Source organism: Phocoena phocoena, chromosome 2 (genome assembly GCF_963924675.1).
Source record: "Phocoena phocoena chromosome 2, mPhoPho1.1, whole genome shotgun sequence".
Taxonomy (NCBI): Eukaryota; Metazoa; Chordata; class Mammalia; order Artiodactyla; family Phocoenidae; genus Phocoena; species Phocoena phocoena.
Window position 1 is genome coordinate 151,038,400 of NC_089220.1, and position 72,089 is coordinate 151,110,488.

Consider the following 72,089-nt stretch of genomic DNA (forward strand, 5'->3'; position numbering starts at 1 on the left):
TGGCATATCCAGTTTGCTTTAATTGGATAGTTTACATTCGCCTCCTCCAGGAGGGCCTCAGGGCACGTGGGGGAGAAGATGGCCAACATGCAAGGTAAGGGAAATGGGAATATTACTTTTATTTAACCAAAGCGACAGGAGCTGTATTAACAGTCCCCTCGCAGTACCACGTCCTGTCAGATGTTTTTAAAAGGCCAGCTGGGCTGTGCGCATCTGGATCTTTGTGCTCTGCATGCTGCCTCACTTAACGTGGCTTTTCAGAAGGCTGCTCTTTCATTCTCCTTTTGAATATGTCTTCCTTGAAGAATATGTTTAAATGAGTTTCCCATCTCAATTTTAGCAGGAAGGGCATGGAGACAGGGCTATAATATACTAATTTGCAAAGGTGAATTGGTTTGCTCTCTTGTGGGGAAAGGAGTCAATAATGACGGAAGCTGATGTCAAACTTTGGACCCACCATGCCCCGGCTGGGGAGCTGGGGCCAGCCAGACACCAGGCCAGCCCATCCCAGCTCCGGTGTCTGAGCTGCGGGATTTGGAGCCTGGGATTTCAACCCCTCTGAGCCTCAGTTTCCTCATCTATAAAATTAGGAAAATAGCACCCAATGTGCAGCAAGCAGTGTTGGGAGATTAGAGATAACAAATAAGCAGGGTAACACTTGCTAAGAGGTAGTCATTGTTGTCATTTACTGATTGTTCGTTCTTTTCTTTGATAATTTGAAGTTTGGGGTCAGAAAGAGCCTGATTCCTCTGTAGTGCTTCAAGGAGGTGTGTCCATGGAGACTCTGCACTGGCCGAGCTTCTTCAGCTTTCCTGCCATCACTGGCCTGTCTCCCGCCCCCTTGCAGCAGGCAGCGTTAATGTTTCAGTTCAGGGGAGGCAAGCATTCAGACTTCCCAAAGCTGCCTCTTCATGTGGGTTTCTTCAATGGGCAGCAGCCTCACGATATGGAAAGCCCCTGGGAAGAGGTCCTTTCCTCACCTCCATCCCTGCAGTGAAGCTTCACCAGTGTTTTTCAACCTGTCGTATGCAGAGCAGTCATCCCAGGACCTTGCTGAAATGCAGATTTGGGTTCAGCAGGTCTAGGTGGGGAACACATTTCTGCGTGGCTGACAAGTTCTCGGGCAATACCAACGGCGCTCATCTTTTTTTTTTTTTTTTTTTTTGCGGTACACGTGCCTCTCACAGTTGCGGCCTCTCCCGTTGCGGAGCACAGGCTCCGGACGCGCAGGCCCAGAGGCCATGGCTTACGGGCCCAGCCACTCCGCGGCATGCGGGATCCTCCCGGACTGGGGCACGAACCCGTGTCCCTGAATCGGCAGGCGGACCCTCAACCACTGCACCACCAAGGAAGCCCCAGGGACCTCATCTTGAATGTAAAGGATCTAAACTCGCCAAATCAGAGATTTTTCTCAAATTTATTAAGACTCCAATTAAGAGCCAGTTCCTGTAACATTGTGCCCCCAAACTCTCTGGCCTGGGTGTATTTGGGGTTCTTGTTCTAGTACAAGATCCAGACCATCCAGTCTCATTGAACTTGGCTTCCTTGTGAGGTGGAGAGATTGGGCTGGCTGAAATCTCTTGGGTCCTTTTCAAAGATCAAATGTGGTACTTTTCCTTCTTTTGGACACCAGACAAATCAGGAAGGATGCAGAATTGCCTCTATTCAAATCAGCTGATTTGACTGTCCTCTGGGTCTAAGGATTGGAATGGTTCAGTTGTATTAGGAAAAATGTATAAAAGGATTTGAACTGATCATCAGAAATAGTTTAATATCCCAATCAGAAATTCAGAGATTCATCTACGAACAAGTTTAGAAGCTGGCTGTATCACGTAATCATCAAAAAATACAATATGCTTAGTGTATCAGAATTCCCTATGAAAATGTGTTCTCATTTCCTTTTGTTATGGAGACAGTATAACAAATCCAGTTAGGTTTTCTCAGACAAAACTGTGTTTGGTTTTCTGTTCTCTTGTACTTCTGAACATTGTTGGCATTTTAATTGTTATATCTTAATAGCAATGTTTCTTTCATGGAAACCTTTGAATGGCAACTTGCTCTTTTCTGAGCTATTTCAAAAAGAAATTGTATTTGAATGGTCTAAAAAAAAAAATTCCAGGGCATTCTAGGGGATTTTGTCACTTGGGTTTTCTTTACTTATGATCTCATTGTCGAGGATTGTATAAGCTTCTAAGAATCAAAGGGATAGTGGTTTCTAAAACGTATATGCAAACACAGAATTATTTTCATTTTTATTCATATGCTAAATATATTCACTCAACTAGCATCGACCTCATAATGAATCATGATGAGTCTATTTGCCCTCCTCAAAAATAACAATAAAATTGTAACAAAATCAAATCCCTTTGGAAAAGGAGGCAGCCAATTTTCCAATAGTGCTTGCTTGCCATGGAAAATTCCCCAACTGTCAATGATAAATTCGCATTAAGTATATAAAAAATGTGGATGAAAATAGTATCATCCTTACACGGTAAGGAACACATGAGCTCATGAAAATTAAGCTCTTAGAACAATACCTGGCACATTCCAAGGGCTCAATAAATATTATGTATTGATATTATTCCTGACTCTCATCTCATTTTTTGTAACAAGTAAGACTGCAGTATCATAACCTCTCCCTAGCTTTCCATTCATGAATTAAGTTATATGTGTATATATGTATATATTTGAGGGGACCCTTTTATAAATGATGGTTTCAAATGTTTGTAGAAAAATCTGACACAGTCCAGAAAGAAATAATGCAAATATTCTCTGAAAGTCTATAATGACTATAATTTGAATGTTCAATTCAAACAGATGACCATTCTCAGGGTTCTCTGTTCATAGAATGTCATATAGAGGATTATGATTTAGAAAGAAACTATTTTCCAAATAAAAGAGCAGAGTATCTCAATGGGGGAAAGGCCCCAAGCCTATGAGACACACATGAACATATATATTTCCATGAGAAATGCATGTATGTTTTTCTTCTGGTTGTATTGATTAAAAATTCATCTTGTCCTGTTGCATCACAGGTTGCACTGTAAAGCACTAACACTGAAGTGGTGTTTGCACAGAACAAAGAAAAAGGGAAACTTAGCAAATAGTTGGTTTAATGAAGTCAATCTACCATTCCAAATCACCAAGGCCAAACATTCAGTCGGTTGGATAGTTTCCACTTGCCGAGACCATGAAGCCATTCTTCTATGTTTGCTTTGTGCCAACATGAAGGGGGGTGCACAAGGAAATTCTACATGATTTTGAGGGGCTTTTCTGCAGTTTATTTATGCAAGGTGAAGCTCATAGGATTTTCCCTATATAAAACCACATCACAATGGATATCAGGTTTGCCGAAGATGCCCAAAAGCAGCGGCAGAAAAAGCTGGGGTGACTCACTGGGTAGAACAGCAGCCAGATGCAGCATCCCAGGAAAATGATTTAGCCCACGGACTCCAGTCAGACACCCTGGGCTCAAACTCTGGCTCAACCCTTCCTGAACTGCTTGACTCTGAGAAACTCCCTCACCTCTCCGTGCCTCAGATTACGTGCTCCCCTTGCTAATAGGGATCTCAGTACCTGATCACAAAGGCCATTGTAAGAAGGAGCACAATCACGTACACAGAGTGATTAGAGCAGTGCCTTAGGCATAGAGACCAAGAAATGTTAGTGGTGATTAGAAAATGAATAATGTTTCCTGTAACTGCCATGGAGATCATTAGTCATATAGTATATTTTCATGAGTTGCTTCCCATTTGACTAAAGCTGATTACAAACTTATTACGCTTTGAATTCTGTCATCTTGGCAAATGCGTAGCCACTCTGAAGCTTCTAAGTCAGGTTAAGGTCTCAGATTCTAGAGAGAACTTAGTAATCGGTCAGGTGCCAGCAGAAAGTGCTGTGAAGATGAGGAATTTTAGATAAAATCCAGATGGCTTGGATATTAAATAATTCTTAAACTCTGGGTTTAACTATGTCAACATAATTCCAGTAGTAACCATTTAACCAATTGTTTTTGTCAGCTCTGGCTGCCGTAACAAAATACCACAGAGTAGGCGGCTTGAACAACAAATTTATTTTCTCACAGTTCTGGAGGCGGCAAGCCCAAGAGTAAGGTGCCGGCAGGTTCAGTAGCTGGTGAGGACCCACTTCCTGGCTTGTGGATGGCTGTCCTCTTGCTGTGTCCTCAAGTGGCCTTTGATTTTATGATTGTCTTGCAAAGAAATCGCTGATATTTCCTAATAAAAATTGCTGCAATTTTGAAATGTGGTTCTAATATGCATGCAAATCAGATAAAGATCAGAGGGTATTCTAATGTGGGGAAATTCCAGATATAGGCACACCTCGGAGATATTTTGGATTCAGTTCCAGACCACTGAAATAAAATGAATATCATAATGAAGCAAGCCACAAGTTTTTTGGTTTCCCAGTGCATATAAAAATTATGTTTAGTGGTGCAGTGGTTGAGAATCTGCCTGCTAATGCAGGGGACACGGGTTCGAGCCCTGGTCTGGGAGGATCCCACATGCCGCCGAGCAACTAGGCCCGTGAGCCACAACTACTGAAACTGCGCGTCTGGAGCCTGTGTTCCGCAACAAGGGAGGCCGCGATAGTGAGAGGCCCGCGCACGGCGATGAAGAGTGGCCCCCACTTGCCACAACTAGAGAAAGCCCTCGCACAGAAACGAAGACCCAACACAGCAAAAATAAATAAATTAATTAATAAACTACCCCCAACATCTTCTTAAAAAAAAAATTATGTTTATACTATACTATAGTCAATTAAGTGTGCAGTAATGTTTTCTTAAAAAAAATGTACATACCTTAAAAATACTCTATTGCTAAAAATGCCAAAACAATTACAATAACATCCAAGATGAATGATCACAGATCACCATAGCAAGTGTAATAATAATGAAAAAGATTGCAGTATTTCGAGAATTACCAAAATGTGACACAGAAACACAAAGTAAGCAACTGCTGTTGGAAAAGTGGTACCAATAGACTTGCTCCATGCAGGGGTGTCACACACCTTCAATTTGTTAAAAAAAAAAAAAAAGTGTATCTACAAAGCACAATAAAGTGAAGTGCAATAAAGCAAGGTGTGCCTAGCTTGGATAGTAAATATGTCTTAAACTCTGGGAGGGGTTGGGATATTGCTCATGACCGTTGATAAGATCGTTTCCAAGGCCACTTGGAGCAGAAACTGTGGGATCGCTGGTAATGGGAGTGATTGAGCATTTATGACAATGACAAAGGCAAACTGCTCAGTTTTAGGGAGGAGACAGGTAAGGTAGTAGTGGGAGTACACAGCAGGTACCGTGAAGTCCTCAGCCTCTGAGATAACACTGGTTCTAACTTAAAGGAAAGAAGGCAGGAGAAGACAATGAATTATGCTTAAAGACATGTAAATACAGATTGACAAAGTTACAGTACTGAGTTAGTGAGCAAAAAAAAAATCACAAGGAAGCACCAATCCCCCGTGGTTATAGTCTTGACCACTCAACATGTCACATGTGTATTAGGTTTTCACGGGAAGTACCTTGAATCCCCTTGACTTAGAAACATGAAACCTGGAACAGAAACCTGCTGTATAAAAAATTAAATTAAATTAAAACAAAAACATGATGATAATTGTATATGGATGACCCAAAAGGTCTTAAAAAGAAGGATTTCTTACTATCTAGCTCTCTTTCAAGTTCACACGGCCCAACTTACCGAGTTATCTTTATTTTTTATTTTTTTTGAATTTTATTTTATTTATTTTTTATCCAGCAGGTTCTTATTAGTTATCCATTTTATACATATTAGTGTGTTTATGTCAATCCCAATCTCCCAATTCATCACACCACCACCACCACTTATCTTTATTAAAGGATATTTGCAGTCGAGCTTTCTGGACTATACAAGTCTTTTAGGTTTTTAAGGGTTAGTAAACACTTCCTTCCATGCGGACTCAGCGTGACACCGGCCCTTGTGATTCTATGAAAGGAAACGCCCGGCCCTGAGGCTGGGTCCTGCTGCCCGCAGAAGCTGTACATTTCATTCTCTGGAACATCTCCGAGCTGGACCAAGCCGGCTGATGATGGGGAGTAAGAATAACTTGCTTCCATTGGGGTCAAATGCAGCGCAGAGTCGGTCCTTATTCCTGAGTGCTTCTGTCTTCACCTGCCTCTGCCTTGTCCCAACGCCGCTGAGAAACCAAGTCCTACAGTGAGGCTATCCACACGGGTTGCGTTGTCAGTCGCTTTCTACTTCCTTTCCTAAGTCCGTCTTGCCCACCCTGCCTGAGTCAGGGCGCCCACACACTCGTGTTCTGTGTTACCTACAGGACTGATTCCTTTTGGGGCAGCAATCCCCTCGGGAACCCTATTGGGAATTTTCACTCCCCACCCCTCCCCCCCGCCCCCCCACCAAGAGCAGAGCCTGATTCTTTTCCCCCTGGCTGACACTGAACCTTACTTGTTTAGCATTAATTTTTCTCTGTAAGTTGGAAGTGTGAGCGCTGCTTTACTGCATGGAGAGAAAGAAAAGATGGTGACCAGGTGGGAGATTGTGCTTCTGGGTTACCTGGAAGCCACACCCACCACCCGAGGAATCTCCAGGCAGCTTGTTCTAGAGATGGATGCTTAACTGTTTTCATTCTTTTAAACATCAACTCTTTGAGGAAAAGTCTTCTTAGGCTTTTGTTTTTTTTTTCTTTCCTGAAATACTTGCTGATTTTTTTTCTTTCATATTTACCTCACATAATTCAGTGCTGGTATTTTTCTAAAATGATAGCTCCTCTCACTTTGCAGAAATTTCCATGAGCTGAGCTGCCTTTCTCTTATCGATCAGGAAGGTGCCCCCTTAAGCTGCCTGCCCTCAGGAGCCTGAGGGGGTCACATTCAGAATTGCTTTGAAAGCAAGAAACTTCCAGAGATCCAGAGAGAGGATTGGACCTTGGGGTCTAAATGGTTAATGGGAGTTCTTTTCAGACGAGCAAGTGTTTTGGTTAACTTCTAGGTGGAAGGAACAGAACTTTGTTACCTTAACTAGCTCACTGGGGAGGTTTTTAACCGAAGTCTGCTGTCAGCTGAAGAGGATTCCTGATAACAAGCAGAGATACTGATCTGGGCTTCAAGGAGGCATTTTCTAACTGTCCTAGGGATTTCTCCCCATCCTTAGGGTTCACAGAACGCTCGCTCGCTCGCTCTGGGTTTTCCTATTACTAATTGTGCACGCAGGAAGGTAATGATTTCTTCTTTTTTTTTTGGATTCTGTGTTCATTTTATTTTTAACATCTTTATTGGAGTATAATTGCTTTACAATGGTGTGTTAGTTTCTACTTTATAACAAAGTGAATCAGTTATACATATACATATGTTCCCATATCTCTTCCCTCTTGCGTCTCCCTCCCTCCCACCCTCCCTATCCCACCCCTCTAGGTGGTCACAAACCACTGAGCTGATCTCCCTGTGCTATGCGGCTGCTTCCCACTAGCTATCTATTTCACATTTGGTAATGATTTCTGATGTCCTTTCTTTCAAACCCCTACTTTCAGATTAGCAGTCGGGAGCAGTGATAAATAGGTCAGTTATTACTGACGTCATAGGGAACTCCAAGCCACAGATGAACTGTGCAGAGCTTGAAACCCAAGATAGAGACAGTGTGATTAAAACTGTAAGTAGGGTGAGCTCCTGTTAATGACAAATTCCAGCAACAGATGAGGAATAAGGAGAGATGATGAAAGTTCCTCCTTGAGCCACAGAACTAGGGAATAAAAGGACTTGTCTTTTACAAGTTAATGAATAATGATCCTTACCCGGGTGGGAGGACTGACCCCACTCTGCTTATCAGTAAATTCCATGAAGCCTTACCTCATCCTGGGGGCTTTCTCATCCTGTCCTGGTTGAGCCAGACAGAGTGTGAAACACCTTTTTTTTTTTTCCACTTTAAATCCATTAAAAAAAATTTTAATTTAATTAAAAAAATTTTATTTTATATTGGAGTATGGTTGATTTATTGAAACACCTTCTGTTACAGGCTGAGTAGCCATTCTTACCAGACGATTAGCAGATGCTCAAAGGGGTTTGCTGAGTTTCCCACTTTATTTTACTCATTGTCTCAAATTTCTAGACATTTCCTGAGACTCCTGTGAATTCAAGGCAGGTGGGGAAAGTAGTAAATTAGAACAAATCCATCCTTCCCCGAAGGAGAATTCCCTGGCAAAATTGAGCACACATCACTGTCTGGGGTCAGTTATTATCAGTTATTATCAAGGCAGTTTCGGGGTTGGGTTGGATGACCCTCCAAGCCTAAGTTTGCCCCAGACACAAACGTGTCTCCCCAGGCTTCCCTGCCCTCCTCCATTCTGCTCCCGATGCTACTAATTCATTTATGCATCAAATGTGCTTCATGAATTGTCACTAAGGAGATGAAAATCATCATCCTTGACTTCAGGGCCAATCCTCAAGGAATTAACAAAATAAGCAGCTACTTAGACCCAGGATGAGGGGGGGTGGGGCATTGAGGGGACAGGTCCCTGCGGGCAAGGTCATGACTGGCCAGCTTTGCAGGCTCTGTGCTTATCCTCATGCCTGGCACATTGACCTCTGTAAATACGTGTGACTTAAATAAGTAATGAATTGGAGCACCAAGACAGGGAGCTATTTTCCGGGCACTTATCTCCTGGCATGGTTACCCTGCTATGGGACCAAAGCTAGTGAGATCTGCTTAGCGGGCGCTAGGATGTTGACAAACCAAGCAGCGCAGTGGTCAGCGATTTTATGGATGGACAAAGGGATGGGGCATAGGAAAATGTGGATGGAAAAAAATATAGAGAGATGTAAATTTCCCCTCAAATTATATCTTTACATTTATTTTTGCAACTGCAGTGTATATTTGGAATCTGAAATACTGAGTTTCTTTTGAATAAATATCCAAATTTCCTTTTTACTGCTGCATCCATAGCTGATCTCATTAACGCTGTGTAAGAAGAAAATCACCACCTGACTAGTAATCTCAGTTGAATCAGTTATTTTGATCCAATCAAAACATACTTTTTATCATGATACAAAAAACACCCTAAGACATCTGTAACTAATACAAAACTGGAAATAACAGCTCCTAATTAATTGTTGGAACCACGTCCCCTCCCCCACAATGCACACATAGCACACACCCAGGTCCTATGTTCACTTTTAAACTAAAACAGGTCGATACATTCATCTTCTGTGATTTATTCAGCTCTAGATCACAGGGTTGTTTGGAAGACACTAGCTTGAGGAATTAAGATTCTCATCAAATAGACAGACTAATGAAGATTTCTTTCCAAGATCAAAGCACATCTCTGTTTCCAGGAGGTTGCTTTTTTTTTTTTAAATGATGGTATTTATTTTTGTACACATTGTCCTTTTGGTTTGTTATCTAAGATGTCGTAAAAATAGTGCTGTCAAAACTTCGGCACTGAGTCGAACCCTTTTGGCCTCACCTTTTTCTGGAAGTGTGTTCTGAAGGGCCAGGTGCAATTTCCTGGGCTCAGCTGATCTGGCTGGGATGAGCTTCACCACCCACCCACCTGGTCCCTGGGCCATCCACCAGGCCCACCTCTTCTGTTTTCAAGAGCTCTTTGGCCAGAGGGGATGTTTTGGTTTCATCTTCACATATGTTGGTCTCTGGAATGTTTGGCAGGAGGGAAAAAAATAAAAAAGGTCAGTTTTACTTGAGGCCAGTGATCTCAGCAGTCATTTCCCACAAATGACCTGGCCATGACTCAGCTTTCACTTTTCTTACGACTGCTGCCTTTGATAGCATCCACATTCCACATTAGGTAATAGTGAGTTTCAGTGAATTTTGACATCAGTAAGCTATCTACTCAACCTCCAACCTCTCCACTCTCTGCCTCTTGCCTTCTCCCTTCAGAGGGTACAAACTGGCAAGTAGACCCAATGGCACCTGTGTTTCCCGGTCCCAGTTTTGATCTACATGGTGTTTTTAGGGGCGAGAATATGAGCCAACATTAAAAAGTGGGAAGATCTTATTTACACGCCTAGATTCCCATCTTCTGAAAATGATGGAAATCTAGCAAGATGAGAGCCACATTCGCTGATGCCAAAATTGGCCAGAGATGAGTATCCACTGCCTTTTTTAGGGGAACTGCTCTCCTCATTTTTCCACAGTCTCCAGCATTCCCTACAGTTGCTCTCTGCTGAGGCCACGTGATTTCTGCCAATCAGTATGGTGCTTTCTTGCTCCCAGCCTGCATTTCTCTCTATGTGATTTCTTGGCCCGTGTAGGTATTTGGATTTGCAACCTCTACTCCACATAGTATTTTATGTATAACATCTTAGCTTTGGGAGTTTAGGTAGGTAATCCAATTGAATGGCTAATAGTGTATTATTAATAACATTGATTTCCCTTAGTCCCTGTCACTGCCACATGGGATTCCTCTCCATCTACTCCCAAGAACAAGGTGGTATTGTTTCTCACCCAACAGAGGTTCCTGTTTACAGAAGTCATTCTCTCAAAGTCAGGCAGGTGACACTTACATGGGACTTCCTGTTTTACAATGCACTTGTCACGCGTGTGACCTCACTTAAATCTCAGGACAACTCTGAAGGGGAGATTTTATCATCTCTACTTTACAGATGGAAAATTCACGTGGGGTAAGAGCCTGCCCAAGACCACACGTTTGGTCAGTGATGGACCCCAAGGCAGTCCAGCGTTCCAGCCTTCCAATCTCCCACCTTCACAGGAAGATACTGCTGCCTTGGTAAGTTCTGAACTTTACAGTTTGAAATCTTTAATTATTATCAAAGGAGCACTAGAGTTTTCCAGCTGGATGTCTTTACAGCTGGAAAAGACAAAGACAGTGAATTTTAAAACAAGGGAAAGAGAGACTTTCCTGGTGGCGCAGTGGTTAAGAATCCACCTGCCCATGCAGGGGACATGGGTTTGAGCCCTGGTCCAGGAAGATCCCACATGCCACGGAGCAACTAAGGCTGTGCGCCACAACTACTGAGCCCGCGTGCCACAACTGCTGAAGTCTGTGTACCTATAGCCCATGCTCTACAACAAGAGAAGCCACCACAATGAGAAGCCCGCGCACTGCAATAAAGGGTAGCCCCTGCTCCCCACAACTAGAGAAAGCCCGCGTGCAGCAGCGAAGACCCAACCCAGCCAAAAATAAATAAATAAATAAATTAATTAAATAAGGCAAAGAGAAAAAGGACTATTGTGAGTGGTTTCTGGGTTTGGAAAGTATTATGATTTTTCAAAGGACTGATTGAATTTTAATATAACCTCTATGACACTCATCCCACTGTCTCCAATATGTGATCCTGTGTATTTTGACTGGCAAATCATTATTTGATGGTGTGAGATGGTTACCTTCCAGTTTTCAGGTTTGGAATGAGCGATAGAAGCTGCCGTCTACATGTCTTTTTCTGGATTGCTCTACTTGGTTGCTAACAGGAGGTGAAAATAAACTGATTTCATTGTTATTGGCTCTCTTGAGCCAGCTTAAAGCAGAAGAACTATTTGTTGGCGTGCAGAATCCCTGTTTGTGTTTATTCGAGGCCTGTTTGGTCGTCCAGATCCTTACCTCTGCATAAAGGCTGAAGGTTTCCAAGGGAAGGCAGCTCTGTTACTTTGCTCTCAACAGCCCTGTGCTCTAAGCCTCCGACCCCGGTGAGGACACCAGCCTGCCGCCCCTTGCCAGCTTAGTTCCTCCCTCTGGCATCACCTCCCTCCAGCATCACCTGGTCCACCATGCAGCCTGTTGGAGCAGGTGTGGTGTGCTAAAATCATCCAGCAGCCTTGGACCTCCCATATTCCGAGGGTTCTGCAGCGTCCTCCTGGATCGTTTCCTACCCAGCCCTCTGCTCTGCTGTGTTTTTCCTCAATTGCTGGTGGCGAAGGCTTTTCTACTTCCTTTTGGCATTTCAGAGATGCCACTTGATATGTTAACTGACATTGTCATTTTTGCTACCGTAGTGAACAAAAGGTGTGCTTTCGCCCAGTTCCTGCTCTCTCCAGGGATTATCACGTCCCCGTGAAGACGACCGTCTGGAATACTCCATGAAGAAGGGCAATCCTCCAAAGGCTTTTAAAAGGATTTCTCTAGAATAGAATATATACATATATGGATGAGTTTCAAATATTTTATTTTGCAAAATTCATTTGCAATGAAGGAGAAAAAGTGATTTGTGTGGTCCCCCCTCCCAATTTGTGACCTGATTCATTTTGGGACAGTGGTTTTGAATAGAATCATAGAAATGGGGTAGCTTCATCAATGCTTGCATACATCTTCCTGAAAACTGAATTCATACCAACTAATTATCCTTCAGAAGAGAACAGGTCATCCATTTGAATCTTCTTTTTGATTTCTATCTTAATATTTCAAAGAGAAATAAGGTTTTGGTGAGAATCCTTTCTTGCCTGGCAAATACTGGGTTTCACTGGATCTCATCTCATTGTGCTCTCAGCAACTGAAAGTGTTTCCACCTCAGGAATCAACTCTTTACTTTGCTTGACCCTCTCCTTAAAAGTGGCCGAGCAAGCGCCCAGCCTCCAGCCTCGGCCCACTGGCTTTCTATGGGGGCTTCACTGTCTCTAAAAATTCAACATGTGTAAGGAATTACCATAAAATGATTTGAAAACGTAGGGACGAGTGGGCTGTAGGTCATTTGCACATATTCAGATCTAGACTAAATGAGAAGTGGTTCACGGGTGGGGAGTTATTATAATGGCAGTGAATTAGACAAAAATAGCATTTTTGTTAAAAGAAAAAATGGTCTTTAGGCTCTTGTTCACCATTGAAACTATGTTCAGAATTATCAACTAGGACAGAAAATTCTAAAAGGGAAATATAAGTTATACAATTTGCTGTTGCCCCCTGACATTCTAAAGACAAGTGAAATTAAACGGCCTGGGATGGTGTCCAGTGGGGGATGCTTGTTAGCTATTGTTCAACTCTTTCAATGCAAATCACTCTCTCTGGACTGTTGACTCATTTCTCCATTACGTGTTTTATTTCGTTTCTTACCTTCCTATCATTCATTCTCTCTCTTTCTCTCTCTGCTGCTTTTCCTACTTTGGGGCGTAACTGAGGTGAAAGACTGTGTATGGCTTTGTTTTTTCATCTCCCAACTAGAAAAGGTAACCAAGTAGCTAGGTTCACAATGAACTGCAATCACCGTCACAGATTAAGGGTATTACACTCCAGAGTATGCTCAATGAGTCAAAAAAGTAACGCTGGGCAAGTCACCCAATTAGTGTGTATTTTAATAAACGCTAACTATGAATGCTGTCAGTCCTCCCATAAGGTTCCCAGCCATTATCCGTTTTCCTGGCCACGCATGTCATTCTTTTTTTTTTTTTTTTTTGTGGTACGCGGGCCTCTCACTGCTGTGGCCTCTCCCGTTGCGGAGCACAGGTTCTGGACGCACAGGCTCAGCAGCCATGGCTCACGGGACCAGCCGCTCCGCGGCATGTGGGATCTTCCCAGACCGGGGCACGAACCCGTGTCCCCTGCATCGGCAGGCAGACTCTCAACCACTGCGCCACCAGGGAAGCCCCGCATGTCATTCTTTGATGACCTTTGCCTTACTTTGCTAGTGAAGGCTCAGATGTTTGCCCAGGGCTAAGACTGCCCCTCCCCCTCCCACCTCCAGGCCCCACGTCCATGTGATTTTGCCACACTTAGCTCTCCAGGCACTTATTCTGACGGGGTGTTGTCCATGTGGCCTTTCCTGTCACCCTGGCTGGAGTCTGATCCCTCAGAGAGCGTGTCCTGTATTGTTTCCATCAGTCGGAATCTAGTGCCTGACACAGAGGAAGGCACCGAGAATGAAAAACTGGCTGAATCAGTGAGCCAGTGAAGTATGCATTTGCTTTAAACCACAAGAAATGCACATTTGGAAAGTGCTGGAGGCAAGATGCTTCTAAAGCTGCTGATACGCCGTGCAGTTGGTCCTGTACTGATGAACCGCGTGGCCGTTTGCTTGATTTGCCGTAGGTTTTAAAAAGTTGTAAGGGTCTAGAATTTTAATGGAGAGTCTTGTGGTGTTTCTCTAGCCTTCTTCATCTCCAGGCAGCAGAAGCAGATAATTGTCATTTAAATTTTCCTGTGCTTTGTGAAAGACGATCTTTGCTGATGTGGATTTTCCACGAAGCTAAAGAAGTTTCAGGCTTCAGGGTGAGCTCACGTGGTCATATGTTGAGAATGTTTCTCAGAAGGGACACAACCACACTGGTTAAGACGCTGTTTCTTTCCCCTCCAGAATCTCCACTTTGCAGCCCTGCTGTGCCAGCCAGTGGCGGGAGCTACAGGAATTTCTGGGACCTGGCTGAGGGGAAGTTAGGCTGGGAATATGCCATTTTAACAGCGATTTGAAAAGCCATTTCAGAATGTTTCAATCAAATCAGAAATTCCAGACTTCTGATTTTATGAATTTAAAAGGTACCTTTATTTAAAGGTTATCTTTAAACTTATTTACAAAAGAACTGAGAGGGAAAATTCAGATAAAAATCAACAGAATATGAAACAAAAGCAATCGGTAACAAGCAGTGACATTGATAGAAATTATTCTCATGTTGAGAAGTAAGTGGTATAAAAATTTTTCAGATCAGACTGAAAGTGGTCATTCAGTAAAAGGGAGAGGTGAGTTTCTAGCAGAAGTATTGAGAGGTAATGTACAATTAATTATTCTGTAAGAAAACACAAAATGCCCCGGAATTTTTACAGATTATAGGTTAAAGATGTTGATAGAGGTTGTCCAAAATTTGATAAGAAATGTAAAATATTTACCTGCTATTATCAACTAGGAGTTGTGAAGCTGAAAAGAACTTTTCTAAGCTAAAGCTAATAAAAAAAAAAACTAGTTTTGATGACATGTGCTAGAGGAAGACTGGATTATCTTCCCACCACCTCTAGAAAATTATGTTATAAAATCATTGCCATAAAGAGGCAATTCAAGAGATAAGCAAGAAATCTTATGGAGTGATGTTAGCTATGTCAGGCCATTAATGAGTCAAATATAATGGATTCTTCTGGAATTTGCGAAGTTTGTGGTATTTGTCAGCTTTGTAACATAATTTATTTGGATTTCTCCTTCCCACTACATCTTGACTTTTATGTTTGCATTTTGTATACTTGTTCATAATGTGGAAATTTTAAACTTTTAGTGGGACCCTTTCTGTGGGTTTAGGGATCCACACATTGTACGACTGTCATAAGCTCAAGTCCATTCAACAAGCCATGAGGGCCTTCAGGGAGGTTTCCAGCCTCCCTGTAGGGAGGGGCTATCAGGGGTCATTAAGTGGGGGTGGGGAGGGTGGAGGGGCTCTGAGCCTTTTCTAAGAACCCTCTTCATGGAAAGTCCCTTCTTTGCTTATTTCCCCTGATTCCTCTCTGTCTTCTATTCATAGCAGAACAGAAGCCGAAAGAAGGTCTTAAATGACCAAAATATCATACTGCTTCAGAGAACTTTGGTAATGACAACTCCCTAGTCACCAGTTAACTTCTGAGTATATAAAAGGCAGGGCATGGATTTATGCTAGTTTAAAATAATTAATAACCCTTCTCAGTAAATATTTTTCTCCTGAATTTCTTAGGAATGGAGGAATGGGCTCCAGCCTCTGACTCAGCTTTTACTGACAATTCGAGCTTAGTGGATGATAACTTCAAAAGGACGAGAACTGAAATCAAATAGCACACGATTCACGAGCAGAAATAAGGGGATTTTGATAAAGAGGAGTAGGTGTCAGAGAAGGAGGAAATGGCTGTGACACGGTGTTATCAGGGAAGGATTTTCCTTCAAAAGTGGAATTGGAGTTGTGTCTGGATGGATGGGAGAGAAATTGGATTTCTAGAAAGAAGAGGGAAATCATATCAGGAGAAAGCGTAAAGATGTGCAAAGCCACAGGCAGGGCCGGCCACCAGCATCCAGGGAGGGGCTGAGATTGGTGGGTCACAGTTCAGAGGGAGTTACATCCATTTATTCAGTCGATGAATATTTATTAAGTGATTACTGCGTGATGGGGATGCCATGGTAAGTCAGATACAGTCCGTGTCTTCGTCTATAATCTTGGAAGCAATAACTGCTGTTGAAAACACACAAAACACTAACACCAAATAACAGGACACAGAGTGAGGGGCAGGAGGTCTTCTCTGTGGAGGTGACCTGCTCTGCTTTTGGTTTAAGGTGCTGCCGTGTGGTGAAGAGATTGCAGGGCTGGACCAGAAGCAGGGATTCTGGTTGGGGCACTGCTACAGTGGGGGTAGGGGATGACGGAGTGGGGAGGGGCGGTGGGAAGTGTTCAGAATGGGGATGAATTTTGAAGACAGCGTAGATGGCTGGAATGATCATGGAGTGGGAGGGGACAGCAGTCAAAGGTGACTCATTTTCTGACCTGAGTGACAGGGCGAAGGTGGATTGTCTGCTGTAATGGGGAAGATGGAAGAGGAAGTACCATTTTCTGCAGACATCAAGGCTTCTGTTATGGACGTGCAGTATTTTAAGCCTCTGTTAGACATCCGAGCAAAGATGACATGGAGGCATTTGGATACAATTAGATAAAGCACCTTGAGCGCTGGGTGAAAATAAGACACATGGGGCACATGGACCAGAACTCAGACCCCAAACTGAAGCTGGGAGGGATATATCCAGAGTCATCAGGTTAAAGTACGGCAGGGAAGTGTGTCTTAGGTTCCTGCCATATCCAAAGCATCATCTGCAGCCCCATGGGAGTGAACTAGGGACTCCTAGCAAATGACCCGGGAGACGCACATGGAAACAGCTCTGCTCCAGCTCTGGTCCATCAGCCTTTTCCTAACAAAACATCAAGGTTATCAGTGTAGGGATGAGGGAGAGGTAGGCGTTCTGATTGGAAGAGACCTCCTGAGGAGGGATTTGGGGCAAGCCTGAGGACTGGGAGTTTTTACAGGTGTTTAAAGGTAAGGCTTCTTCAAATGAACAAGTCACGTTAGTGACAGTGCAGCTTGGGGGCCTGCTCCAGGGAGGGCAGGACCATGGATGCAGAGGTGGCAGAGAAGGCGGGGCAGAGAGACAGGGGCAGATCCCTAGTGCTTTGATGCCCGAGGAGGACTTTGGATTTGTTCTGAATGGAATGAGGAACCCCAAATCTTTATGAGTAAGGGAGTCCAGGATCACATTGCTGCAGGAATTGAAAAGATAAGCCTCTGTGTGGAATACCATGGAAACGATGGCCTGGTTTTTCCACCTGAATAATAGTTGAACGTGGTCCTTAGCTAGGATCCTCACTTACCTTTGCAACTGTCCTTATATCTTTTCATTTCTGTCTTTTCTGTCTCTTCTCTCTCTTTCCTTTCCTCTCTTCCCTTTTCTTCCTTCCTTTCTTCCTCCCTCCCTCCTTTCTTTCTTTCCCTCTCTCTTTCTCTCTTTTTTTTTTTTAGCTAGAGCACATAATTCCTTTTAGACAAATATAGATTCAATTTTGTACTGACAGCTACGTTTCCAAATTACCAGTCGTTTTCCTCTTCAGTTTCTTTATCTGTAAAATTAGCAAAGTGGGGACCTTCTTCTGCGGCCCTGTGGGGACGGACGTGAGTCAGTGACCACATACCTTGGAAGCAGACATTGTTAGGAGAACTTTATAGCCTTAGAGCCATCAGCTTTGGCCGAAGTGGCCACAATGGGATAATTTCCTCTTCAATATTGTTTAATGAGACTAATTCTCTTAAGCAAGAACAGGAAAAAGAGAGGGAGAAAAGCAGCAACAAGCTACAGAGATCTGTCTTCTAGTTTAGTCTTTACAAAGCCCTGTGAAGTGGATCCTGCAGGGAATGTGGAGGAAGGAACAGGTGTTCAGAGAGGGGAGGTCAGGGGTACGGCCGGGCACAGCTCATTAGTGGTGGGGGGGGTGAGTCTGAAGTCATTTCAAATAACAGTTTAAAAAATCATCGCTGCACAGATATTCTACAGCACCTTAGGCTCCCCGTCAACCTAATTGGTCCCTCGGATCATTTTATGGAATGCAGTCTTAGTTTAAGAAACTGCTCCCATATTTGAAAAATGAGATCATTTACCTTAACATTCAAGATCGAACATGATTTCACCATCAGGAGTTCCACAATGACTCACAAAACCCAGAGCTGAAGGTGGATTATTCCAGAGCCAGGTTGCCTTTCTTTCCACCTATTTTAAAATCTGTGTCATCATGAAAAACAGTCTCCTAAGGAACTTGTGGGTCATGCCCTGTGTACAGACCGAGTCCTGAAGGAGGGATGGCAGAATCTGGCCCAAGCACAGCGGATGGAATGGTGGGTACCAGAGAGCACCTCACAGGTCAAGACCTGTTTCTTATGCAAGAAAACATTCCCAGGGCAGCTGAGCGGGTGAACACAAGAAAACCGACAAACCTGGCATCATTTTGAAAGATACCCACTTCCAGACGGAGGGTGTGGATGCTTTGTGTCTCCATAAGTGTTGACCAAAATGTGTGTTCAGTGGGTGACGTCTAAGTCCCCTAAGTGATTCTCTCAGGGCATCTGTAGCCAAGTGCACTAAACGTGCAGGACAGTTCTGTTCCCAACATCCAGCCTCCCTAGGCCACCGTTTGCAGCTTGTGGTGGGATGGTCTCGCTGCAAGTCCTGGTTCTTTTTGGTATTTTCCAAACTGGGTGCGTTTTTTAATTTTTATTTTTTTAAATTTTTAATTTTTTTTTGTGGTACACGGGCCTCTCACTGTTGTGGCCTCTCCTGTTGCGGAGCACAGGCTCCGGACGCACAGGCTCAGTGGCCATGGCTCACAGGCCTAGCTGCTCCACGGCATGTGGAATCTTCCCGGACCAGGGCATGAACCCATGTCCCCTGCATCAGCAGGCAGACTCTCAACCACTGCGCCACCAGGGAAGCCCATGGGTGTGTTTTTTTAATTTTTATTTCTGACCACAAATGTGTTAAAACCCTATATACATTGTTTTTATTACTCAGGGTCTTTGAAGGAAACGTAATTCAGGCTAGATGATTCAAATGAAGATCTCAGGGAAGAAACAGCTCACAGAGGTACAGGCAGTCAACCTCTGCACTCCTAGAAAAACAACCCTCACCACTGACCACTGTGGGCCAATAGATCCTTTGTATTTAAAATATTTTAATTTTTTTTTTTTTTTTTTTTTTTGTGGTACGTGGGCTTCTCACCGTTGTGGCCTCTCCCGTTGCGGAGCACAGGCTCCGGATACGCAGACTCAGCGGCCATGGCTCACGGGCCCAGCCGCTCCGTGGCATGTGGGATCTTCCCGGACCAGGGCACAAACCCGTGTCCCCTGCATCAGCAGGTGGACTCTCAACCACTGAGCCACCAGGGAATGGTTTACAAATAATTGACAAGTAAGAATAAAAGCATAACAAAAAATAACATCACCATAAGTCATAAGATGAATTTTAACAGAGAAAACTTCTGTGTAACAAAGAAACTCCAGAGCACAGACTTCATAATAGATTAAAGAATTCTTTCACACATCTTTTTACCAAAATGAGAGAATTCTCATCCCAGAATACCATCTTTCCTGTTGGTTCTTGGAAGTTATTAAGAGAGTAGATCTTAAGTATTATCAACAACAACAACAACAAAAAAAGTAATTTCATGAGGGGATGGAGGTGTTAACTAACCTTATGGGGCCATCACTTTGCAATATATACATGTATCAAATCATCACGTCTTAACCTTACATATGTTACATGTAAATAATACCTCAAGAAAGCCGGGAAAAAGTATATTCATGAACTTGTATAATCCCTTCCTCTGCAGGGTGGGCTGCACTTGTTGCCTGGCTTCTAACGAAAGAACCCAGCTAAGGTATTGGGGTCTTGATCACATGATTAGATCACAGGAGTTATGGCTTCTGTCCTGCTGGAGTGGTCTCTTGCCTTCTTGGGTTGATGCTTCCATGACTCAAGCCCCCAAGATGGAGAGGAACTGGGGGGAGGTGGGCTCCTCAAACAGCTTGCAAGGCACTGGAATATGTCATCGACCACTTGGAAGTGGCCCCTTCCCGGTGACCACAGCCCAGCCACTGCCTGCTGCTGTCTGCAGACTCCACGGTAGAGGGTCCAGCTAAGTTGCACCCAGACCCCTGACCCTAAGGAACCGTGAGATAATGAGTGTGTGCTGTTCTATGCCACTCTGTTTGGGGGAATTTATTATGTGGCAATAGAGCATCAGTAATTCCACTTTTATTGGGGAATACTTCACATATCATAAAATTCATCAATTTATTGCACGTAACTTTTTCAAAGGTACGTGTAGCATAAACATGCTCACGGTCACCTTATAGAACACTTCCCTCAACCCCTCCCAAATTTCTTCCTGCCCCTTACCCCGATATGTGTTATCCATCGCTCAGTGACTCTTGAGTTTAAGGCAATTCATCTAGAATATCATCCTTTGAAGGTTTATAATCTGAGATTTCCCTTATGCATCAATTTTACTGTCACGATTAGAGTCCGGAGTGCTCACGTCTGTCTCTTCCATTTCCCGGTTAATAAGTGTGTAAGGCTTTCCTCCTTCTTCTCTTCTTAGCTGTTAGGGGCAAGGGGAGAAATTCTGAATTCTCGGCTGTGACCAGTGAGAGCTAAAGCAGGCCAGAAGACGGAAAGTGTGTAGGGCTTCAGACTCTGCAATAAGACAGCTGAAGGATGGTGGCATGTCTTACAATTGCCTTACTTCCTAGGCCTCCCCTCATTCCTCCATTTCTCATTGTTTTCATGTTTTTAAAGCACTGTTGGGAATAACTGATGCTTAAGCATGAGTGATAATGATGTAATCTCTAGGATTACGAAATAGCAAAACTTTTCAAGTTGCAGGAAAAATGAGATCACCAAAATCCCATCATGATCTAGAATTCATGGGAGAATCCAATGAACCTGTATGGTAATAAGAAGATTACAATTTTTATCGTTTTTTTAAAAAAAGTATATTTCGTCTTTGGTTTTGGAACGATCTCTAAGAAAGGATAAAAGTCATGACATGTCATTTAAACTACTTTAAAATACATTGGAAAGCTGAAGCTCGGTCCAGTGACTCCTGGTGGTGGGTGAGAATGAGGCACGTGAGACCCCCTGGGACACTGAGGCAGGGAGCTGTTCCTCCCGCTGCAGGAGGGACAAAGGAAGTCTTGGTTTAGTGGAGGAGCCCAGTGAATGGTGGAGCCATGGAGAAAAGGCCCCTGGAATCACCCAACTCTTGCCACGGGCGATGTACCAAAGCAGGGAAGAAACCCCCGGTGTCTCCCTCTCCTCCTCAGCCATCCCTGGTCCCTTCCCGTGGCCAGAATGACAAGCTGGCACCTCCCAGGGTTGCACAGGGCAAGAGGGCAGAGGATGGGTCTGGGCAGCTCTGTGCAGAAAAGAACCTGCACTCACTTCTATGATTTCTTTTAAATCTAATGTATCTTGGGCAGTATTAACACATGTGAATACACCTTGTCCTCAGAAAACTGCTCTGAAAGATTAAGCAGAGAAGGACTCTATCAGGGAAGGCCCTGTGAAGGGTGACATTTCCTCTGAGCCTGGAAGGGGATGTCAGCACATGTTGCTTCGTTTAAAGCAGAAATAGCGGTCCAAGCTGTAACCAGATGAGCAAAGGCAAGGCGGCTAGATAAGGTGGACCGCCATGGGCTTGAGACGGGAAGAGGTGGTAACTGTGGACGCAGGCTGTGGAAGGCTGGCACACCTCTTCAAAAATCTTAGATTTTATAAGGAAAGGGTCATTATCTAAGAGCATCTCTTAGTGGCAGGCACAAAATAGGTACTCAATAAATACTTATATTAAATTAAACGCATTGAGAAAGAATCCATCAAACATCGATTTAGGTGTAGATGAATAGTAAAGCAACTTGGAGATCTGAGGCAATCATCTAGACAATTTTAAGACAGATAACCTGCTATTTAGGAGAGAGTTCTTTTAGGTCGAAATGAGCTATATTGAGTGGATTCAATTAAATAATTGCTCAAGTCCATTTTGCCTCCTTAGACGAAGGCTAAACACCTACTCTGCCATTTGGCATGTTCTATTTTTTCCTGTTGTTCAAATAGGTAATTAGGTTGTCTTTGAAAGGTCAGCTTGACTTAAAATTGTAGTCCAATGTATCTTCACACAGGAGTGTTCACATTAAGTTTTCACACTATTTATTCATTTATTTATTTATCTGGTTGCAGCAGGTGGGCTCCTCAGTTGCAGCATGTGAACTCCTAGTTGCAGCATGTGGGATCTAGTTCCCTGACCAGGGATCGAACCCAGGCCCCTGCATTGGGAGCGTGGAGTCTTATCCACTGCACCACCAGGCAAGTCCCAATTTTTCACACTCTCAGAAATGATTTCCACAGCATTAATTACAATAGTTTTGTAAATATGCTTTCCTTTAGCTAATTCTCCAGTGATTTCTTCATTCATCTTTCACTTTGTCCCTAAGAGGAACATTGTTACAGGAGAGTGAAGTCTGGGGTTGCTTTTGGAGTCATTTCTCCCACCTGCCTTTTTGTCAACGGCACATAAAACTGCTGAAGAAACTTATATTTCAATCTACAGTTTTCATTATGCTTTCGCCACTTCTAATATCTCTTCCTAAATGCCATAATTCCACACACGCTGCTGGACACCTGCCGTATGTAAACATGGAATAATTTGGATATTATTGCATGGTTCTATCAAAATCCTGAGCAGAAAAACATATGACAGCTAATATTCACCCCGGGTATGAACGAGGAACTTTTGTCTGATGTGAAAGCATTAATAATTTTATCACAGATGAGCATTTTTGAGGAGTGCCCACAGATTGCCAGTAAAAGACCATTCTTCCCTTGTGGACACGCTTTACATCACACGCCTTCCACTTGCTGATGAAATCTTACCTGGACGGTGCAGGGCACACAATCTGTCTGTAGAGGGAGGGAGAAACACCCCCAAGTGATCATGAGCCTGTGTGTCTTTTAGGACCTCAGACAAGTTGTTTCAAACCTGGAGCAATGTCACATTGACCGGCTCAGAAGACTGACGGGAGGACCACCACGGGCATCTCCCTGCATCATTTTCTCTCCTGACTCAGTTTTAAAATCAGGTGTGAACATCATGGGGTGTACGTGCTCAACCCTGAACTAAAGACGAACTCCTGATTGTGAAGGTTTAATCCTTTGTCTCTGGGCAGCATTAGCTCCGCCACCTGACCCCCAATACTACAGAACCAACTAGCCCCTCGCCCCTTTCCCTCTGGAGGTTCTTGGTGGGTTAGTCAGGGGGGGATGGTGGGGGGCAGGCATTACAGACGATGTTACAGAAGCTTGGTCTCTTCTCTCTGGGCCAACGATGGGAACTATGTGAAATTGTAGGAGACAGTGTCCCTGAGACATTGTGCCTGTTTCTGTCCCTGAGAAGGCACATCTTTCTTTCCTTGAGCTAGTGGCCACGTGTAGGGGGGACTTTTATGAGCTTCTCTGTCTCTTCTGCTGGCTTGCACACATTCTGATCAGTGAGCAGGAGATGACAATCTGAGCGGGGACTTCAGTGGTGCAATCACCGGGTTCACAGACGCTAAGCGAAGATGTGGGTGGGAGCTGCAGGGGTCCTGCGGGGACTGAGCACCTGCCTGGTGGGTTTCTCCTTCTGGGAGTCATTCTGTCCCAGTCCTTCTCCTGAGTCTCCTCCTCATGGTCAAGCTTACCCAGCCCAAGCCCAGAGTTCTCAGAGAATGCGGGAGAAAGGAAAAGGTGCCCTGACCTTCATCTTTCTGTTCTCTGTGCTGTGGCGGCAGTAAAACAGCGCATGGGCATCAGTCAGGGGTGTGGGGCTCCTAGAATGATGCTACCCACCCACTCGGCACTTCCTGGACATTTGTTTGCAGTCACAGGACTCACCTTGTTTCAATTGTCTGTGAAGATGTCTGTTTCCCCTTCCAGATGGGGAAAACTGCAAACCAAAGGATTTCATCCTAGTTCCCTTTGTATCTTCTCCCCAGCACGCTGCCTGTCGTGTAGTAACCAGATGACACAGGTTCTTTAAAAAACAAACTGGGAACATCTTAAAATACGATTTTACCAATGGAATGAGCACAGATGTACTCTGGATGAAATCCTAACAGTGAAAAACCAAGAAAAGAAAGAATTTGTTAGGTGCGAACGTTGGAAGAGAAGAGACACCCTAGTGTTTCCAGAGAAAGTGACAAAAACACCAGCTGACCGGGAGGCCAAGGTTTCTGGGGCTGAGCAACCAGAGCAGATCAGCCTGCCCTTCAATGCACGGAAGCTGGTTTTGACCACGTTTCCCTCCATAGAAAGCCAAGAAGGAGGAAGTAAGAAGAATGCAAAGCAGCCTAAGTCTGGGGGAGACTGACAATGATCTGCGCGACGTAGGATAGCCAGCCAGCTCCTTCAGGGCTGGGGCCTGGACTGTATCACAATTCACCGTTTACTCAGCACTCGAATTCTGGGCTTCTTTATCCTGGATGGGACTTCCATTCAGAACAGATGGGAGAGTGATCATTAATAATCAATGGATAGGCTACAAATTATTGAGCACTTATGTGCCAGGCACTGCTAGAAGAGCTTTGAAAGCATCAACTCAGCACATCTGGTCTTCGTAATACCCACTCCAGTGGGGGCTGTTATTATGAGCCCATTTTACAGATGAGGTGCTTGAGGAATAGCGAGGTTAAATCACTTGCCCAAGGTCGCCAGGGGATTGTCGTTGTTATTCTATTGGGTTCTGAAACTGCGTGATGGCACAATGGGAGTAAAGAAGGACACAGAAGCTTGCCACAAATCTTTGGTTGGAGTTGGGTTTGCATCCACCTCTATCTAGGTGAGGCTGAGAAATGTATTCACTCAATGTGACACTCCTTACTTATCACATCAGTGAAATAAGTATTATGTAGAATTACCTTATAATCAAAAAATGTCATCTGAGTGCCTGCTGCTAGCCCACGTCCAACGGTCTCGCCTCTCTTGTCCAAGATCAAGAGTCTGCTAACTCGGACTTCCCTGGCAGCGCAGTGGTTGAGAGTCCGCCTGCCGATGCAGGGGACACACGTTCGTGCCCCGGTCCAGGAAGATTCCACATGCCGTGGAGCAGCTAGGCCTGTGAGCCATGGCCGCTGAGCCTGTGCATCCAGAGCCTGTGCTCCACAACGGGAGAGGCCACAACAGTGAGAGGCCCGCGTACCACAAAAAAAAAAAAAAAAAGAGTCTGCTAACTCATTTGATTCTGTTTTCTCATTTGTTTTATCAAGAAAATAATGTCTTGTCCTTCCGAGGAATGGTGAATAATATTGCATATATAATGAAGAGCAGGGGCTTCCCTGGTGGTGCGGTGGTTGGGAGTCCGCCTGCCTATGCAGGGGACACAGGTTCGTGCCCCGGTCCGGGAAGATCCCACATGCCGCGGAGCGGCTGGGCCTGTGGGCCGTGGCCGCTGGGCCTGTGTGTCCGGAGCCTGTGCTCTGCAGCGGGAGAGGCCACGGCAGTGAGAGGCCCGTGTACCGCAAAAAAAAAAAAAAAAAAAAAAACCAAAAACAAAACACCTAAAATGAAGAGCAGTGTCTTTCCCGTTCTAACTGCTTAATAATTATGAACTAGTGTTAGAGTTATTAGCAAATAAGAGTATATTTTGTACCATTAGCATGTTCTTAGGCACTCATCCTAACTGTATTATTTCCAAAAGAAAACTGCCAAATAATTTTTTTCACCTCTTTGTGCTGCATCAGCAAACCACAGATAAGGCTTACTTGCTCTCCATATAATACCCAGACCCTCCTCAGAGACGGATACAATTGTAGTATAAACGTCTCCCTTCAAAAGTGTTTAGATTGTTTGAAAGCTCTTTTGGAAAGCTCTGCTGGAAATACTCAGATGTCATGGGATTGTTACTTAAACCCAGTCCAAGGGTCTAAGGAGAATTGGGTGGAGAAATATCCCTTCCATCCATTTCCAGTGGGTAGAACCATGACGTGCTCTATGTATTTGGTCCAAAGTGCAAGGCACTATCTTGTGCAAGAAGGAAGCAGAGGCTCGTTGAGGTCATATAAGTTGCTCAGGACCTCAGGGCTGCGCATCAGTGACAAGCTGGGACTTGAGACCCTTCCAGCCAATGCTCGAACCCCGAGCCCCTGTCACGCCCCTCTGTGGGCTCAGTGCTTGCAGGGAGGAGAAGGATGGGTGTGTGTGGAGGGGACATCTCCGTGTGAGCCCCATTAGCAAATGCCAGGACTGCACGATTCTTCACCTACAATTTGTTAAGAAGATATATTGCTTTCTTTCCTTCACTTGACAGGTTTCAGCATTGTTGTTGTTGTTTTTTTGAAATAATACAGTTAGGATGAGAGCTCAAGAGCATGCCAAATTAATGTAAACTGCAAAAAGGTATTTCCAAGAATTGGAGAAGACCCTCTCTTCTGTTTTGATAAATAATGGTCTTTGAGGGAATCTCCAGAGAATCGGCAGGTGCTCTGGGAGCTTAGGAAATGGCTCAGGCCACCTGCGTTAGGTCGTGGGCCTGGCTCTGCAGGAGTTTGGCGAGTTCACAGACATGTAAACTCAGTTTTAACCATGTGTGTTGCTCCGTGGGACATTGTCATTTCCCTCAGTCCCCACACATCTTCGAGAGAAAATCCTGGAAATCCAGCATTGTTCGCTTTACTTTCTCACTACCCTATCCAGGCTTTTCAGAAACCTCCCCGCCTCATTCCAAACAGGAAGTTTGGGCAGGCAGTTGTACAAATGGCCCCGCATTATGTGGGATGGCACCCATTGTTATCGGGACAAAGACATCCTGAAATTCGGACAAAGGCTTCAAATCCGCCAGGGTCCCAGACCCTTCAATAGCCTCGCATTGTATCTGGGGAGTGATTGAGTGAATTGGGTCACTCCAAGAATATACCTAAGCTTCTGAAACTCTGCTATTATTAGACTGCCAGAATGGAGCTACACACAGCATATGCAAACAGCGCTTGTAATAACTCGGTTCTATCTGCTCTGCATACATGCACAGCAGGGACTTTCTGAATAGATGTGGTTCCCAGCAACTGGATAAAGAAATGGGAAAAAGTGTTTGGAGAATGATCCATAACTCAGTCCTTCTAGGAACGAGTTAGGAAAAGCAAAATATTTACTAATTGGAAGTGTTATTAAAGTTTCTCTTTTGAAACGCTGTGCATAAATCATGCAATTCTTGAACTCTGAAGAGTGTATGTATTTTATATTTTGCTGGAAGGACATACTGTGTTAGAACAAACTAACTGGCTTTACGAGAAGATGGGAAGTTGGTGACAGCTCCCGGTTCACTGATGGCTTCTTGTGTCAAAGAAGTTCTGAGCATGGGATTTGGTATAATGTTTTTGTTTGTTTGTTTGTTTGTTTGTTTTGCGGTACGCGGTGGCCTCTCACTGCTGTGGCCTCTCCCACTGTGGAGCACAGGCTCCGGACGCGCAGGCTCAGCGGCCATGGCTCACGGGCCCAGCCGCTCCGCGGCATGTGGGATCTTCCCGGACCGGGGCACGAACTTGTGTCCCCTGCATCGGCAGGCGGACTCTCAACCACTGCGCCACCGGGGAAGCCCAGGATTTGGTATAATGAATTGTGTTTATAAAGGGGGGCTTAATTCCACTCAAACAAGATTGCATGTAGCAGTATTTTTCTCTGTCTTAATAGCAAAACTGCTAAAATATTTTCAAAAACATCTGAGACTGCAGCTGCAACAGTTTTAAGGAGATCGCTACATATTCTCTTCCTTTTTTTCCTTCTGTATCGGACAGTCCACTCTACATACCAACTCTATTTCACATGTAAACATGTCCTCTTCCCTCAGTCCACCTTCCTGCCCTTGGCATCTGCGTTACATCTATAGAAACACGTGTGAATTATTTGTCGGGGTGATTGTGCTTTGATGGACAAAATGTCCAAGTAAATCCATAAAGGAAATCTACCTCTAATCCCTTTTAATTAAATTAAGTAATTAATTAATTTTATTAAATGTTTTTTGGCCACACCACACGTGGGATCTTAGTTCCCCTACCAGGGATGGAACCCGCGCCCCCTGCTGTGGAAGCGAGGAATCCTAACCACTGGACGGCCAGGGAAGTCCCTCTTTTAATTTTATTTTTAACTGGGTTGCCACATGCTTCCCACGATCTTTCCCTCTTATCTAGGTAAGATCTTCCTTTTCTCTGCTAACATAACGCTCTGCTTTTGAGCCCTCACATCCGTTTCATTGGCAGCTTTATGAGAACTTTACTGTCCTTGCCTACACCCCACTCCCACCAAAAGGATGCTTCCTGGCGACACATCGTCTGGCATTGCTCTCGACAGGGATACGCTGGGGCTGGGTAGAAAGTGTCCCTTTTTCTGTGGCGCAAACTCGTCCATCTCTGCATGCCGATGAAGTACTCCTGAACTAGGCACCTAAGATTCTAGAAGTCATGAATCCAAGTGGATAGATGCCACCTGCGATTAATAGTCAACATGGTAGCTTCAACCCAGAAATTCAGGGACTTACTTTCTATTTTTGCTTTGAAGAAGCCAATCGTGGGAGTTCCCTGGCAGTCTAGTGGTTAGGATTTGGTGCTTTCACTGCCGTGTCCCGTGTTCAATCCCTGGTCAGGGAACTGAGATCACATACGCTGCACAGCACCGCCAAAAAAGAAAGAAGCTAATCGCCCAGATTATCAGTCTGATTAAAAAATTAATACTATAATAATGGGAACTGACTTCTTGACAAATCAATGTGCTTGTGGTATTTCAATTAAACTGAATAATGATTTAATTAGAAGAACCCTATAAGAACTCAAAGTTATTCCGAAAATAGGGTATTCATTTTCTGTATTATGAATGGAAGAAGTGATAAGTGGATAGTAGGCAGTTTGCATGATTGATATCAACCCTTTGTAAAAATAGCCTGAGTTTCTTATTTTCATGTGATTTCTACAACATATGGTTTGAAAAAATTCATAGGGCGCTTGTCAGGAGTCTTAGAGTTACCATGAGGAAATGTGCTCAGTCTGTATGAAACTGAAGGGAACACGTGGGCTCGTGTGACGTGGAAGGTCCAGGGTGGGTAGCGCTTAGTACAGCCGGGTCCTGGAGCTCTAGCATGTCACTGCAACTCTGTTTCTCCATTTTTATCCTGCAATTCTGCTTCATTTAACGCTGGCTTTGTTTTAGACATGTTTTCTCCATCTGATACAAAGGATGATCTCCTTAGAATTCCAGGATCTGGGAAAGAGATATTTCCTGCTTCTTTACCAATCCCCACCCATCTTAGGGCTCATATTAGCCCAGTGAGGGTTGGATGCTGACTTGATGATGTATAAGTGTGTCTTGAATGAACACCCTGGCTCATGGCCTATCCTTACAGCTGAGGGAAGCCATCCCGTCTTGAATGGCAGTAAACAGGGGAGAAGCCACTCCACACACAAACCGTTCCTTTCAAAGAAGAAGGAATCTAGGCCCAAGGAGACCCTTCACTTTCTAGAATGTGGTATCCAGGTGAGCCGCACAGCTGAGGATTCACAGAAGAGGAGACGCTTCACTAGAAAATTTAAGTTGAGGGACATGAAAAATACAAGATGTTGCCATCACTGCCTCAAACGCTGTATTATATTTTCAAAGAAATAACATGTTTCCAAGACAACTAAACTCCCAGCCATCCCTCCCTCCGGTGCAGACCTTCATTTGAGGAAGGACACGATGTGACATGGTACATTTGGGGCATTGGAAACAGATGAAAATTCTCAGACCTTTCAGTGCTGGGAGCATAGATGAGGTGAACAGCAGGCGGGGGTTTCCTAACAAGACAACACATCAACAACTGCTTTTTCCTGAGTGTCTCCCAGTCTTCACTTTTAAACTGGGTAAGAGGGAAACATAGCTGGAAAGCCTCCTTGCTGCTGACTTGCAGAGGCCTCCGGGGGGACCAGACGGTGCTCTGGGCATCCTGTTTCCTTCACACTTTTGTCAGCTGATAGGTGTGCGGAATGGCGGCAGAAATGGTTACAAGCTTTTGTGCATTTAGCACACAAACTGTAACATGACCTGGTAATAAAGGTGCTGGAAACCTAGCAAAGTGTTTTGCCCTCCCTGTGATTCGCATAAGCAGTGGGACCCGGCTAATCACACTGAAAACTTAGAGGGCATCACGGCCCCCCTCATTGAGGACTCAAGTCCATCCGCCTCCAGCTCAGACCGTCAAGAAGGGGAGTCTGCTCTCCACAGAACGAGATGTCTTCAAGTTAGTGAGAATCATAGCGATGCCAATCTAGAAAGTACAACCAAAGTGCTAACTTACTGGTTTAAACTTTTAGAAATATAGGGAACGTGAAAGCAAACTCTCTGCCTTGATATACCTATCTATTGATCTAAGTCTAAAAACGCCATAACTTAGTTTTTTTAAAATAACTTGTTTTTATTTTTAATATCGAGATGTATATAGAAAAAAGTGGGTATTGATTCTATCACCAGGAAAACTTCTGCTGACATTTTTAGCAATGAGAAATAAATGACCTTCATGTGGAACGTTAAAGCAGAGTGGACAGCTATAAAATAAGCTTTCTCTTTATTCAGTTTTCTTCACCCAAAAAAGTAACAGCTGTTTATTCTTTCCTCTTTCTTGATTATTTTTCCAGAAAAAATAAATGCACGTATCAGCATGTGTGTACACATTCACACACACACACACACACACACACACACACACACACACACATACGCTTAATATAATATTTTAAATCCAGCAATGCCTGGTTGTAACTGCCCATCGGAGGACAGCTTGCTCTGTGCCCGGCAATCCATGCTCTGCCCGAGGATCATTCACTATAAGTACAGTAACTCATGAAGTGCATTTTGGTCTTGGGTTCCTATTATCCACTTATCCCCAATTTAACGGAATTCTGCCTCATTTTGGCCCTGATTCCTTTGTGTTTTGCAATGAGTTTACAGTGGGATTCATGATAAAAATAGAAAGGTATAGATAAGCATACAAAGTCTCATCATACTCAGAGACTAAGCAATTATTATGTATGAAAGATTAAAAGGAAACCACCAAAGGAAACAACAGCAAAAGAAATGATTCCTAAATCCATACTTACATGTCTTAATACTTAAATTATTTCCATTTTAAACTGTAAACTTGAATATAATGGATTCCATATGCAACTTATACGTTGTTTACATCTTGAAAAGATACATCACGGAGACACTGAAAATCTATAAATGCAATTTATCCATCTATTGACTGAATAGTCACTCTACTCTGGGTGATGCAAAGATAAGACATGGGAATTCTCAAAGAGGTTAGTCTAAGGAGGGAAAAGGATACCAGCAGAAAAACAGCAACTGTACATTATAACGTGGCAAATGTCTAGCTAGCCCTCAAAATAAAGGGCTTTTTGTAGCCTGTAGATTTCCACATCAATGTAGAAACCCTACTTCCTTCCAAGTCACCTCACAGGACAGGATCGTGAGTGGTACAGGATGTTCTGGGCAGGAAAGAGCTGGGATGAGGAGAAAGAAAAGAGAGGGAGAGTAGAAGGTATATCAAAAAAATTAGGATATACATATAGGTGACCTCAGAGATATTGCGGTCTGGTTCTAGAGCACAGCAATAAAGCAAATGTTGCAATAAAGTGAGTCCCACAAAGTTTTCCATTTCCCAGTGCACATAAAAGTTTTTTTTACACTAGACAGTAGTCTATTAAGTGTGCAATAGCATTATGTCTAAAAAAACAATGTATACACCTTAATTTAACAATACTTTATTGCTAAAAAAAGCTAACCATCATTGGAACCTTCAGAGAGCTGTAATGTTTTTGCAGTAGTGACATCCAAGATCAATAAAATGAAGTTGCTTGGATGCTCCTTTTTGGGGAGTTTGCCTCTCCTTAGGCAAAAGCTGCGCCCTGCTAGATTCAAAAACAAGGCTTTGATGTGATTGATCTCTCTAGGAAGACATGTCTTAACTCTGAATTACAATTCCATTAATTCATGTTGAAGGAGTTTTACAAACATACCTCCTTCTTGGGGCAGGAAAGACATGTTTGCTCCATCCTAGAGAGAATGGCTTCTCCCACACTTCATTTCATCGTCCTCGGCAAACATTCATGGAACACGTTTCTGTGCTATCATTCAAGGCACACTGAGGGGTGAGACGAGTAAGATGTGCTCTTTGCACCAGGGGATCCACAGTCCAGGAGAAGGAAAGACACGTAAACAATGACCTACATCCGAGGGGCAGGGAAAAGTGGTGGGAGACAAAAAAGCTGGGTGACAGTGAGAGTGAACAAGCACAGAAGGGCCAACACAATGCCTTGGGGGGCTAAAGGAAGATGTCCTTCCAGGGGAGGCTCAGGAATGATCCCAGGTCTGCAGCATTTGGACTGAGCTCCGAAGGCTTAGTATCCTTTTGGGATTTGTAACAGCCAAGGACAGCATCAGGGCTCAAAGGGAGCACAGTAAATGAGATTGAGGTGGGAATGCAGGGCTGCCTGGGCACTGCACGAGGTGTGTTTGGAGGGCAGTGAGACAGGGCAGGCAGATTGACTCACCAGGCATTTTTCTGAAGAAAATACCACCAACCTTATTCATTCCTCTCTGTTCCACCAGCTCGCAGGGAAGGGAGGATGAACTAGCTCTCCACCCACAGCATCCCCCCTCTTAGCTTTGAAAGGTGGTTTCCTGGACTTCCTTTGTGTGCAGGCGTTGAGTGCATAGAAAATCTGACCCCAGATCAGAGAAGACCCAGCTGTGCTCCCCCAGGAGCCTCCAAGGGTTTGGGCCCTGGTGTGATGTTGGGGCAGTGCCGTGGCTCTGGGGATGTCTGCTCCCAGGGTCTGTGTGGGGAGTGGGCTTTAATTGGACAACATCACCTACTAACACTGGTGATTCTGGGCCCTGGACCCTCCAGTTTCCTCACCTGGACAGTTGGGGTAATAATAGTACTACTTCATACAGTCGTTGTTGCAATTTACATGTCATATGTATACAGCAAATGCTCAGTAAATGTCCATTATCATCCTCGACGTCATCATCTCACAGATAATTACAGGCCTGGGTTTACATCTTGTCTCACCAGCTGTTCTTGGTGTGTGGGGTAGGGGGGAATTTACTCCATGCTGTAAGCTAGAGGTTTCTGATCTTTAAAGAGAAATAATGCCCTCAGACCAGGGGGAAGATTCATAAGTGTAAATGGGAAGTGCCTGGTGAGTGGAACAGTGACTGAATGTGGTAGATACTCCCTAAAAGTTAGATTCGACTCTTCTGCTGAGAAATGAGACCAAGGTGTTCGAAGACTGGGCCCTTTGGAACCTGGTGCCCGCTGAGCGTGTGACCCTCTCATGTCCTGTATCCTGTGACGCAGGGAAGATGTCCTGCCTGTGGGTCACTCCTGCAGCCCCAACCCCTCCCTGCTGGGAGGGCCCAGAACATCGCAGGGCTGAGCTGACGCCATCGCACCTTTACTCCTGCAGCCCCTGCCCACAGGCCACCTGTGCAGAAGGTGAGTCTGGGAGTCCGGAATTAGATAAAAATGCGCAGCAGGCTGGAAGCTCTTCCCACGATAGCATGTAGAGCATCTGAGTCCTGTGTCACCTTCACATCTCTGAGTCATGGTGTCCCCAACCTTTGAAAACACCCAACTTTGCAAATACGACTGTAAGTTATAATTTCCCCCTAAAATGCAATAAAACATAACTAAAAATGTAACTGACCTCTTCACATTAGTAATGCTCTTACAAAAAGGGGATAAAGCAATTTATAAAGCCATTAAAATGCTATCCAGCCGGAACGCACGCCTAAACCACCCATATTCCCTGTCACTGGTCTCTGTGTGTCTGTGAGGTGGGGCTACCAAGCCCTGTGCTGGAGCCACCAACAAACTTGACAGTCCACATGCAACTTCTCCTAAACCACCCTGTTCTCGCTAAGCCAGACGGTATTGTGATTATATAGCACAAGAATGGAATTATTTTGTAATCAGTTCAATCCTTGAATATGTCCAGTAGCTTTGTTTCAACCAGACTGCACCAGGGACTAAGGACAGGGGCCCAGCGGGCCTTCACACTCCCATAGGGCACTGCTCTCCTAGGCTTCTGGGGAATAACACCCTCTGGAGGTGTTCGGTGGTCCTGCGTTCCTCAGAGCTTTCACTCTGGGGGGACTGACATAGACATACTGCTATAGACTGAGTGTCTGTGTCCCCCACCCCCAAATTCTTGTGTTGATTCCTGATCCCCAAGGTGATGGTGTCAGGAGGTAATGAGGTCATGAGGGTGGAGCTCCCATGATGGGATCAGTGCCCTTATAATGCAGACCCCAGAGAGCCCCTCACCCCTTCTTCCAGGTGAGGACGCAGAGAGAAGATGCCGTCTGTGAACGAGGCAGTGGGTCCTCATCAGATACCAAATCTACTGCCACCTTGATCTTGGACTTCCAGCCTCCAGAACTGTAAGAAATCAATGTCTGTGTTTATAAGGGCTGGTCTGTGGTATTTGTCACAGCAGCTAGAGCGAACTGAGACAGAAATGAACAGGTGAGGGAACCACAGAATTCAGGTGAGGCTTTCTGAGAAAGTTAACAGAGGGTTTTTTTTGTTTGTTTTTTTTCGGTACGCGGGCCTCTCACTGCTGTGGCCTCTCCCATTGCGGAGCACAGGCTCCGGACGCGCAGGCTCAGCGGCCATGGCTCACGGGCCCAGCCGCTCCGCAGCATGTGGGATCCTCCCCGACCGGGGCACGAACCCACGTCCCCTGCGTGGGCAGGCGGACTCTCAACCACTGCGCCGCCAGGGAAGCCCAAGCATGATATTTTTAATCCAGCATAGTTGGAGTCAAGAAGTGAAGTTCAGCACGATCTGATGGGGTCTGTGGCCCTCTTCATCTCCACAGCAGACCGGAGGGGGCCAGAGCAGGGCATCTATGAGAACAGCATGTGTGGCCTCAGCTGCTTGCTGTCCACTCTAGAGCTGGGGTGCAGTCCTTTGCTCCTTTGCTGTTGCCTGAATGTATGTTCCTTGTCTACACTTGAAATCCGAGTATGGGAAACACTCGCTGTGTCAGCGATTAAGACAGCCCAGCGTCCATGCTCCAAAGGGAACCTCGTGGTCCTTTTCTTCACGCTTCCTCAACATCGTGTAGTGTGTCCTTGGAAGTGAAAGTGAAAGTGAAGTGCCAGTGTGAGTTCTTGGAACCGAACTGACAATGGAGAAAAGAAGAAACAGCAAAGTAGGAAGGACTGGAGTTTTGCTTTCAGAAAGAACTGGGTTATTTTTGCCTCTGCACTTGCAAGATCATGACTTTGGGCTCATGACTTAACCTATCGGAGCCTCGATTGTGTCAACCACAAAATGAAGCTATTCATACCTACCTGGACGAAATATAAGGAAGCAGTCCCTGCAATGGCTGGCGCCTGGAGGAATTAGGCCGGACCCCCTTTCTCCCAGCACCCAGCTACTCCACCAGCAAGATCATCCTGACTCTGACCCACAGTGTTCCCATCTCCCAGGCCCCATCGGGTCTTGCCTGGACCACCTCCACACGCTTGCACTGCCTCCCTGCTTCCTCTCACGCTCCCAGACCCTTTCCCCACAGCATCCCTGGATACAAAAATACAGAAATTTCTTACAAGCTTAGTCCACACCTACACTTACTTCTCCTGGAGTTTCCATCACTAATCATTTAATTGCCCAAATCCAAGGTCGAAAGGTAGCTTCTCCAGCTGTTGGCTCCCAGAGGTTTAGAAGACTCAGCTGAAGAGCGTACTGTTCTAGAAGCAGTCAGTGCTCTCTGAACGTGGTCTGCAGTCAGTCCCTCTTCAGTCAGCCCCAGCTTTGTGGATACGGGATACACACACTTCAAAACAATCACGCCTGCATGTGGATGGTGCAAACTCCAGACATTTCCTCCAGTCTTAACAAAACCAAAAGACCACTCTCTCTGTAAGTATAAACACTCACCAAATCACAGCATCAATCCCAGCTGACTGCTTTTCCACTGCAGTTATTCACTGAAGCTCTGGTGGGTGTAAGGAGCTGGGCTGGGGATGGAGAATACAGAAATAAATACATCCCAGACCTCAAGAAATTAACTGTAGAATCAGTCAGGTTAGGCCAACTATGCTTCTTTAAAGAACACCGGGAAATAATGGTGAATTCTGAGAAAACACTTGGGGCCTCACCCTCTTGTCTCCGTGAGGCCTATTGCTGGCTGGGAACTTGTTTCGTTTCTGGCCTCTGGGGCCCAGATAACACTCCCTGGGTCTTTTAAAGTCTTCTTATTGAAAGTTTTGTCAACTGGGAGATTCTGTGTGTTTATTCGTACGTCTTCATTTCCTCAGTGAGGAAGGCGAGCTCTCCATGGAGTAAAAACTGGTTTGCAAATCGTGGGATGAGTTGGAATCCTTGATGCCACAGCATTGTTATGGGAACAATCTAGATATTAGGGTAAGTGAACGATTTCATGGACTCTTTCTGAAGTAGAGAACTCCAGGAGCATCTGCTCTAGAAGAAAGTGACATTGAGCTTGGAGCTTCTCTGGCTAATTTGATGGTTCTCGGGACCAATAGTGTTGGGGTGTGGCCCAGGAGTGTCTGTAGCTTCAATGAGCACGTGGGATTGAACTACACTGATCCTACAGGTCAGGTGATGGCCAAACGGTGTCTTCGGGTAAAGTCAAAACTCTTCCCCTATCTAACCATAGAATTCCATCTCTGCTCGCAGTTCGCCTAAAACCAATTTTCTTACCAAGGACAACCGTCTGGATTTTCCTGCATCTGATCCTAGGAGTAACAGCTGCTAAAAACCCATGTGAAATTTACACCCACTCAAAGCAAACCTTCCTTGCGCTCAGGGACACCTCAAAGAACACTCATCCCAGACTGGGCCCCGTGGTTCGCTGTCCTCTTCCCTGATCTGCATTCTTTCCTCTCTGACTTATTTTTTACTTTCTGTTTGAATTGGCTTAGTTGTATTTCTCCCGTTGATAGGACAGCGAGAGTGAAAGTTCATTCTGCCCACGCTGCACAGAACTCAATGCAAGCGCTGTCAGGAATCATTTGACATTAAGGCTGACTTTTAAATTTGCCAGGAGGGCTTTCTTTGGAGAGAGGGTGAGACGAGCACGTTCCCCTTGAAGAGAGCTGGTGCTGGTGCTGGAATTCAAAGCTCACAAACTGAATTTAAAATTTTTTGGATAGTATGTAGATGGGTGAAGGGACCCCAGACGTTGACATTGGACATCAAACAATAGACATTAGTTTTTTAAAACCAACACTTTTTTTTTCAGCCGTGCTGCAAGGCTTGAGGGATCTTAGTTCCCTCACAAGGAATTGAACCCGTGCCCCCTATAGTGGGAGCGCAGAGTGTTAACCATTGGACCACCAGGGAAGTTCCCAAATCAACACATTTTAATGTACCATTCACATCTTCTTTCTACCATCTACTCCATTTTTTTTGCATAGCCCACTGCTCTTAGAAAACACATTTAAAAATCATTTGTTTCTTGAGTGACTATCGTAGATTTAGTTACCTTGAGTTCCGGGTGGCACTGTGCCTCAGTTTTTTTATTTTTTAAATTTATTTATTTTATTTTACTTATTTTTGGCTCTGTTGGGTCTTCGTTGCTGTGCACGGTCTTTCTCTAGTTGCGGCGAGCCGGGGCTACTCTTCGTTGTGGTGCGTGGGCTTCTCATTGTGGCGGCTTCTCCTGTCGCAGAGCACGGGCTCTAGGCGCGCGGGCTTCAGTAGTTGTGGCTCGCGGGCTTAAGTGCTCCGTGGCATGTGGAATCTTCCTGGACCAGGGCTCGAACCCGTGTCCCCTGCATTGGCAGGTGGATTCTTAACCACTGCGCCACCAGGGAAGGCCTGTGCCTCAGTTTTTAACAGAATTTTGTTTTATGTGAAAGCCTGTCTTTTGTTTGTTTACACTTTTAATTTGGAGTCCCTGGGAATCTCTAGATGGGCTCCAAAAGCCATATCATCTAATAATATATCTCCTATCTCCTCCTTCTGACACAAAGTGACTTTTGAAACACTTCCATTTTCCCTTTCTGTTTCATGTACTCCAGCCCACTTTTTTTCTCCTCATTTTTTTTTTACAGTCCATCATGGAGTATTTGTTTACCAAATGTTACTTTTCTTGGATCGCATCTATTTTTTGACGAGTGCAAAGCAAACAAAGCTTTGAAGCTGTCAGGCTTCATTTTATTTATGCATGAATAACACAAATAACTTGAAAATGACCTAGCCTGTTTTTCTCAGATTTAGATAGAAAAACTGCTTCCGGGCAACGTTTATGCCAAACAGTTCATGCCAAGTTTCCAGTTTTTGTGCCAGCTGGTTTTTGCAGCCAAGTTGTAAACCTTCAGTAAACACGGTTTATAATGAAAGTGCAGACACAACCTGGGCCACGGCACAAGTGGGACTGATGTAAATTTACTCTAAGAATAAAATTCTAACAGGAACAGAACGGGAGAGAAGCAAGCTCTCAAGGGTTCCTACCATAATGCGGAAAGTATACAAATGATGATATTTGATCGCTGAAGTCCCATTAGGCTCGCTGAGGCATTTATGGATTCCCTTTGCCATCACTGCTGAGTAGCCCCGTGCTCCAAGTCACTGCTTATCACTACAAGGCGGCCTTTCCAGAGCTCCCCTCCACTTAACCTCTAATGCTGGGGGGTAGGGTGGGGGGAGGGAGAAAAGTTCAAGACACAGGTGGCTGTGTCCACAGTACATTGATCAAGGTATAAGGGAAAGAATCAAACATTTTCCTTCAAAGTCAGTTCAGCAGCATTCATTCAGGTTGACCTTGAATGACCCGATTCCATACCTGTGGTGCTGGTGGTGAGTGTTTTCATGTTACTGCACACGTGGGACCCTGGGGTCCCAGGCAGCCCTCAGGGGGAGGATAAAGTAAGAACTAGGCCCCTGGGGCAGTGCCATGAGGTGGCTCTTCTCTTTGAGAAGGGAGAGAGTAGTCTCCTTTTCATGAAAAGGGAGAGAGTCCCAGCTTCTGGGGACTTGGGAAAAGTCATTTGCCTTGAGGACCCCTAATTGCCAGAAAGGAAAGGACCCAGGACTCATGACCCAGGATCTGTGATGCAGGACCCAGGATCTAGGACCCGGGACCTGAAACTTAGGACCCAGGACCAGAAATCTGTGACCCAGGACCCAGGACTTCCTTCTTAGGTGTAGGATGATCTGCATTGCTTCACGCGTGGTTGTTTCTCTTGGGTGGTTCTGACTCAATCAGAGCAGAAGGGAGCAGAGGCTTCCAGACACTGGAAGGGGAGAGCGACTTCAGTCACAGCCATGGTGGTCAATAGAGGCGCTCTCTTGCTGTCCTGGATCCGGGGTCCCAACTCTTCACACCATCCCTCGGGGCCACCACGTTGTGGCACATAGACTGTGACCCACAGATGTCATTTAGTAAAGAGCGAGTGTGGAAGAGACTTGAATGATATCATAGTGTGTATGAAACGGACATGGGTCAATATTGGCCAGGAGTCTATCTTCCCAGCCGCAGGTTAATTCAACCTGCTCTGAAGTTGTTACTCACCTGCCCTCCATCCAGCGGCTGCCCACCCACCCCTCGACCGTGCCCATGCTGGACAGCCCTCTTCTGGATTGTGGTTCATCACCACCTGACACAGCCCTTCACAGCTGCACATGCAGTGGCGATGACCATGATGGCTTAGCAAGTTTCCAGCCTGTTTTCTGGCCTTGATGTGAGGTGGAAAACCCCCAAACTTCTACTTTTATTTGGGAGACAGGGTTTCATGTCACCACTGACAGGCACTCAGTAAATATGCTGTGGTTTGTGCCTTCCCAGGGATTCTCCTCTTGTCATCCTCAGACCCACACATCTGTCTGTCGTCTCGTGGCTATTTAGTGAACACTTGCTGTGTCCCAGCTCTCCATGTGTTGACCCATTGCATCCTGACTCCATCCTGTGAGGTGGTGCTGCATCTGCTGTTACCCAACTTCACAGGTTAGGGACCTGAGCTCACAGGTGAGGGACCCGGGCTCACCGGTGAGGGACCTGGGCTCACAGGTGAGGGACCTGAGCTCACAGGTGAGGGATTGAGCTCACAGGTGAGGGACACAGGCTCACAGGTGAGGGACCCGGGCTCACAGGTGAGGGGTCAGAGGCCCTGGGGGCTTAGCAGTCACCAGCCCTCTGCAGAGCTGCAGAAGGCTTTGCCCAGGTGGCCAGGCTCCAGTGCTCTGACTGCTCATCTCTCTTCATTTCTCTAGATTATTCTGGTCACAGTGGACAACAGGTCAGTTTACAGTCACGAGAATAGGCAGCTCCACATTCCCAGGAGTCTCAGTCTGATGTCTGCAGCCTCCTGCCTTCCTACCTCAGGCTCTGCATTGGCTCCTCTGGGCTGGAGCATTCTGTGGGGTCTGAAAGGAGCGGAGTCCCATGCACCCCACTCCTGACTCCTCCCTGGCCCTGTATCTGGGGTCCTTGCCTTGGTCTTGGGTCCCAGCTCCTGGGTCCTGGATCTTGGGTCCTGCTGTTTCTGCCCATTGCCCCTAGCCTCCTACTCGTCTGGCCCTGCTGCCCCTTCTAGCAGCTGGACAGCGGCCAGAGCACACTTCCAGGCTGTGCCCTGTTCCATCCACCCCTGAAGACCTGTGTTCCCCCCACCACACACACACACTGACACGTCACCTCTCACTGCATCTCAGGAAGCCAGGTCTGCAGCGCATGACGGATCCATGGGGAAGACGCATCTACACGATTTGTTTCTTTTCCTTAAAAAGGCAGGTTTGCTATTTTGGGCTTTGGCTTGATTTATTCAGTTATCACTTAACTGCAGAACATTCTCTCCCGTGAAACAGAGTCCTGTCCAGCTGCAGTGACCCTCCTGGGTGGGAGTCAGAGCCCAGCCCAGGACCTACCTGTAGGGAGACAGACACACAGAGGAAATAGGACTCTTTGTGTGCCCGTGGTGAGAGGGGTTCCATCAGTGTTTAAAGTGAAATAGTAAAGTCAGATAAAATAAAAAATAAAGTAAATAAAACAAAAGCAAAATACAATAAAATAAAACAAAATGAAGTGAAATACAATAAAATAAAACAAAATAAAGTAAAATAAAATATAATAAAGTAAAATACAGTAAAAATGTCAAGTAAAATAAAACAAACTAAATAAAATAAAACAAAAGAATGTAAAATAAAATATAAAACAAAGTAGGGAATTCCCTGGTGGTCCAGTGGTTAGGACTTGGTGCTTTCACTGCCGAGGGCCTGGGTTCAATCCATCGCCAAGGAACTAAGACCATGCAAGCCGTGTGACCAGAAGAAAAAAATAACAACAAAGTAAACAAAATAAAATAAAGTAAAATATAATATAATAAAGTAAAATAAAATATAATAAAGTAGGGAGGGACTGACCTAAGGAGCCTGGTGAGCCGTGGCTTGACCAGAACTACTGTAAAATCATACTGACTGCCCTTGAGCCCGAGGTTGCAGTGACAGAAGGAGCTGACTTTCTGGGGAGCCTGTGAGGAGATAGGCCCTCTTTTATCACAGCCAGACTTGTGTCCCTACAGTGTGTTGAAGGTTCAGGGTTCATATCCTAATGACAGATTCTGGAAGTCACTGCCTGGGACCCAGGAGAGCTGGGTGTTGGGAGAACTGCCACCTGAACAGGAGGAGCCGGAGGAGGAATGAAACCAAGCCCAGGATCTCATGGCACCCGTCACTGCAGGAGCATGTGGAGCCCAACTCTGGCCTTATCCCTTGCTGGCCTGGAGCCCAGATTCCTCGTCTGCAAAATGAGGGAAACCGTAAGGCAACTTTATCATCTCTCTGGCTCTAGGGGTCTGTGAAGTTAATTGGGGAGGTATCTTAAGTGTTGAGAGCATCTCGTGGAAGCCCTGACACTGGTCGAGGACACAGCAGGTGCCAACGTGTCAAAGAAATGCTTTGTCAGACCTCCACTCGTGCACGAAATTTAGTGTCTCCATCACCGTCCTTTCGACAAAAACAGGCAACCACTCCATCTTTAAAATATGAAATTGTTAAAAATATTAGAGCACACTTTCTCTCTTGTGCTTTTCTTTTTTGCTGTCATTAAAAAACAAAATGCCTTGCAACCCCAGTGGAAGTTAGGAGGTGTGGTCAAGATGGGTGAGTGTCAAGATAGAACGAGTCCCCAGAATCCAGAAGCACGGCTAACAGATGCCACTGCTACTCCACGAAGGAGATTTTCTTGCCCATGTTTTGAATCAGGCGCAATTTCTCTGTCTCCCCACTGTTTCTCCCAGGATGATTCTGCTCATGGGTCCCAGGCTGGCAGGCGTTGGGAGACCTTTGATGTGCTCATCCAGTAACAAGACGACATCAAATGGAGCTGTTACTCTGGCAGCAGCAACTCAGATGCTGTTTCACATGCCCTTTGCTGAGAGGCTCGCAGTTTGAAGTCTCCAGGGCTGATTTAAAAGCAAGTTCCTGGGGAAAGAAGTCAGAAAGTTCTCTGAAAACAGTAGTGGAAGTTAATCTCTAATAAAACAAAACGTTACCGTTCATCTGGAAAGATTTCATACATCCATGCAGGGTCAATAAAAGAGACAATATGATTAACTGATGCTGTCTATTTTAATGTTGACTTTGAAAGAGTTCACAGAGATAAAAAGGCCAAGGGCTAACTTGAAAGCTTAGATGCTAAAGATAGATGTAACAATGCATTTACAAGGAGGAGGCACATAATAAAGGTGTTTGTAAAAATAGAGTGAATGCGTGTCAATGAATTTTAAATACCAGTGGAAGAAAAAAGAAAATTAAAGAGAAAAAAATAAATCCAAGACCCCAATCCCAACACTGTGTAAAATTTGCTGTATTTAACATGTGTGTGGAATGGACTGAACACAGTTGACAGCTGCCTTTCATGTTTTGGTTCCTAGAGCTGCCCTTGGCACTCCCCACCCCATGCACTGCCTGAGGCCTAGGGAACCCCAGTTGCATTTTGAACCACCCTCAAACCTTCCTCTTATAGCCCCAGATGCTGGCATGCTGGAAGTGTTCCACACATAAAAACCTGGAGATAGGTGACCCAGACCTAGCTGGGCATCTCAGTTCCATGAAGTCTTGAGACATCTAGACTCTGCCATCCCTGAGGTGTAGCCCTCATCCTCATGGTCCAAAAAGGCAGTTGGAGCACCCATCATCACATGTAGGTTCCAATTAGCAGGATAAATGGAGATTCAAAGAGAAAGCAGAAAAGACAGATTTTTAAGGAACACTCCTGGAAACTGTCACATGACACTTTTCTTCACATTTAGCTTCAAAATAGAGGATCTATTCTGAGCAGTCATTTGTCAAGATAAAGTCCAGGGGTTCTGTTTCTATGGAACATCAGGAAAAGAGAAATTAAGGGCCAATCATCAGTCTCTACAAAGAAGAGAATAAGCGATGTGAAGAAGGTGCTAGGCCTATGGACAAAAATAATGAACAATATAATGGGAAAAATAATGGAAAAGAATTTTTTCAAGTTTGGGTACAAGATTCCAGGAAGGACAGAGATCCGTGAGCGGCCCCAGGACCTATGAAGCTGACCTGTTGGAAGATGCTTTTTGAATCACAGAGGGAAGTTATTAGATATTAAGAGGCCCATGGACCCTGTTAGAAATGGTCCAGAAAAAATATGAGTGTAGGAAAAAACTTTTATCATAGTTGCTACTGGGTCTTAGGATTGTAAGAATTTTGGATTCATCTCTCTTGATATCTAATTAAAAACTCTAAGAACGCTCAAATCACGCATTCAGTCATTCCTTGGGCAGATGTTTGAGTTGTAAATACTCTGACAGTCCCTGGAAATCAGCTAATGGGAGACTGTTCCCCTCGACTTGTGACTTGTTAACAGACCTTGCTAGTTAAACAGATGATCTCAACCTATTCTCCAGCCAGTAGTCAAATTGTTGTTTACAGTCGTAGCTATAACAACTGATTTTAAAGTTAAACATTCAGTTGATTTCTCTAGATACCCCCAGGTAAATAGTAAATGAATGTGTCTAGAGTTACGCGTATGGACTATTCCTTTTATTAACCAATTGAGTCACCAGGATGCCCCATCTCTTAACAGTACAGAGTTTACTGGAGGTTTCCGTGAGTATCTGAGTCATAGAGCTGAGTAGATGGATGTGTGGTTATCACTGGCAATTGCTCTGTGCAGTGTTTTATTCATTTCAGGACTTTTAAACCGTGTATAATTTAGCTTAACGTTTCCAAACAGCTCTTGACTGCAAAGGGGCCTCTCCTCACTGGTCGCAGGTGTCTGCGACCACGTGCTTCGGATGTGCATACCTGATTAATACTGAACTTTGGAAAAACTTTGGAAAAGATTTCTTCTGTGTTTACTCATGAGATTTATGCAAAGCCTTTACAATCATTGTAGCTCATATCTCTGGGGATGAAAATGCACATCGACAAAACAAGTTGCTAAAGAGTGGAAATGCAGCCAATTAAAAGGAGGCTGCCTGATTTCCACAGTGGCTGCAAACCAATGTGACCGTATTTTTTGGTTTTGTTTTGTCTGAGTTAGTTCTACTTTGAAAACATCAATTTCAGCATCTTGTAGACTTTTGAAAAAGACACGCTATATTGGTAATTTAATTTAGTAGGTTGTAAAGCAGTGTTTTAAAGTAGAATGGAGTAGAATGTAATAGATGAAAATATCATGGAATATAATGTAACCGAGTAGGGTGGAATAAAATAGAAAATATAGGGAATATGGCTTCCAATAAGAGTAAGAAAATTTTTATGAAAATATGCTGGCAATGCTCTAAGTAGCTAAGGACAAGGATGGGGGCTGGAGGGAACAATTATATGTCATCTTGGTATTCCTGTTATATATGGTAACTTGAAGATTTTCCTTCCTTTTTTCCTTCCTTCCTTCCTTCCTTTCAGTTTTTACTTTTATTCTTTTGTTTGTTCATTTTTTCCCTCCACCTTTATTGTACATCATGGTCAAAAAAAGATGAAAACACTCCAATGTAGACCAAACTTCAGATGTTAGACACAGACAGAATAGGAAAATAATGATCACATTTAGAATTTTATCTTCCAATTCCAAAGGAGTTATGTAATCTATTAAAAGTAGGGACGGGGCTTCCCTGGTGGCGCAGTGGTTGAGAGTCCTCCTGCCAATGCAGGGGACACGGGTTCATGCCCCGGTCCGGGAGGATCCCACGTGCCGCGGAGCGGCTGGGCCCGTGAGCCATGGCCGCTGGGCCTGCGCGTCTGGAGCCTGTGCTCCGCAATGGGAGAGGCCACAACAGTGAGAGGCCCGCGTACCGCAAAAAAAAAAAGTAGGGATGTAAAGCTTCAAGCAAAACTTCTTTCATTTAATTAAACAAGATAAATTTATAAACCTCAAAGGTCTTGTTTACTCAGCTTTCTGTCACCTTTGCAGAAATCTAGACTTTAAAAAAATCACTTTACAGCTATATACCCCTCTTCCCAAAATAAAATAAAATTTCTTTTTCACATCTCTAAGAATGAGTATTTAAATCAAATGTACTTACTTGCAAGGTGAACTAGGTTAAGGACTAGATCTGGAAGGCAAAGACAGCACCTCCTCCATCAATTTATTAACAAATGCTTATTAAGCATCTTCGTACCAGGAAAGTGGCAGAGATCAATTAGAACAAAGGGAGGTAAAATTCCTGTCCATATGGAGCTTACCATGTAGAAGATACTCAGAGGCTGAAGTACAGGATTTCTTTTTGAGAGTTATTTGGCTTCTTTGTGGAATACAGAGTGGAGAGAGGCAGAGGATTTGGCCATAAGGGGGAGGAAAGACCTTGACCATAATGAAGGAGGAAACAGGGTGGGCGGGGGGTGTGGGTCTCCTTGCAGAGACCCCCCTGAGTGAGAATCCTCACCCTGCCTCCTCCGGCTCTGGGTCCGCAGGGAGGGACAGAAGCTTTCTGTCTCAGTTTCCTCATCTGTAAAGCCGGGATGCTAGCCAAGGGACCTGCTCTTGGCTGGTTGTGAAGGATGAATCAGGTAATACATGTAAAGGGCTCGCACGGTGCTTGGCACATGGCAAGGGCTCTTTTTATGAGTGGAGGGATTTGCCGGTAACATCTTCCAAGTCGAGTGTCAACTGTGCAGGACTTTCATTCCACACTATCCTGAGAGAGGAATGCAACTCAGGGAATAAACACGCAGGGAACTTTGCCATAAAGATTATACTCTGAGTAAGAAAAACCCATTAGAAAAGCATCTTAAATGCCGAAAGGCCCTTTGGCAGTTTAAGGAACAGTTCTGCAAATTTAACCTGCATTGGACTCTGTAAAGTAAATTGGTTTATCATGTCTTTCTGTATCTACTGCTGGTGACTTTATTAATTGCTGCTGCTGCAGCCCGGAGTATAAAATTAAACATCGTTCTGCAGAAAAAGTTTCCAGCTGATTTTTCTCTCAAATAATACAGAGTGATTTTTAAAAGATCTCAGACACACAAAGTGCTATCTCTTTTTAAGGCTTTAGGAGGGGGGTCTTCTGAACAAATGAACCAAACACAAAATAAAAGAACCTTTTTCTTTTTCCTTTTTTTAAAAAAAACATTGTAAGCGCGCTGTACATACATGAACCCCACCAGGCTGGTGGGATATCTTTCTGATTAGATGACTGCTTCCTATTTTTGGATTCCCCCTTTCACTGGATCCATTTTTATTTCTTAAAAGAGAAAAAGTGCTAGCTGCCTGCCAGGCCATAGCATTCTGGTTTGAACAGAGACATCTGGAATCTAGGCCAGGCAGGAAAGGCTTCTTTCATCCCTGCAGCCATTCACCGTAGGAGGCGTTTGCTGTCACCACTGCAGCTCCCCCTGAAGCCAGCTCTGCGGTGCGTGGCTCTGGCCCATGGCCCTGAGCCCCTGAGCCCCTGCGGGGCTGCGATATCTCATTAGCTGTGCATGCGGTTTTCTGAACGGCCCTGAATGTGATCCCGCATGAGCCCTCCTGGCCTTGCTTTTTAATTCTTACAGGAAGCTAAAGGTGAGGCTTTCACAAATCCTGGAGGGCTCGGGATGGGGTGGGAGCAAGATGAGGAAATGCAGGTAAGGGGAAAAGATGAGTGAGTCAGACAGAGAAAGGCAAAGGCTCCTGCTTCTCCTACAGACTTTGAAAGTAACTCTGTGAGCTTATATTTTGGGAACTTAGGAACAAAAGGGAGAGGACAAACTTTTACAAATGGAAGGAGTAAAAATGCAGCTTTACCACGAAATCCAGGTGGTGAACTCCCCATCACCTGACTGAGAGTAACCTCCCCAGGAAAGGTCTCTGTGGAGCAGGGAATGATGTTGTTTACTAGAAAATACCTAACAGGACTCCCCTGGTGGTGCAGTGGTTAAGAATCTGCCTGCCAATGCAGGGGACATGGGTTCGAGCCCTGGTCCAGGAAGATCCCACATGCCGCGGAGCAGCTAAGCCTGTATGCCACAGCTACTGAGCCTGAGCTCTGGAGCCCGCGAGCCACAGCTCCTGAAGCCCGGGCACCTAGAGCCTGTGCTCTGCAACAAGAGAAGCCACCGCAATGCGAAGCCCGCGCACAGCAACAAAGACCCAACGCAGCCAAAAATAAACAAATAAAATAAATAAATTTAAAAAAAAAGAAAAGAAAATACCAGCAAAACGCACTGCAGGGAGTCCTTCACTTCTTGTGGTTGTATCTGCTGGTACAGGTAGTGTCCACAGGGGATGCTGCAGGAGAGGCTCCCTTCACACCACCCCTGAAGCTGCCTCTAGATCCCTGCAGACCCCAGCCATCACTCCTTGACCTCGTTTTTGTTCCTGAGCCCCTAGAATCTCTTTGCCCCGGGATCTCATCTCTGCTTCCCCATAGATTTCTCCGCCAATTGTGGCCGGGTTTACTAACTCTGTTTTGGATGGTTCTGCTGGGGGATGGAGAGTCGGAGGACACAAGGCAACATCTTACTGGGTGGCCACTGGCATCCTAGCTCCTGTAAGGTTTTTTTTTCTAAAAATAAGTTCCTTCTCTTTACCAGTCTTGAGTTTTATTGCAAAAGCACCCAAAACATTAGCCTGGCTTAGCCTGGCCAAGCACCAAGAAGGGATGTGGTATTGCAAGGCCCCTGGAAGGGTGCTGAGGCAGAGGTGGTTAGACAGCTCCACTGCATCACAATAAATAGCTTGCAGATTTCATTCTGGGGTGTCCTACCCTGATGCCCACATTAACCTACAGTTATTAGCCTAACTCATTTGTTTTTTACTCTGAATTAATGAAAAGACTGTAAGTATCTCAGGCACTATTGTTACCAAGTCCAAGCTCACTCTGCTCGCTACACGACAGCACAATAAATCAGGAGATGAGCTGTTGAGGCAAGGAAGACCACTTTATTTGGAAAGCAAGCCGGCAGACCAAGAAGATGGCAGACTACTGACTCCAAAAAACCATCTTACCGGGGTCTGCATGCCAGTTTCTTTTATAGAATCTGAGAGCGAAGTATAGTAAATAGGCAGAATAGAGAGGGGGAGGCGGGGAGGAAGTAAGGTAAGAAGGGCCATCAGTCTTGCAAAACATCTCCTGGAATGGCCAGCCTCGGGGAGGGGGATGTATTAATTTCTTCTTTTTTGCAGCCATCCACAGGTGGGCGGGGTTTCCTGAGGCAGGCCATTGTGTATGATTATAATAACAAAAGTAATGAAAAGCAAAGGTTAAAGTCAAAGAATCAGATCTAACGTGGAGTCAAAATTGGCTCTTCCCTGTTACACTATGTTACCTGCTTACGGTATTCATCTTAAGTAGGTCTCAATGCTGACATAGCTAACATTTCAATGAGAATCACACATAAACAAGAGTTTATGATGAAATGTGGTAGATGCTAATAAATCCATTGATAAAATAACATGACTACAAAGCAGGTTTGAAATGTCTCCTGCTTTTCATATGAAAGGGGTTATTATAAGCTTAAGCTGGTGACACTGGGTGGAATTAATTATCTGCCTCCCTGAGAATCTTATATTCTTAAACTGAATATCCCGAGCCTTGAGAGTATTTGGTTTGGAATCCTGGCTGAACTACCTCCTAGCTTTCTAAACTTTGTCAAATTGTAGATTCTGTACCTCAGCTTACTTTTCTGTCAAACGTGGATAATAAAATGTGCGAGGCTCCTACGTGGTTCTGAGAATGGAATCAGTTAAGTGCTTAGATTAGTCTCTGTTCCACAAGAATCCAGTAAACTTTAGCTCTTTTACCACATAGGGTGGTGCTTATTCTAATTATCATCGTTAGTGTTGATGAATTACCCTGTCACCGCTTTTTCTAGGATAAAAATAATACTTGAATCCAGTTGCACCCACATGAGAGTTGAAACTAACCAAACTGGTTAGAGGGACTGGGTATTATTCATGTGACATGTTTGGAAGGCTGACTTGTCAGATTCCTACTGACTGTGCCATAGGGGCCAAATTAGCAATAAAGCTTTGGTCAGAGGAGTTCAATAACCATTCTTGTAAAAGATACTAAGATACTTACGGAAAAAAGATGACTTTTTGTAATAAAAAAGGCCAAACTTCTCAGAAGATGAACTCAACATGCACAAATAATATCAACCATTGGATCAGAATATTGATCTTGGAACCCACCTGAGTATTTCCAGACTCAAGGCCAGTCCATTCCAATTGGCTAAAGCACAGGTCCCATTCCCGGAATATCCTATCCTGCTGTAGGTTATAAAGACTAGGTGCCATAGGATCTTTTTTCTCTTCTGGAGAGGCTGGAAAGAGGAAATCTTTTAATTACAAACGCAACTAATCCTGGATGCTTTATAGTTAAGAGTTTACTCTTGAGCTTATTTATTTCATTTTGCATATTATCACAGGCAACGAATAAATGCCATTGGATGTTTTAATATTTTGACTGGGATTCTCCTTAGCTAGATCATAGAGCTCATTAGATGCATGTTGTGAACTGACTTGTGTCCCTCCAAATCCATATGCTGGAGCCCTAACTCCCCATGTGACTGGATTTAGAGATGGGGCCTTTAGGGAGGTAATTCAGGTTCAATCAGGTCATAATGGTGGGGCTCTGATCCAGTAGGAGGAAGAGACACCAAAGAGGACTCCCCCTACACCACTTCTCTCTCCACTCACAGAAGAAAGGCCATCCAAGGACAGTGTGAGACGGGGACCGTCTGCAAGCCAGGAAGAGAAGTCTCACCAGGAACCAGCCCTGCCGGCCCCCTGATCTTAGACTTCCAGCCCCCAGAGCTGTAAGAAGTAGATGTCTGCTGTGTAAGCCGCCTGGCTCAGGGTTCTGCTATGAAAGTCTGCGCTGACTAATGAAGCACTTTTTTCCAGTTTCACATCATCTCAGGCAACAGAAGACATGCTGGATTTTCTACCCCACCATCATCAGAGTCCCCTTTCCTCAGGTTTTTGTAACACTTTTCTCTGTTTTCTTTAAGCTGTACAGACAGCTCCCTCCAGACCTTGGATGTCCACCAACACTTTCCTGAGTTCTTCATGTTCTCGTTTCCTCGCACATGAAGGCTTTTCAAGATTTTGCCAGAATTCTTCTCAAAGCCCTCGTAGCATCTATCCTCCACTGTCCCAAAGCCAGCGTGCATTTTTAGGTGTTTGTTATGGCAGCACCCTGCTGCCAGGCACCCAGATCTGTCCTGGTTACCTATGACTGCAGGACAAATCACGCCATTTGCAGAGACATGGATGGGCAGAGACTGTCATACAGAGTGAAGTAAGTCAGAAAGAGAAAAGCAAATATCGTATAATATCACTTACATGTGGAATCTAGAAAAATGACACAGATGAACTTACTTGCAAAGCGGAAATAGACATACACATAGAGAACAAACATGGATGCCAAGGGAGGAAGAAGGGGGTGGGATGAATTGGGAGACTGGGATTGATACATATAAACTATGTATAAAATAGATAACTAATGAGAACCTACTGTATAGCACAGGGAACTCTACTCAATGCTCTGTGGTGACCTAAATGGGAAGGAAATCCAAAAGAGAGGCGATATATGTATAAGTATAGCTGATTCACTTTGCTGTACAGCAGAAACTAACAGAACACTGCAAATACTCCAATAAAAATTAACTAAAAAAAAACTGAAAAATGCACACATTTTAAAAAGTCATATTTACTAAGTTTGCAAGCCTGATATGCTCGAGTAGGGAAATGGTTAAACGTTTTAAAATAAAAGTCACTTACATCATATTATTCCTTTCAAAGTAAAGGATATGCATCAAAAACTTGAAAGTTAAATTAACTAACTCATACATTTACCCCTATATTTCCGATTCTGAGACAGTGGTCCACTTTATGGACATGTAAATTTAAAAGATTTCACCCCAGTTAGGGGCCAACTCCATGACCTCGCTGTCTCACCTTTAAAGTAAAAATCTAGTAGATCTTCCAACATGACCTTTGACACCTTGACAGTAACTAACCCACATTCTTCCCAAGGTTTCATGTCCCATCACTTAACCCACTGAGCTTAAGTGGCAACATTTTAAAGTGTACAACCAATAATTTATAAAGAACTGTATCTTTTAAAAAAATGTATATACTCTCAAAATGAATGTGCCCTCGAGGTTCAAATACCCAAGGCAATGGCTTTTAGGAGGGTCTGACAGAAGGACTTTACATTTAATTTTAAATTTGCATATAATTTGCTGCTGCATTTGAAACCATCTATTCCCCAGCAGTGCCCTTTCTCTCTGTAGTCTTTAATCCCCTGTTGTACTGCTCCATAAAGATGCCAGTGGACCTCTTCACCTTTCTATCGGGGGTCCTTCAGTAATTTTAGAAGCATGTTTTATTTTCGACTTCGTGAATACAGAAATGGACACAAATGTGCCTCAGTCAACGGCTCAAGGACATGTAGAAAAAAGCCCTTCTCCCTGAGGGACTGCCCTCTTTCAACTAGAGCTGGCTAATGCACGCTTTGCTTTTAGAAATCACTAGCTATTGGTACCTGAATTGGGATAGACTGGACGATAACCCCATAATATGTGAAACGTATTTTATGAGAAATGTAGTCTCAAATTTTCCCCAAGTTAAAGATATTCCAGACAGTTAATACTTTCTTCATTTTAATGTCCAAACCAGGTAGCTTCATCTTCCCTTAGAAATTATTAAAAGATCTATAGCACAGGTCTAACGAATTCCTTCTCATGAAATACTTTCCACAGCATTATCTGTTCTCAGGAACTCAGTATAACTTCTCTATTGAGATTTAGAATTTATTTTCCCCATGCTTTTATTTTTATTTATTTTTATTTTTTGCAGTACGTGGGCCTCTCACTGTCGTGGCCTCTCGCGTTGCAGAGCACAGGCTCCGGACGCGCAGGCTCAGTGGCCATGGCTCGCAGGCCCAGCCGCTCTGCGGCATGTGGGATCTTCCCGGACCGGGGCACGAACCCGTGTCCCCTGCATCGGCAGGCGGACTCTCAACCACTGCGCCACCAGGGAAGTCCTATTTTTATTTTTAAAGACAATTTTTCTGGAGCAGTTTCAGGCTTACAATAAAATCAAGAGGAAGGTACAGAGATTTCCCAATTTCTCCCTTCAGTACCTGCCACATGCCCAGTCTCCAACATCACTCCCCAGATGGTACATTTCACCAATGATGAACCTTTTGACTAGGTGAAAATTATAAACATACACATGAATGAGTGTATGTGCATTTATCGTTTCAATTATGGACACGTCATCCTCACCCAAGGTCCACAGTTGACATTTGGGGTCACTCTTTGTGTCATATAGTCTGTGGGTTTGAACAAATGTAAAATGATATGTATCCTTCATTACAGTATCATACATAGTAGTTTCACTGCCCTAAAAATCCTCCATGCTCCACCCATGTATCCCTTCCAAACCCTGGCAACCACTGATCTTTCTACTGTCTCCACACTTTTGCCTTTTCCAGAATGTCATAGAGTTGGAATCATACACAATGTAATATTTTCAGATTCGTTTCTTTCACTTAGTAATAGGCCTTTAAGTTTCTTCTAAGCCTTTTCTTGGCTTGATAGCTCATTTATTTATTTATTTATTTATTTTTCAGGACTGCCTTGGGTCTCAGTTGCGGCATGCGGGGTCTTCGTTGAGGCATGCAGGATCTTTCATTGCGGCGTGGGCTCTTTGTCATGGTGCACGGGCTTCTCTCTAGTTGTGGCATGCAGGTTTTTTCTCTCTCTAGTTGAGGTGCGTGGGCTTAGTTGCCCCGCAGCCTGTGGGATCTTAGTTCCCTGACCAGGGATCGAATCCACGTCCCCTGCTTTGGAAGGCAGATTCTTTACCACTGGACCACGAGGGAAGTCTCCGATAGCTCATTTCTTTTTAATGCTGAATAATATTCCATTATCTGATGGACTGCGGTTTATCTATTTACTGACTGAAGGACATCTTGGTTGCTTCCAAGTTTTGACTACTGTGAGTCATAACCTCCTCCCACAAAAGTAATCAAAAGTGTGGGTGAGGTCTTCCCTGGTGGTGCAGTGGTTGAGAGTCCACCTGCCGATGCAGGGGACACGGGTTCGTGCCCCGATCCGGGAAGATCCCACATGCCGCTGAGCAGCTGGGTCCATGGGCCATGGCCGCTGAGACTGCGTGTCCGGAGCCTGCGCGTCCGGAGCTGGTGCTCTGCAACGGGAGAGGCCACAACAGTGAGAGGCCCGTGTACCACCAAAAAAAAAAAAAAAAAAAAAGTGTGGGTGAATATTTATTGCAGCAAATTCCCTTTCTGTGCAAACCATATTTTGTTACAGTTCATAACACATAGAGGTACAAGGAGGCTTAGGGATGCTCGGGTTTATCTTGAAAGCAGAGGTAAGAGAAAGGATGACCCCTCACAGCCCGCTAGTCAGTGGCCTAGGTAACAGTGTCCTGCTGCCTTCTGAAGCCACCCTCCCCACTGGGAAGCTCTTATTCAGGAGATCAGTTCTGACTCATTTAGCAAAATCCAACGTCTCACGCTGTTGCTTGGAAGTAGCCAGGGCTGTGCTACCTGCAGCTGGCTATGCACCCTGTGAGACAAGGAAGATGAACGGACCTGAGCCAGGGATTCCAGGTGGAGCCTTTGCGGTCCTGCTGCCTTTGGGGAGTGTTTTCAGGGAGTAGAGGTGGGAGTGGTGGGCTGGGGTCAGTGGAGAGGGGCTTCTCCCCTCACCTGATGCTGGGCAGTGGGGACTGTAGCCCAGAGCAGCTGCCTTCTCTGTGCTCCTGCCCAGCCAGGGGCTCCAGCCTTCTTCCTGGGGAGGGTCTGGTGGGCAAACGCTGGAGGGTTAAGGCCTTTGTTGGTTATTTTCATTTCTATCTCACAGAGGACTTCTCTGCTAGTATACTTTATTAGTTGTGACGATTTACTTACCAGCCACTTGAAAAATGTCACCTGAATGTGTGGCAAAGTGTCTGTTGGGACATGAATAAGCTTCATGTATTTCCCTCTCTTCTGCTCAAATTTAACCAAGAGCCATTCAGCATTTCCACTGAAATTCAATGAACGTCTCTACATAGCGACATCTCGATAGGGTTCTGAACCTTTTCTTAGATAGTATTGTAAAATGGTTCACTGCAACCTTGATCTGCACTGAAAACTTGGAATCCAGATGAATGTTTCCTGGTTGGTCCTCTGGGGAGGGGGGGATGTCGCCAGAGCACTGGTGAGACCAGTGGCTTTGCAACTTGGTCTTTTTATTGTTTATCTTTTTTCCACAGCTTTATTGAGTTATAATTAACAAATAGAAATTATATATATTTAATGTGTACAACTTGATGTTTTGATAGATGTATATATTATACTATGGAATATTATTCATCCTTAAAACAATCCTCCTATTTGTGACAACGTGGATGGACCTAGAGGGTGTTATGCTGAGTGAAATATGCTGGACGCAGAAGGACAATATAGATGACTTCCCCGACATGAGGATGTAACTGGTCTTTAGTTCAGACATTTCCCTAGCTCACTCTGTATCTGGTTGAGATGGGGTGATGCAGGAGGGTTTTAACCTTAAATTATTTTGAAGGGGTGAATTTATTCAAAGCTTATAAAGTATGAGTTGTGCCTTTCCTTCCTAAGGCCCCTTCAAAGGACTCACGATTAAATTCCTGTAGCTATACTTCATCTTTGGCCCAAATTTCCATCGGGGTACAGAGGTTTTATTTATCTAGGGAGTGTATTCTAGTTTTTAAAAAAAGTTATACCAAAGCAAAAAAATGAGTAGACTCCCCAGTCAAAATTCTCTGAACATACAGGCAACTCCAAATGTTCGAAGTGAATTATAAACAGTAAACAAACATGAGATCCTCCCCCTTGGGGGCTAGTGATCAAAACTAAACACCTGAAAAACACCGTTCTGCTCTCTGCTTCTATGTGACTGACTTTTAAAGATTCCACATGAAAGTGAGACCATGTCGTATTTTTTTGTTCTGTGTCTGGCTTATTTCACGTGGTGTAATATCCTCCAGGTTTGTGCTTGTATGGAAAATGGCAGGATTTCAATCTTTTTAGGGCTAAATCATATTCCCGTGTGTGTACACCACATCTGCTTTATCCATTCATCCACTGATGGACATTTAGAGGTTGCTTCCACGTCTTGGCTATTGTGACTAAAGCTTCAATGAACATGGGGGTGCAGATATCTCTTTGAGACACTAATTTCATTTCCTCTGGGTATATACCTAGCAGGGGGGATTGCTAGATCCTACAGAGGTAAGGAGGTGGGGGGAATGGGGAGATGTTGGTTGCAGGGTACAGAATTCCAGTTACGTAGGAGGAGTAAGTCCTGAGATCTAATGTACAGGGCAGTGACTATAATTAATAACACCATACTCAATACTGCAATTTGCCAAGAGGCTAGATTTCAGGTGCTTTCATCACACACACACACACACACACACACACACACACACACACATACACAATGGTAAACATGTAAGGAGACAGTGGGTTAATTAGCTTGACTGTAGTCATCATTTAACTTTGTGTACATATATTAAATCATGTTGGACACTCTAAATGCATGCAATTTTTATTAAAAAGTTCTCTCTGACACAATTTAAGCCAGATATGTTGTGGTTGTCCCTCCAAGAATTGCACTTTCAACTCAAAATGCACTAAGTTTACCCTGTGGTAAAACCTCTGAAAATACCCCTGCCTTCTAAACAAATATTGCAGGGCAAAGGATGTTCCATTCAAATGGTGAAAACTAACTGTGTCCATCTTCAGAAGTCAATTCTGCACCTACTGAAGCTTGAGAAAGATGCAGAGTAGATACAATTTCATGGGGAATTGAATGTAGGTGGACAGAGAACTCACACTGGCTAACTCACACTGGCAGAACCCCACCCCCACCCCCATGGAAATATATGTTCACCTTTCCAAAAAGTAAACATGCTGCTTTATTGACATGAGGCTGTTCTGCTTGTAGTCAAGGACCACAACATTTTACTACAACATGTACTCTCTGGTGAGACAGATTAAGAAAACACACTGAGGCATGTTTTTGTGTGGGGTTGATCTCTATGTATTTAGTTAACAGGCTGCTTATGCAAAAGATTTGTGGTATATAATTAAGCTACGGGGAAGAAACCAAAACAGCAAGATAACGTTTGTATTTCTTAAATATAGTCTCATTGTGAAATCATACTCCTTTTTAACTTTTTGGACTATCTTCAGGAAGTTGTTGATGTTACACCTGTAAGAAAAAAACATATATAATGAGGAGTAAAACATAAATAAACTGAGAACAGAGAATTTGTCTGTGATACTCTTTTCTAAGCCAGCGATGCCAGAACGAAAATCTCACTGCCATCTAAATCTGATGAGTAATGCTGCCGATCTTTGTCTTAATTAAAAAAAATCATAAATAATAATTATAGTCCAAATTTGTGAACTTAAAAAATCAGCAAGTTCATCATTATTGGCAGCACTAACTTTTTTTTTTTTTTTTTTTTTTTTAGCAAAGACATTAGATATTTAGATGCTCAGGAGTGTTTGGGGAATGTGTAGTTAGGTATCTTGGGTCATACGGAAACTTGAAAGGAGATTCTAGAAATTTTAATTTTCTTAATTTTTGCACCAAGTGCTAAGTGTCTAACTGATCTCTTGTGTGAAGAAGAGAAAGGCCGTGTTTGAAATTCAGACATATTGTTCCCAGGTTCTGTTTATCTAGTACAGGATGCCCCAAAGGCAGACACATCCTTTGCCTCTGACAATGCTGCTCCGTTTTTGAGAATTCTGCAGCGCTTGAGGTGGCAACTGAAAACCAAAGAAAAATAATCATAAACTCTCTTTCCCACACTTTTATCTCCATTTTCATCTCCTCCGCATCTTTAAAACACACACACAACAACGAACAAGAGAAGTCTGGAGGACCGATGTCCCCAGGAAAGGAGAGAGGAAGTGAGAGGAGGAGCAGTACTAAGAGGTGCGGTTTCACAGCGTGCGGACCCTGAGGATGGAGGGAAGGTCCCCATGGTGCTCCGACTTTAGATGCTGGACCAGGCTCCCCTGTTGGGTGTGTGTGCAGCGAATCTGTGTGGTCTCTGAAGGGAATACTGGGCTATGTTTGTCATTGGGTCTCCTCTCCCTAGAGAGGTGACTTGCAATTTCTTAAAGTGGTGCAGACCTGAGACAGAAGCCTGAGGTGGTGGGACCCTCCCCGGGCACGAATGCTCCTGTCCTGACCCCTGCCCATTGTCGGAGACCTTCCAGATTCATGTGGGGGTCATCTCCTCCCAGATGCTGCCTTATGAAACTGAGGCCACCTGGAATTCCACAGAATGTTTCCATCCCTGGGCTGAAACATCCAGAGCACCCTTTTATGCCACAAAGATTTTACAGATGGCATTTGGCTAGGTTGCATCTGGTTTCCATTTCTTAAAAGTTAACTATAGTTTTATCGCTGTAGATTTCATTTTCATATGACAATGGATTTAGCTTTGCTCAACGATGTTCTGCGGCAGATTTAAACTCCTTCTAAGAAGACATCTCTGGCTTCTGTGACTAAGAAAATCTTGCCTCTGGAGAGAGAATTTTAAAAAATCAAAACATACAACTGACATTTCCTTTTTTAAAAATGCTGTTTTCATTTTTTTCTCCTTAAATTAAACATTTGCTCATGAACATTGAGATTAAAATAGTTGTGGTTACCTAAAATTATTTCTAGGAGATTTCTCAGTCTTTTTCTTCCACTTCAAGAAAAGGATCTAAGAACACCCCCTGCTCCAGACAAGTATTGTGAATCAGGAACAAATCATAAATGCGCAGCCTGTCTGATTTCTCCCTAGCTTCCCTGCCCCCCACACCGTGAGTTTCTGATCCACCTCCACACATGTACATCCATGTACTTGTGGGATATTATTGAGGATTGTTCAAAAGAGAAGACTATTTATTTATTTATTTTTCTTTTTTTTTCTTTTTTGCGGTACGCGGGCCTCTCACTGTTGTGGCCTCTCGCGTTGCGGAGCACAGACTCAGGACGCGCAGGCTCAGCGGCCATGGCTCACGGGCCCAGCCACTCCGCGGCACGTGGGATCTTCCCGGACCGGGGCACGAACCCGTGTCCCCTGCATCGGCAGGCGGACTCTCAACCACTGCGCCACCAGGGAAGTCCGGGAATACTATTTAAATCATCGGGCATGAGCTATTATTTTACTTCTGCTGGAGCAGAAGTCATTTTCTGTAGCGGACACATCCAGAGTTGATTCCTACTCTTTATTGACATGCCCTTGTTTACGAGGAGGGCATCCTGATCAGAGTTCTCTCTGATCTGTGTGGTTCAAAAGAGGCTAGCTGGGTCCCCCGTCTGAGGGACTTCTGCCTTCTGATGGCTTTCTGATTGAGTGAAATTTTTGAGGGCATTTCTAGGACTCACCACAGCATACTTCAACATTTTAATTTTTACTGACAGCAGAAATTGTTATGATCAGTCATGGGTCTTACTTTTTATAAATTTGAATCAATGGTTTTAAAAAGCATGTATGGAACACTAATAAAAATCAACATATATTTAATTTAATCCCTACAGTGGCACCAAAGGGTAGATGATATTACTGTTCCCGTTAGAAAATCAAGACACGTGGAGTTTAGGAAGCTTGGCTGGGAGCCAGGCACCAACACCTGGGAAGTAGACGTGCTGACTGATCCAAGACCCACTGCCTCCCCGCCATGCTGGCCTCTCAAGCAATGGGCATCTTAGGGCTTCAGAACCTGCACTCTCTGGGTGCTAAGATCTTACAGAGCAATCTGATCACTCTTCCATACATTTTATAGGAGATCAGTTAAAACAGGGGAAAATTAGAGATCTACCACTCTGTGGCTGTCGCTGAATATTATTTATTTCTTTAAGCTGGTTGTCAATATTTGAATACAACAATTCTCTGGGAACCATAAGTGACTTTTGTGATTAATAAATGTCAGAAAGATTCTGAAGGGTCTCCTGGAGACTGAAGTGGGCATTGCTAGGACATGGCAGAAGGACTGCAAACTGTGGATTCGAGTTTCCTCGGTTTGAACCCCTACCCTGATGTTAGTTTGGTACGATATTTGAGTCTCATTTCTCTTGTCTGTGAAAGGGATCTAATCACTTCTATCTTGACCTGTAACATCTATGAGATGTAGCTGCACTTGGAAGGCAATGCACATAGTGTGGCCAGCAGGGTCCTGGAACGAGCAGGCTCCCAGAAGCACTCTGAGATGGGGATTTGGGGGGTGAGCTTGCTCTCAAGAATCATATATGTGAGGGACTGAAGAAGCAGGACTCGTCCGAGGGAGAAGCTAGACTCTGATGCAGCCGAGGCCTCGGTAGTAGCCCCTCCAGGAGCTGGGGCCCCACAGAGTCTCATGAGTTGAGGCCAGGGGCAGGCTTCTGCTACCTTCTTGGAACTGTCATCAGATCTAGCTGTCCCCAGGCAGGGACATGAACCTTGGATGAGATGACTCCTGAGGGTCAGAGCTATTCCTGGGGAGGGACTCAGCTGCCCACACTCCTGAAGGATGGGGAATGGGTGTGTCCATCCTGAGGGGAGATCTGGCCAGCACAACACAGCACCCATCCCGCAGGTACTGCACGAGTGGGACTTAGTATCTTATTGTCAGTTACAATTGTCATTACCACGTCAGAAACAGTGGCCAGCAGGCATGCTCCCAGCCAGAGCCATCTCAACTCACGGCAGCTCAGGAAACAGCCATCTCATTTTAGAACAAGCAATGCCTTAACCCAGCACCTCCATCATGGACATGTAAGAAGAAATAGAAGAAATGGAAATTCCCAGTGAACCTAGGAAGCATTTTTAGCTGTGCATCTGATATACTAATGTACAACATAATAATAACCATTGGCACATTTTTCCTGAATATCACAACCTGAACTTTGGATTTGGAAACAATTTTGGAAATAATTGACTTCTCATGTTTGGAAACAGTTAATAGTTGTACTAAAATACAGAAAGACTTCAGACACTGTTTTGGAAATGATCAGTATTGAGAAGATAAAAATGAATGTGATAACCAAAGAAAATACAGTAATGAGATCATGATAAAGGGCTTTGCAAAGGGCTGCATCCTGCAGCGTATAATAATACCTTTGGCACAGGTATATATGTATCTAGAACCTTGTAGTTCATAATCATCACTCCAACTGCTCAACAGGGAAAGGATGTCAAACTCAGGTATGTTGCCTAAACGATTTCAGGACGTACAGGAGATGGATCAGAAGGTCTAGGAGAAGAAGACATAGCTGGTGCTAATCAAGTCCCCACAGCCTCACAGAAAACAGTCTTGATACATGAAAGCCCCCAGAGTTTTCTGACTTGGTTAGTAAGATGAGCCAGTTAGAGCCAGCCTGGATTTTCAAAGCTGTGAAGGCCGATGTACAAACAAAGCTGATGAGCCAGTGTGTTTTGAACTGTTTGACCATGGTCTTAAGCCACCAGATTTAACTCATCTTAGAAGATATTGTGTCCCATCAACAACTCAAAGCACTGATCTTCAGAGAAGTGTGGAATGAAGTATTCACATAAATAATGAGACTCTGAACATTCTGCCTTTGGCAGCAAACTGAGGAATCAATTTCAGAAAAAATACAGAGATCAAATAAGCTCACCAGCCCCCACCAGAGGCTTTGGCGAGGGCACGGGCATTGATCCGGACAGTAGTGCTTGCTCTGGCCATTGCTGGCCCGTGACCCGTGTTTCTTGCTGCATTTACACAAGCACACGGAGTTCTCAGACCAGTAGAATCACCCCCTCCTGTCTGGACCAGCTGGCCCATTTGGTTCAATAGGTCACTGATGGCAGCTGGGTCACCCAGGAGTTTTCAAGCCACAGATTCTTCTGAGTGGACCTCAGAACTCTGCTCCCTGTGTATCAGAAATGCCATTTACTCACTTGAAACCACGTGGGCTGTGTATCAGTAAGAGGAGAATTTTTTCTCGTTGTTTTGAGTGCTGAGTGATTTGACATAACGTTAGTACCCACTACAGTCTTAAGCTGAACTATTCAAAGACAAAATTACACAATTTGCTTTTCCTTTCTCGATTTTTTTCTCACTATTTTGCGAGATCAAACACGACTAAAAATAGTGTTCATCCTTCTGGCCCATTTTTTTACCGATTTCATTAATCCTAATGGCCTCTTTGCTTTTCACCATAATCTTCGGCTTCTGGAAAGCTAAGCTGCTGTTGCCTAGGTCTGTAAGAACGTAAGTGATATAGAGAAGAGTAAGGATGAAGGACATCCTGATCAGGGCATGTGATCCAGGAGCCCCACGCAATGGTAAGTGCTGGTCCTTGCAAGGATCCTGTTGCCTTGAAGACAGAAGAGGCAACTATGTTAGATCCTAGGTCTTAATCTTTCCTTTAGGCTCTGACAGAAAGGAGCTCAGTACTATTTCATGTTCCTGAAGTGTACGAACATGACGATAAATGCCTGGATTCTCCGGGGAATAAGAGAATTGTGTGGGGATGTATCAACATGACTGCATGCCTGGAGCTAGAAGCTTCTAGAAATGCATCTCTTGACCTGATTTCCATAAAACTACTCAGAAGGGCCACAGGAAGGTATTCATTGTTTTGCAATAGCATGATTTCATGACCAATCATGTTTGTAAAATCCAGCACCCATATCTGATGAACTTTTTTTTCCTATTCATTTATTGATTGATTGACTTATGAATGACTGGCTTCTTTTTTAATTAAAAAACTTTTTATACAATTTTAAAGGTTACTTTCCACTTACAGTTGTTAGAAAATATTAGCTATATTCCCCGTGCTGTACAATACATCTCTGTAGCCTATCTTATACCCAATAGTTTGTTCCTCCCTTTCTTTCCCCTACCCCTATGTCACCTCCCCTCCCCCCAAATGGAAACCAGTAGTTTGCTCTCTATTAAATTCCTAAATTAAGGAACAAAGATCATCACGATTAATATTTCAAGTTACTTTATCCTTAGCCAACACAATGCAAAGAAAAGCAAATAAATAAGATGATTGGAAAGGTCACAGAGTTTCACTGGCTTCCATATGAAATTTGCAAAGCTGGTACATTTTGACCACGACTTCAGTCCACTCTGTTTTCCTTGCCATCGTACTTCCCTCATATTTACTAGTAAGTGGTCATCTGCATTTTGAGGATCTGCTGAGTGGAAGTCCCACTGGAGACACCATCATTGGTGTATATGATGTGGGGCTTGTCACTTCTGTGAACCCCATGTGGGAGGGGCTCGTGGGTCCCCTTTCCCCTCACGGTGCCCATTCACTGACACTGAGCACAGGGTTGTAGGACCAGAGGGCATATTGCTATGGAAATATGCTCTTTGGTGCCCAGCATCAAAACCATGAGCAGAGAAGTAGAAACTAATTTGATGTCAACAGAGCCAAGAGCTAGAATATGGAAAATCCTTCAAAACTAGGGAGATCACGTATGAATAAAACTTGATCTTTTCCAAATTTGAGAACTGTCCTAATAATTTACATGGCATCACGAGCAGCAAATTATGAAGGAGAAAGAAACTTTCACACCTACTGATAATAAGCAACTTCTGATCAGCTTTGCTGGAGGAAAGACTACATTGTCTACTTTCTGTAGAGAAAAATGTGTATAATTCATCAGCACATGAAGAAGTGATCAAAGAACATTTAACTAAAAAGGTATGAGAAGTAGAATTGGAAACATGTATCAGGTAGTCCTTTAATAAAAATAATAGATTGTTTTTCTGGAGTTTGGGGACATTTTTTAGTATTAATCAACTTAAAAAATTAAATTTGCTGTGATTTCTTTACTTATTCTAAATATTCCCTTTCATACCCAACTTTGTATTCATAATTTTGAATTTTTTCAGGTGGTTCAGTATCTTCAGTTAAATGTTCACTGTTATCACCTCTCAGTCCTTGTCGCAAGTAAAAACACTATTTCTCTATTTTGGAAACTTGGCGTCTGAGTGAGCAGAGCAGTGGCCCTAGTGAAGTCTGACGCACTTAACCACTAGGAGCTCTGAGGTCAACTCCAACGTGAGCTGCCCTCTGGGGCCTCCCTGGGAACATCTGTCAATAGCTGAAGTCCTCAGACTTCTCCAAACTTCCCTAACATGTTTGAAATCACTTACACCTGCTACCAGAGGAGGATCAGTCAAGAATCTGGCATAAATGGATTTTTGGCCTGTCCTGTACTCTCCAGGCGCACCAAGACCAGAGCATCCCTCCTTCCCCTCCCTGTGTGGAAGGACCATCCCTGGGGATAACTCCATGATCGCAGCTTCCAGACCTGCTGGAGGGGCTTTGTTGTTTAGGAACACTTCTTTCCACACATCCTGCCTTTAAGAATGGTTGTGCTGGTGTGGACAAGGACATCGATTTGACACTCAAACGCAGCTTCTGTTTAGGATGTGTTCCTTATGTGCCCAGCAGAAAGCAAGCTCTCAGGTGAGGGATTCACTGCCTTTCCCTGCTGTGTCCCCAGTGCTCAGAACCATGGTGGCCCATGGCAGCTGCTCAGAAAATATTTCTTTTGCAAAAGATTGTCCTCTGTCATGTTGAATTTCCCAGCTGATAGGTATCCCAGTTTCCACCAGTTTAGGACTCTTCTCTACAACATTCTGATAGATGCTCACCCAGCTTTTGTTTGAATACCCCCGTGATGGGGAAGAACTCACCACCTCCAAAGTTTATGTTTACTAGTTACAGACCAATTTTATTATTGAAAGGCGTTGCCTTCTATTGGCATTAAAATCTCACTAGAACTTAGTTATGTCCAACCTTCCCTTCTCCCTTTGCTGTCAAGGAAAAGATCCAACATCTTCTCCATGAGACAGAACATGGAATATCGGAGGAGAGCTCCTTCTCCACCCCTGTCCTCCACTGCAGCTGGATTGACCCTCAAGGGTCCAGCGTCACTGGCTCCTGCTCTGTCCTCCTTATCATCGCGTGGTCAAATCTTTGGCTGCCCTCACGCTTGCCTCCGTATTTGCTCATCCAAACCTCTTGTAAAATGGTATAGCCTGAACTGAGTAGCTCACTGGGGCTACAGCATTTCTCGTTCTGGACACTGTGCTCACACTGATGAAATTCCAGTCTGGGCAGCTTCCTGCCTCTGTTCAGCTTGCCCTCAATAACGCCACACTTCTTTTGTCCTTTTTCTCATGGTTGTGTTGGAGTGTGGCTCACTTTCTTCCAGAGGCAGTGAATCTACATTTTCCTTGGTTCCATTTCATATGATTCATCTCTAAATGCTTACAACTTTTGCTTCTTCATTTTACCGTCTGATGACACCAAGTCCCCACCCTTCCCATGTGCACGTAGGCATCCTGATTGATCCTGAGGTTCTGAGGGTCTGAGGGGTCATATTCCCCACAGAGGCTGCTGCCGTCAACTCACTCTTTCATTCATTCATTCATTCAGCATACATGAGACAGGTGCCTATTAGATGCCAACACCCTTCCACTTCATTGCTGGCAATTAAAATTCAGCTTTGTAATTGTCTTTGTACTTGCATTGATCCACCAATCAATCCTCTTTTGATTTAGAGCCAACTAGTTTTTTTTTTTTTCAGGATTAGAACAATGATCCTTTATTTATTTCATAGTTTCTATAAAAATGGTTTTTTTAAAAGTCTATTGAAGTATAGTTGACTTACAATATTGTGTTAATTTCTGCTGTACAAGAGTATTCTTTTTCATATTCTTTTTAAAATTTATTTTAATTAATTAATTTATTTTTGGCTGCATTGGGTCTTCCTTACTGTGTGCAGGCTTTCTCTAGTTGTGGCGAGTGGGGGCTACTCTTGGTTGAGGTGCGTGGGTTTCTCATTGCAGTGTCTTCTTGTGTTGTGGAGCATGGGCTCTAAGCACACGGGCTTCAGTAGTTGTGGCATGCAGGCTCAGTAGTTGCGGCTCACAGGCTCTAGAGTACAGGCTCAGTAGTTGTGGCACGTGGGTTCAGTAGTTGTGGCTCGTGGGCTCTAGAGCCCAGGCTCAGTAGTTGTGGTGCACAGGCTTAGTTGTTCCGTGGCATATGGGATCTTCCCACACCAGGGCTTGAACCTGTGTCCCCTGCACTGGCAGGCAGATTCTTAACCACTGTGCCACCAGGGAAGCCCCTGGCAGAGGGATTCTTATCTTAACCACTGCACCACCAGGGAAGTCCCATTTTTTTCATATTCTTTTCCATATGGCTTATCATAGGATATTGAATATAGTTCCCTGTGCTATACAGTAGGACTTTGTTGTTATCCATCCTATATATACTAGTTTGCATCTGCTAATCCCAAACTCCTAATCTTTCTTCTCTCCCCCACTCCCCCTCCCCGCTTCTTGGCAGCCAGAAGTCTGTTCTCTAGGTCTGTGAGTCTGTTTCTATCTTGTAGATAACTTCATTTGTATCATATTTTAGATTCCACACATAAGTGATACCATATGATATTTATCTTTCTCTGATTTACTTCACTTAGTATGATAATCTCTAGGTCCATCCATGTTGCTGCAAATTAGAGCCAATCAGTTTTGAACCTTCCTCCAGGAAGTCTAATTCTGCCTACATTTCTTCATCTTTGCCCAGATCCCAATACAGAGTCTAGAGCAGGGCTACTACGGCTGTGACGTGTGGGCCAGTGGTCATTGGCAGAGTCTGTGAAACTGGTCTATGATGCACTAAGCATAGCAGTAGAGACTTAGCTTTCAAAAAGTTTTATACTCCTTTCACAGAGTGACCGTTTGTCACCGACTCTAATAATAAAAAGTTTGGCTTGCATTTTGTATGCTTTATTGTAATTTCATTTTTCTAGTCATTCATTTTTATTGTGATTTAGAAAATTACCAGACCAAGAATGTTTAGCACAAGTAAGCAATCAAATAAAATCTGAGTTTGTCCTTTGCCATATAGTTGGAGCATAACTGGGACAGAACATCCCTCAGTCTGAGAAACCATGTGTTTTAAACAGCCTTGGATAATTTGAGTTTGCCACTTCATGTTACCTGGGGCTCTAAACCACGGGGATCAGTGCTCCCTGTGGGCCCATTTGTGACCTCAGGTACTGGGTGTGTGTATTTTGCTCGGCCTCGGCTCTTTCTGCCTGACACTTGGCCAGTGTTCCTTAAATCGTTTGCATGAAAGAATGACTGAGTCAAGTTCATAGTGCATTCAGCATGTGGAGAGTTGACAGGGATGAGGCAGCTTCTGCAGTGTAGGGTTAAGTATGAGAGTTATTCTACCTGCTTGGCCCATCCCTGGTTTTATCTCCTCTCTCTTGTTTCTCCTGTTTCTCAACAGCAAAAACAACAACAACGGCTGGCTGTTCTCCACAGACTAGTCCACATCTCTAGTTTTATATATGTTTTATGTGTGGTCTGTCCTGGCTATAAGTGTTTGCAGGTAAAGCTATGACTTTATGCATGTATACATATTAAGTACCAACTGTATACATGAATATACATTAAGCACTGCTGGTTATATACATAGATTAAACACCAACTGTATATGTGCATAAATACTAAGCACTGACTGTGTGCGTGTATAAACCAACTGTATACATTCCATCCTGTGCTCTCTGTAGAGGTTGACCGGAAACACACTTCTTTGATATGTTTCCTTCACCTGCCTTCTCATGGGGCCCCAGTGACATGCCTGGTATATTGCACCTTTCTTTCATTTTTCACATTGCAACAGCAAGGGTGTGTGTTGGCACCTATTACAGTGGATAAATTAACTGAAAAAAAGATAGCACTTCAAAAATGTTCCTGGCCTGCCTTAAGTTAGCAGATTTCAACAGTGCTGATCATGGAATGTACCAGGTCCTTTAACCTAGGTGGTTGAAGTCCATCTGAAGTTATTTTCAAAAATGAAACCAAGAAGAGAGCTGTGGCAATGTTTCAAATCACATATTCCAAAACACTTCCACTCCAATACTGAATGTATACAATTACATGATGGTAGGGTGTCCCTTGCATTCTGGAGATGCCTGCTTCAATGACTACTTCAGTCCTTTAGACATTGTGTTACCCAAGGCTGAACTACAGCGGGGAATGACTATCAACACATTGAATAACCATGATCTGATATTATTTTATGTTTGTTTGCTCTAAGAGAGAGTTTCTATGCTTATGTAAGCTACTGAAGATTGTCAGCAAGTGATGATGAGGGTGAGTGTTTCAAAAAATGTTTGGAATTCCCTCCTGTCAATGAGGCTTTCACAGCAGGAGTCAGATGTAGTCAGAGGCTTGGAGGGTGGGTGATGTGTTAGATGGCAGTGGTTTCTCTAGGACCGAGATTGATCACTGATGTTGTGTGCAATGCCAGCTCATGGGGAAATGGAAAGTGGACTGACCCTCAGCTGGTTTTCTTACTGTTTTTAATTCCCCAGAGACACTGCAGCCCTTACTGCCTGTACCCAGGTCACATTGCTCCCTCCACCCTCCGCATCCTTGGTCCACCCCTGACATCCAGACATTGGCCTACAAGTACGAGCATGAAATTAGCTTCTAAGCTTTGTGATGCTTGTTGGTGGTTTTATAAGCTAGAAAAAAACATCAGCTTGCCCTTAATTTGGAATTTTGTGTCAGATCTTGACTAAGGTTAAAAGGTTCAAGTGAATTTTATGTCTTCCCATTATTTCTTTAAGGTGAAGAGATAATATTTTCAGCACTTTCCTAATGATCAACTGAATGTGACACATTTATGCGTGGCACGTCTTGCTTCTGGACTTATTTAATATGACTTTGATCCCAAGAACGGTTTTATTATCATCCATGTAGGATTCCATGTCTTCTGTCGTCTGCTTGGCTGTGGAAGAAGAATGTAAATGGTAAATTGAAGATTTTTAAAAAAGATTTGGTCAATAAATATTCAACATTTGATTGTGGCTATGACTTTGAAAATTTTCAGTTTATGTTGGAAGAATATGGCTGTTCTTGGCTTTAACACTTTTCGCCTGGGTCATCACAAAAGGACATTACCAGTATTTTAATGACAGTGATTTTTGTTAGTAACAAATTCAAACACAGATAGTCCCTTTTGACCCTCTGGAGTCTACTGGACACCATGCTGAGCTTTCTGAACCTCCCACATATGCAGGAGCCCTACAGGGCCTCCCACAGTGTGACGTAAAACTCACCACTTCCTCTGTGGGGAATGTAGATTTCACCTCAGGCCTCATTTCAGTAAATGACTGGTTTGCTTTTGATGGAACACAATACAAACTGCAGGTCAGGACACACAAAAGCCCCTCCAACTCCATATGAATATTTGTTACCTGGAAATAAAATAAAAAGTCAGTGAGGAAGCCTTCCTGGAGAAATTGGGTCCAGCTGTGCCAGGTGATGGAATCAGGGACTTACCACCCATGTGGCCCCCAAGGGGAGATGTGGGAGTGAGTCTAAATAGGCCGTATTCCAGGCATCTGAGTCGGTCCCATCATAGAAAATAATTAATGGAAATAAACTAATTTGGACAAGTCTGAAATAGCTGATCAAAGAAAATAAAAAAAGATCTTTAAGCTATGTGCTTTTTCATCCTAGAATATAGAAGGCCATTAAGTTATAGTGGAAAAAGCCAAACCTTTTTATTTTTTTAACTTAATTTGAATTAAAAAATTTTTTTTTAATTTTTTAGAAAGACTAGACAATATGTTTGCTATTTGTCACCACTTTCAGGTGTAGTTTTGCTCCGTTGTGAATCTCAGCCCACTCTGATATTAGAAGAGAGGGAGTTGGAAGTAGGTGGAGATGCTAAGACCAATCAGTATTCCCAAATGACTAAATATCTCTTTCAAATGAGATTTTATACAGTATGGAAATGTGGTTTGCTTAAAGCTCAAGTTATGCTAAGAAAAAGGCACAGAGAAAATCAGAGATAAGCAAACCCACTTCCTCTGGATACAGTGTAAATTACAAGCCCTCACTGTGCTCCAACCCACCCATCCCATGTTCCAGGAGTGCTGAATCCCAGGGACCGTGTTTGCAAACGTTCCTGGAACTTTCACTTTTGGTGGCTTGTTGCATAATGGATAATGAAAGGGAAATTTCCAAAAGATCAGTACAAGCACTTTCTATTTCAGTGAAAGGAAGAAAGCCCTGTCTAGAAAGTTTCATTTACTTTTTTCTTTATGAAAAGCAACACAAAACAAAACAAAAATAAAATGAAACCAAACCCATGGAAAGAACTGTCTGATATACTGGGGCAAAACCTTAAGTCCCAATCCCTCCTTCAGTAAATCAAGAAAAAAAAAGAAAGAGAATCCATGGAAACAAAATATTAATAAAGCAATCTGCATAATCATTCCGCTAGCAGATTACAGCTTGGGGTTAGCAATATGTATGATGTCTGTTTTGTTTCTCAAAAACAAGGAAATCTTATTATGTTAAAAAAATTTCCGGTTGCTCTAGTTCTAAGAAATCAAATAGCATTGACTAAATACATTCTGTATGACTCACAGATATAGAAAACAAACTTGTGGTTACCAAAGGGGAGATGGAAGGGGAGAGGACAAAATAGGGGTACAGAATTAATAGGTACAAACTACTGTGTATAAAATAGGTAAGCAACAAAGGCATACTGTATAGCACAGGGAAGTATAACCATTATCTTGTAATAACCTATAACAGAGTATAATCTGCAAAAATGCTGTACACCTGAAACTAACATAATATTGTAAATCAGCTATACTTCAATACAAAATACATTCTGTATTATAAATAAAGATGTAAGTTAAAGTAGAAAAAAAAAACCCTTTCAAGTATGATGTCAATTTTGAATCTTATTTATCATTTAGTTCTCAGGTTCTAAAATGTGGCCATTATTTTAAAGAACTCATGTCAGAGTTTTCAGACCACAAATATATTTATTTGTGTAGTTATATCAGGTAATTTTTATCAAAATATATTCAAGTCATTACTGAGGGCTAGTTAGCTAGCTAGAAAGATGGACAGGAATGTTATGTGTTGAGAAAAACATCTTAGAAAGCTGCATATGGATTTGGGCGTGGTAATCCTAGTTCATTTTCTTTGAAACTGGCTGCCTTAGTATCTAAGGGAATCAGGACATGGTTCTTCCACTTTATGATAAAACTAATTAAATGTAATCTTTCTTATCTAGTTATAAAAGTCACAGATTTCTACAGCTAAAAGTCATTTCATTGTAAGCCCCTCCATTTTCGGTTAACAGAGATGCTTATCAAGGCAGTGCTGGGTGTTCAGAGCTGGTACCTGAATAATTACATCGGCCTTGATTTGGGTTCTTCTAATGAGCACACTTTTCACTCATATCACCTAAGTTACTTTACAAAGCAAGTCTGATTTAGAAAAAGGACTCCCAGGCATCCTTTTGAACAATAGCATTATTTCTGAATAGGAAAACTTCTCATTGAATTTTTTTTTCAGTTGTAATTTGCTTACTGACCTATATATCCGAGTGACTTTTCAGTTGTTTGTGCTTATTTAGCCCACATTTTGGGGGAAGGTTTATTTGCCTAAAATGATATTTCTCCAGAGAAATGTCTAGAGACCATCATGTAACAGTTTTTAATGAAACACAGTGTGGCAGAATGAGATTGGAGAAGGTTCTGTTAGTGGGGGTGATAGGAAACCGTGGAGGTGGCTGAGGATAAGTCATGTGAAGAGGTCAGGGAACTGACCTCACCAGGCTGGCTGTCCTGCAAAGAGAAGACAACATCACTTTCAGCTGGAGGGATGTTGAAATTGGGATATGTTATGCGGTGGTACAATATCTTTTGAGATATGAACTAGTGATTTTTTCATTTGTGCCCTCATTCTTCCTCACGCAAGACCAAGTCCATTGATCCCATTGGGTCAATTGACCCCATTGACCCCAAGCCCGTGTCCATTGACCCCATTGAGAAATGAGAATAGTAGGGACACAAACACTGATAAAAGTCTTGAATTGCATTGACTTTTGTTTCCCAAGCCCTAAACACCAGAAGTCCACTGTGCCAGGTGCCCCAGAGTTTCCCAGAGAGGACCGCTCAGAGAGCCTGGAGGAAGGGGTTAGAAGGGCTGCCTGTGGGCTGGGGGAGGGAGAGGGGGCCTGGCCTGGATGGCTGGTACGAGGGTCTCCTTCTATGGACTCGTTCAGTAGACCGGCCAGCCAGCCACTTGTTTCCCTCGAAGCATCAGCTGTGATCCTGGGAGCTCTTACCAGAACACGTTGGATGGATCTTGGGTTCCAGAGCCCATGGAAAGGTTCCATGTGGATAAGGTAACTAGATGATTGTTTACTGCATGGAATCCAATCAATTTTTCTTTTCCAACCCACACAAAAGAAGAACTTGCATGAAGAGTAAAAAGTATTCATGGACACTTTTGAATTACTTAAAGCATATTCCAAGATATTTTATTTCCCCCACTTCTCACACCCCATTTTTCTTCGCTTTAGTACCTCTTCCAAGCTTCATAGCCTTTCTTAGAGGAAAACCATGGAGACACCTGATGTAACCCTCCAGGTGTTTTTCATCTCATGCTTTGATGATCTTTCAGGAGAATAGCTTCTCATTTATCAGAAGGAAGGCAGGTCAGCCCTCCTGAGGGGCTGTCATGCTGCTGGAGGTCTCAGAAGCTCTCTCCACCCTACCTGTTCAGTCTCAGA